The sequence below is a fragment of the Oncorhynchus masou genome, chromosome 13 (genome assembly GCF_036934945.1).
Source record: "Oncorhynchus masou masou isolate Uvic2021 chromosome 13, UVic_Omas_1.1, whole genome shotgun sequence".
Lineage (NCBI taxonomy): Eukaryota > Metazoa > Chordata > Actinopteri > Salmoniformes > Salmonidae > Oncorhynchus > Oncorhynchus masou.
The window spans coordinates 60,113,612-60,174,559 of NC_088224.1; the positions used below are offsets into that span (position 1 = coordinate 60,113,612).

The 60,948-nt window shown below is 43.5% G+C and overlaps 4 protein-coding genes across 7 annotated transcripts in view; 2 read left to right on the plus strand and 2 right to left on the minus strand.

Moving 5' to 3' along the window:
* The window catches only part of LOC135552734 (alpha-actinin-4-like), a 47,895-nt gene extending 39,824 nt beyond the window's left edge, over nt 1-8,071 (minus strand). For both annotated transcript variants that reach the window (XM_064984545.1, XM_064984544.1), the window contains exon 1: nt 7,748-8,071. In XM_064984545.1, coding sequence (XP_064840617.1) covers nt 7,748-7,882 — 135 coding nt within the window. In that variant the 5' untranslated portion in view covers nt 7,883-8,071. The remainder of the gene's footprint in view (nt 1-7,747) is intronic.
* Nucleotides 8,072-23,059: 14,988 nt separating this feature from the next.
* On the minus strand, nt 23,060-31,770 carry LOC135552735 (eukaryotic translation initiation factor 3 subunit K-like). The gene is made up of 8 exons (XM_064984546.1): nt 31,638-31,770; nt 30,949-31,047; nt 28,269-28,389; nt 24,411-24,488; nt 23,888-23,954; nt 23,715-23,792; nt 23,452-23,577; nt 23,060-23,198 (listed from the first exon to the last, which is right to left on the minus strand). Exons 1-8 carry the CDS (start codon nt 31,697-31,699, stop codon nt 23,167-23,169), a joined length of 663 nt encoding a protein of 220 aa, XP_064840618.1. The 5' UTR covers nt 31,700-31,770; the 3' UTR covers nt 23,060-23,166.
* A 1,004-nt stretch (nt 31,771-32,774) lies between these two features.
* Nucleotides 32,775-54,535, plus strand: LOC135552736 (mitogen-activated protein kinase kinase kinase kinase 5-like). The gene is made up of 31 exons (XM_064984547.1): nt 32,775-35,791; nt 42,154-42,211; nt 43,456-43,546; nt 43,761-43,825; nt 44,551-44,606; nt 44,726-44,773; nt 45,071-45,113; nt 45,227-45,299; nt 45,406-45,537; nt 45,993-46,055; nt 46,196-46,277; nt 47,391-47,507; nt 47,681-47,762; nt 47,865-47,917; nt 48,073-48,134; nt 48,286-48,330; nt 48,445-48,465; nt 49,814-49,859; nt 50,001-50,160; nt 50,357-50,457; nt 50,606-50,647; nt 50,961-51,116; nt 51,404-51,464; nt 51,693-51,795; nt 52,055-52,113; nt 52,269-52,372; nt 52,653-52,830; nt 52,967-53,035; nt 53,178-53,270; nt 53,435-53,558; nt 53,654-54,535. The coding sequence occupies exons 1-31, from the start codon at nt 35,651-35,653 to the stop codon at nt 53,748-53,750; spliced, it is 2,625 nt and encodes an 874-aa protein (XP_064840619.1). The 5' UTR covers nt 32,775-35,650; the 3' UTR covers nt 53,751-54,535.
* A 460-nt stretch (nt 54,536-54,995) lies between these two features.
* LOC135552737 (WD repeat-containing protein 20-like) lies at nt 54,996-60,491 on the plus strand. 3 transcript variants are annotated; one of them, XR_010457495.1, is made up of 5 exons: nt 54,996-55,540; nt 56,093-56,275; nt 57,349-58,734; nt 58,941-59,213; nt 59,452-60,491. XR_010457495.1 is itself a non-coding variant. In XM_064984548.1 (4 exons), exons 1-4 carry the CDS (start codon nt 55,169-55,171, stop codon nt 58,986-58,988), a joined length of 1,989 nt encoding a protein of 662 aa, XP_064840620.1. In that variant the 5' UTR covers nt 54,996-55,168; the 3' UTR covers nt 58,989-60,491. The 3 variants fall into 3 exon arrangements, 2 of the variants coding, with proteins under 2 accessions (XP_064840620.1, XP_064840621.1); XM_064984548.1 differs by having other exon boundaries at nt 58,941-60,491; XM_064984549.1 differs by having other exon boundaries at nt 57,349-58,725; nt 58,941-60,491.
* The last annotated feature ends 457 nt before the right edge of the window (nt 60,492-60,948 follow it).

Sequence of the window (60,948 nt, forward strand, 5' to 3'; positions counted from 1 at the left end):
GGCCACAACCCACATCACTGACTGGGGAGAGACTGACTGGCTGCGACTCACCTCCCCGCCCTCCCCATCCACCGCCCCTCCCCTCTCCAGGGGTCTCCGCTGAATCAGACTCACTGCTGCTTCATGTCATAAACACATGTACAGTACTTAACCCCTCCCTCCCCTCAATCTAAGTGGATTTGATACAATGAGCCCGTCTCAGATTGACCCCCACAGAGTCAGTTGGCCTGGGGTGCTAAGCCGGGGGGGGGGGGGGTACCATACATGTAGGTGGGGGATATTACAAGGCCGTTGAGTGTAATGCCCTCTTAATGACTTTCATAATGCACTGGAGTCACCCCCCTCCCCCTCTGGGCTGCTGCGTGGACCAGTCCTGTGTTTGCTTCAGAAACCGATATCTTCACATTCTTACATCCTGGAAATAAATTACATTGGCCTGGTCACTAAAGACCATGGTAGTAGAGCAACACCAAAGACTGAGCTCAGAGAGACTGTACAAGATCATACCAACAACAATGTAAAGAACACTTCAAAGAACAGTGGTACTGTGTGACACATGAGAACAGTGTGAACGCTGGTGGTGTGAACGCTGGTGGTGTGAACGGTGACACACTGAGGCATTCATTCACACATGAGATTCACCCATCTGTTTGGCTGGGCCTACACTGCTGCAGGTTGTTCGATTTTCCAGTACACAGCTGCGGTGGAGGGCCCCCTGTACAGAGCACTCTTTGTTAAAAGCTCTCTTGTTAAATAATGCCTTTGGGGGCTTTGATTTGTCCAAGATATTGTCTGGTGCACTTCCCTGGCCTGCACGGCTCTTTGAGGAAGGAGAACAGAGATGCAGGCAGTTGGATGATTCCCCAGTGAGTATAGGAGAGGAAGGAATTCACTGGGGGGAAACGTATTTCTGACCCACACCCTGGGCCTGCTGTGATGTCCTCTGTCAGCTGGCCAGTGACCAACAGGGAAAGGCAGGTCACAGTACAGACAAAGATAAATCACCCCAAGTCTTTTCCTCATCTCTCTTCCGGCAGGTTATCCACTAACAGGCCTGGTTAAGGGTGGGGGGAGACACATCAAGGGCAATCCTCCTCCTTCAGTGAACACGGATCATCACTCTGTATTCGCTCCCAATCTGCCTCACGCTACGCTTATGGCCCCAAATCTCTCCTACGTTGTGGAACTGAAAGGCACAGAGTGATCTGATTCTCAGGGCTACTTCTACAACTGGAGTTGAATAAGGAAGCAACAGAAAACCACAGAAGCCACAACCTTTCTTCCCCTTTCCTGCTACTCCCTTGAGATGGACTCTAGTAGGAGTCACATACTGGGCTGAACTAGGGCAAACAAGCCCACGGGACTGAGCGAGTTTAAATGGGGACATCTACGGCACGAGATGAGCCAGTGGTCTTGACACATCATACTAGAGAGATGGTGATGGCTGTGCCCAACCTAGCCCGAATAACCTCTCAAGTTATAGGACAAACCTTTATGAGTCTAGTGGGTGAACTGTCTGGCATAGCTGTACGCTTCTGGTCTTTGTAAGGTTGTTTGTGTGCTAGCAACAGTCTCTGAAGAGCTGCCTTTGTGTTGCAACACACTCGAGGCAAAAAAGCCAGGCATTTCACTCCCTCCCTTACAATCTGCCGGTCTGCCTCTGTAAATGCCTGACTAGAAAGAGCGCCTCCCACACGAGGACCCAACCACACGGCTGAAATGTTAAACCGCACTAGCTTGCTGATGAAGACAAAATCTAACCGGCTGCTGGCCAAAAAATATAAATATATAGCCTAAATCCTAAAAATAAGCCTGTGTATTCCCGTGGGCAGTGCTCTAATCCTCTTACAGTCTTTTGTCTGGGCTCTGTACACTTGAGTCTTTCAGTGGCGCTGCAGACATTAGATGCAAACAATGGGCCAAGGACAGAGGATGTGTTGCTGTGGTTGATTCTCTCTGTGCCCTCTGACTGGATGCAGGATGAAACCATGAACCGGCAGACAGCGACAAAGTCAGACAGGGACTGTGTGTGTTTAGGCACTTGTTTATTTTCTGTTGTTTTCCAAGGGCCGGGGGCAATTAACAACATCCCAAGTCCCAACAGGCCTAGTTTTGAGACCCTCTCTCACACTGTGCCCCACTTACCAGGGTCTTTAATAATAAAACGAGAAGCCACAATAGAAATGAGAGACGGCCTCAGAGAAAACACTTCAAAGAGCTGCTCTTCTTTATGACCTTCCCTTATCATGGCTACAGGGTATCAGGAGCCCCATAAAAGGTGTTGTGAGAAGCAGTAGTGTCTGCCGATGAACTAACAAGTATAGATCCTTCAAAAAGACAGGAAGCAGTTCACTTTGGTTGTTAATACACACCTGCTCGGAGCACCCCAGCAGCAGGTTCATCAGATCGAACCACATCAACACAGACCAACCAGTCCTGACCCAAACTCAGCTGACCAACGGTTAAACCCATCAGACCTGCAGTTTATAAGCCAACACTTGCATCACTTCTATCCAAACAGATCTGTAAAGTAGGTCGTTGGGAATGTGTCCTTCAGCTCAAGGTTACAATTTGAGCAGCATTCTCCACAGCTATGGAAAGTCACTGACCAAAAGGCTTACCAATACTGTGGGTCTCTGACCATGCCCTCCTGATCCTCCTTAGCCCTTCCACCAGAGCCATCTTCTTATTAAGTCCCCTGATCCAGCTGCCTCTCCTCCAGCTGGAATAACGGTGAGATCATGTCAGGGGCCAGCCTGCTACCAGAGCTTGATGCAGCTCAGACACCAAGTGCTGCGGTTAAACAAACACTCGATACATTAAAAACTCAATGACAAGTCAGTGGGAGGATGGGGTCAATGGTAGAAAATGTTCTATTGCGAGTCAACTATAAAAACGGTGTGGTCCAAGGCAGATCTTTACCAAATGGTATAGCGCCAGACTGTAACCGCCTGGAGTATATCACTGATGTGGTTAGGATAGAGCCATCCATTGATGGCATGCCCCTGGTGATGATGACCCAGGCAAAGGTCACCTTTAAAAGTAACTGGTCTCTGGTTCATTGTGAACTCAAGTGGACTGCGTAGCTGTAGTAGGCATTCTACTAGCCGAAATGTCTGCGTTTCACTGTGGAGGAGCCTTTCCAATAGCAGAGATGAAGGCCTTCAGCAGACTCATACAAACAGACAACATGTTTCTCTGCAGCAACATATTGATGTAAAGTACAACGTAGTCTCTCTGCACATCTGCTCCCAGTAACCAAGTCTCCCTGTGGCCTGACACTGACTGGATATGATATCAAATATTAGAACCAGCCTTGTATCCAGACAGTCTTTCCTGAGGGGGTTTCAGGGGATTTGTGAGACAGACGATGTGTAGGGTTCAGGCCAGGGTTAACTTCCAGAACAGATTGGGGACATCTACTGCTGCTGCGGTGGTGGCACTTGGCAAGACCAGTAACATGGGTCAATTGACAGAGATACAAATAACATTAGTGAAACCTAGTAGGCTGCACTAGAGGACGGTATTTCAGGTCCTACACTTAAGTCCTTGACTATGAGCGTTGTGGTAGAGCTAGCTAGACAAACGCACTGGTGACTAAAAGCCAGTGTTGATGGTGGTGACTCAGATCGGAAATTGGTTAGAACTGCCATTTTCCACTAAAGCAAGATGCTTAATCTGAACTTCTAAAGAAAAGTATCTCATAGTGCAGGGTAGGCAACCCAGGTCCTGGAGTGCCACAGGTATGTTTTTCATTTAACCCACCTGGAAACCAGGTGTGGGGAATATAGGCAATCGCTGAACCAAGGGCCGGGGGCAATTAGCTCAGTTGGTCAGGTGTGGTGCCGAGTTGGAACAAAATCCTGCAGGACCTGTGGCACTCCAATAACAGGGTTGACTACCCCGGTCATAGTTTGTATGGGTTACTTGGGCTGCTAACTTAGCCCACTTCTGCATTAGAATACATACAAAATAATACCTGGGTGTCTATGAAATTAGAGTCTCAGACACAAGGCCATGATTATAGACAGTGGATTGCAGTAGTGGTGCTTTTAATAGCAGCACAGAGGGCCACCTGCTAAAAGCCCTGCTGTGCAGCACTGTGGTCCGGCTCCCCTGCGTCACTAAGCTTGGCTCTCACAGGTAGACTAAATAATGACTAGTCCACAACTGCCAAAAATGCTACCTGCGTCCTTGGTGAGGCTTTTATCAGAACAGACAAATGCTAGACACACACACACACCTTTGCTGACTGAAGGGACAAAAAAATGCTCATGCATTTATTTTTCCACACACACCAATCTACTAGCGTTGACTGGCAAAATTGCCAGAACATGAAACAGGAGGGGGAACTTTGTTTGGTTAGACGGAACAATGTTTACCACCAACCCATGGCGAAACCCCACAGTAATTTCTCTGCTATGTGGAGAAACTAACTTCTCTCCTAAAGCCCCCTCCCACTCCCCTCTTTGCCCCATAATAATGCAGCCCCTCCCCTTTTGCACAGACCACCACACCTAAACACACACTCCTTTCTCCCAATTGCCTACAAGTCCCCAAAAGCACAGGGCCTGGTCCAATCAGCACAGAAACACACACACACTTACAAACAAGCAGTACTTCTAGTTGATGTAAAAATGTGATGTGATAAATATCACATCTCACACGTACAGACAGAAACCACAGACGGAAGTAGGGGATCTGCACATTGCAGATTTGACTGCTGACTTTAAACAATCCAAAATTAGAGATTTGGGGGTTGATATCTATAGCCAAACAGTGGCATGTTGGCACCAGCTCAGAACACAATCTCCCAAAAGAAACGCAGAGTGGTAGTACTAATGATAAGTAGGATATACAAGATGTTACAAGTCACTAACCTTAGCCAACAGCAACACTACTATAGCGTGTGGGTTGTTTTCAAAGACCCCATCTACGGCCTCTACCATGTGAAGGCATGATGGACCTCTCCACACTCCCCTAAAATGTAGCCCCACAAACAAACAGGAGGGGGAGCGAGAAACAGACCAGAAAGAATGGCTGACATGGAAAAACACAAACAGCCCCCCACCGACCACTTCAAAAACAAGTGCACCCAAAGATGGGTAGGACGACACCCCTTGCCCTCAATGTGACCACGCAATTTCCCTGTTAGCCGGCCTGCCTGCCCTGGAGGACTTTCCCAGCGCGCCACATTGTCCACATCTGCAATCCTGCAACCCCCCTTCTTTTTCAGTCAGGCAAAAAAAACAGGACACCCCACCCCCCTGAAACTAGCTATAATGGGCCACAAATGGAATGTTTCCCCCTGCATGCTCTTGCTGTGGGAGAGAGAGAAGAGGGAGCGAGGGAGAGGGGTTACATTCCATTCTGCTCTGTCCCTATCGCCGCCTGGTCGTTTTACATTCCGCTGATTTCAGATCAGGGTCAGCAGTATTGCTCCCAGGCAGATGACAGGTCGGACACTGACGTGAGATTAGGGAGGGACCACACCTGTAAAAAAGTGGGCAGCTAGAAGGCCCTCAGGCAGATGAAACAATTGAAACTCAGGTGTAGTTTCTCTATGGGCGGAGACAGGTATATCCACACCCACAATCAAGTCTTTCCTGCTCATCCCTACATCAGCCCCAGTCACATAAAATCAACAAAGGAGAGAGAACTGGCTTATTTTAACATGGAAATCAAAATCAGCCACTCCCAGTAGTCTAGTGCTTTGTGCCACAATTCCATAAAACAGCCATGGGACACGTTTGGAGAAACCAAACCAGCCAGCCAGCCCCAAACTGATTGAGTCAGCCAGTCAAATGAATATCTTTGGGAACTGGGAGGGGAAGGAAGACATTTAGAACACTGCCCACCTTAGCAGTGTGCTAATCTGTGCAAGTCAGGGCACTGTGACATGGGTGAGTCAGGTTAGGAGAGAATACGCGTTTCTCTCTGTGGGGCTGAGTTGTAAAAGACTGTCAGTCACCAACAAATCACAGTCATGCAAACCAGGCAGGTACTTTGATAGCGCAGTGATAATAGGGAAATGAGGAGTGATACAAATTCCCGTTCAATTGAATAATGTGAGCGACCATATCAAAACAGGGTACGAAAAAGTGTTGCCATCACATCCGACTGACAGTAGTTGGGTTTTACCCCTTTTGCACATATTTGGTGGCTGAATGTCCTTTGCTTTTAAGTGGGTTGGCAAACTGACATCCCGAGAGACATTTGCATGGACACTGATTCCAACATTGCCCCACTAGAATTGCAATAAAACAAAAAGAATGGCCTCACAGAATTTTGTGTACTACAACATGTCTCAGCCTGCAGTTGATTTAATGCATTAGGTTGGACTTAATATTCCTCAAGCTGAAATGGAGCTCTCTGAAGTGTGTTAAGTTGTAACCAGTGTAGTAAACTGGACTAGACTGAGCAGGACGAAACTTGGGTGTTAGAAAAAACACTTTAGGTAGACCATTCATAGATAATTGACAGTTTCTTTTGACATGAGCACTTTGTCCATACTCTGCTTAATGCCTCCACTTTACGTCTGATTTCCACATACATGCAGTAAGTCTAAATACATTGGCTACATTACATTAACTGTAGAATCATTGGTGGGAGGCATTCATTAACTTTATACAACTGGCACAGCAACTGCAGTGAAAACGCCACAGGAATTTGCCCTTCATTCCCCTGCCGACTTTTATGAAATAAATTAATGTCACGCCTCCCCAATTTCTCGTCCAATCAAACTCCATGTTAAATTTAAGTAGCGTGTTTTATTATTTTTATTCCTTACATTTAAGGATACACATTTTAAGTGTTCCAAAAATCTATACATTCTTCAGTAACCGGTGTTGATTTCAGTTAATTAGTCCCCATTGCTTGCGTTTGTAGGCCATTTGAGTCAATCATTGATTATTTTTCTTCCTGTGAGGAAACTTTGGCCTCCCTTCTTTTACAGGCAGACATATTTAGAGTATATCGACATACATAGAGGGTAAAGCTGAACGCAGGGTTAGACCATATCAATTAGTTTAATGAATAATGCTGAGCGTCAAAACGCTGAGTAACGACGGGCTGTAATATAATGCTCTGTGCGGTGTCACTCCACTAAATTAACGCAAACAATTTTGACAGTAAAATGTGTAACACTACACACCCTCAATCCCAGACTGTCAAGTAACGTTGCTTCAAATCATCATCAATTGTTCTAACTCCACATCCACGATTAAGTCAAGTCTAAAAACCGTAAAAATATTTTCAGCTGGAAATGGTGCTACGATACTGTGCGACAGAACAAGTAGATAACAAAAAAAAACAATTGAACTCAGCAGTGTTTGATCTGCTTCGACCCAGAACATCTGATAGGATTTAGGACACCATTCCGTATGCTATTTTTGAGTCACATCGAAATTATGCATATTACGTTGGCCATCTTGAATCTTGTTATTCTCAAGAAAAATGGCAGAAATAACGCCTGGAAAATTAAGGCTAAATAAACGCCAGAACTATATAGGCTACAATGTTTCATTCCAATAAAAAGAAAAATCACCGTTGTCCCCAGTCGAGTTAGAAAATACCGGTAGTTGTCGAAATGACGCATGTGGAAAGAGTTTTATAGGCCATTTCTTGTTAAACGTATAACACCATATCGACACAGGAAAGTTCGTTACATTGAGACGGTATAAAATCTCGTTGCTTTAAAGATGCAACCAGGGCCCAAATTCAGTCCCCGACCTCTCCCTGTCATTACCTTTCTCTGCTGTTTCTCCCAGGCCGGGTCCAGCAGCAGGTCCCGGTCCCAGTCATTTTCTTGTTCTCTTGGGTCCATGTAAATGGCTGGACCTCCAGACGATGCTTGACTATTAGAAGCGTGATAATCTACCATAGTCTATGGTAGTCAAGCTATTAGCTATTGAAAGAGAAATAAAAGGGGATGTGACCCAGTTGCGGTAACTCTATTTGCTTTCAACGTTCGGTCAGGAATATCCGATCTGTACACTGAAAATAACCGCTACAAAAACGCTTAATCTCCAACCGAGGAGGGAATGGTGTGGTCGCAAGCAAAGAGCCGCTCCTACAAAACTGGAGTAGGTTGCCAGGCCCAAATAGCTCATGAATATTCAGTGACCTGCTTATTATTCATGAGCTCATGAAAAACTGCACCCGAAAGGCTGGAGAACACATAACTTAGTAGTAGACTACAGCCTACTAAAAGTATTGTTCTAAAAAGTATTATGCCTGATATGTAGCCTAATGCCTTTGTCAAGTAGCGCAAATCAATGCAGATGGAAGTCTGTACATGTTGCTATATAATTGCAACATTGTATCAAAATGTAAGATGCAATTTATGCCAGCCCCTTGAAACGATACAACGGTGAAATAAAATAATGCACAAATGTATTTGTAGCCAGTATAGACCGATTTACGAATTAAAACATTATTTGGAGCTCTAAACTACAATAGTTTTGATAACTGCTACCTGTATAATATCCATAGAATATTAAAGTAACTGTCCAGCTAAAATGTCACTTTTAGAAGTTCATATTCTGTTAACTTATATCCAAATAATGTTGTTGAATCATCTTCTACATGGCCAATTCGTTTCTCTCATACATTTGAGAGAAAAAACGTTAAAAACCCCACTTCAACTTGTATCTTAAACAGATATTTAAAAAATGCCTGCTATTTCCTCATTGAGGACGCTGTCCTGAGGAGGATAGGCTGGCCAATCAGGGGTCTACTCACAGTCATATTTTTTAACAACCAGTATACACCCACACCATTCTGTTGTAGGGGTACGCCCACACCATTCCAACACAGAAAAGCTTATTTTTAACATAAACTATTTATCTCATATTGTAATTCATTTTAGGTCATATTTAATAGAAATCTGGAGAGTTACTTTAAGCGCAAGCAAGAGTCATATATTAGTAAGTATATGACTCTACACAGGGGCGCTTTCAGCAGTGCAACATTTTGGATCGTTCGGATACAAATATACTGTGTAGAACAAACATGCCTCTCTGAATTGAATTGTGGCAGCTTTATTAATGGAATTTCTATCTGCAACATTCTACAATGTTTCTTCTTCTTGCAAGACAAGAATCAGATGGAGCCTATAACAAGACCCACCCATTCTATGTAATATTAATGAGGACATGCTACACCATGAATCATTTAGCCAGTGAGCCCATTGGTGTTGTTACCCTACTCAGATTGTTGTGGTCCCCTCATGGAAAGCCTATGCCACCTCACTGGTGCCCAAACTTATAGTCCTTCATGCAGGTGCATCGAAACAAAAACCGTATGAAATTCACTTCGGCCTATGCTTTTGTTTGAAAGCTTGTCGTGTGTAAAGCAGCTTATATTTACCATTCAAATTTCATAGGCTGGGTCTGGCTGACATGCCCAGACACTACATTAAGTAGGTCACGCTCTAACTGTGTGTCTGTGCCAATTATCATCATCGAGGCCCAACATACCATATAAATGATCGCAGGCCGCCATCGCTCCCTTTCATGTTTTGTGATGTTTTCATGACTGCCACATAGTGCCACATTCCTAATAGTTTTCTGATATACAGAAATCCCATTCGCATTGGACTCCATCCCCATTACTATAAGGAATCATTGTGGTGTGTACAATGTCACGGTTAAATGATTACACATCAAAGCGTCATACTGTTTTATAATGAATTCATCTCATTTTAATGACAGTTAGGCCGATATTTGGCACCTATTTTTTTTAAATCCCCAAAATCAGCCTGTTGCAGGTGAAGCTAATACATGATGAGAAGGAAAATTAATTCAAGGTGTGCATCTACAGCTGTTCTCCTTTGATATCAATGTTTATTGATCGTAATTTCCGTTATTCAAGATAGTTTAATAAGTCTGGGGTGTGTGTGTGTTGAGAGAAGTACAAAATGAGCAGCTGTACTTCTTCAAGCTCAATTTTTTGCTTCTGAGTTATCTAACACAAGCGTAATAATGGCGCAACAGGAAATAGCTTGAAAGTTTGCCACAGTCCCCCTGGGTCCGGATTGTGCTTTTTTGACTATACATACAGTAACAGTCAAAAGTTTGGACACACCTACTCATTCAATGGTTTTTCTTTATTTCTTCTATTTTCTACATTGTAGAATAATAGTGAAGACATCAAAACAATGAAATAACACATATCTACTCACATAGTAACCAAAAAAGTTTTCAACAAATCAAAACATATTTTATATTTGAAATTCTTCAAAGTCGCCACCTTTTACCTTGATGACAGCTTTGCACACTCTTGGCATTCTCTCAACCAGCTTCATGGAATCCATTTCAATTAACAGGTGTGCCTTGTTAAAAGTTAACTGCAGCAAAGAAACCACTATTAAAGGACACCAATAATAAGAAGAGACTTACTTGGGCCAAGAAACACAAGCAATGGACATTAGACCGGTGGGAATCTGTCCTTTGGTCTGATGAGTCCAAACTTGAGATTTCTGGTTCCAACCGCCGTGTCTTTGTGAGACGCAGAGTAGTTGAACGGATGACCTCCGCATGTGTGGTTCCCACCGTGAAGCATGGAGGAGGAGGTGTGATGGTGTGGGGTTGCTTTGCTGGTGACTCTGTCAGTGATTTATTGAGAATTCAAGGCACACTTAACCAGCATGGCTAAAACAGCATTCTCCAGCGATACGCCATCCCATCTGGTTTGCACTTTTATTATAATTTGTTTTTCAACAGGACAATGACCCAAAACACACCTACAGGTTGTCTATTTAAAAATATATATATTTATTTAACTTGGCAAGTCAGTTAAGAACAAATTCTTATTTCCAATGACGGCCTACGCCGGGATAAACCCGGACGACACTGGGCCAATTGTGCACCGCCCTATGGAACACCCAATAACGACCAGTCGAGATACAGCCTGCAATTGAACCAGTGTCTGTAGTGATGCCTCTAGCACTGAAATGCAGTGCCTTAGACCGCTGGGCCTCTCGGGAGTCCAAATAGTGTAAGGGCTATTTGACCAAGAAGGAGAGTGATGGAGTGCTGCATCAGATGACCTGCCTCCAAAATTACCTGACCTCAACCCAATTGAGATGGTTTGGGATGAGTTGGATTGCAGAGTGAAGGAAATGCAGCCAACAAGTGCTCAGCATATGTGGGAACTCCTTCAAGAATGTTGGAAAAGCATTCCTCATGAAGCTGGTTGAGAGAATGCCAAGAGTGTCATCAAGGGAAAGTATGGCTACTTTGAAGAATCCCAAATATAAAATAAAACACTTTTTTGGTTACTACATGATTCCATATATGTTATTTCATAGTTCTGATGTCATGACTATTATTCTTCAATGTAGAAAATAGTAAAAATAAAGAAAACCATGGATGAGTAGGTGTTTCCAAACCTTTGACTGGTACTCTATATTAAGACCGTCCATAGAGAGTGATGCTTTGAAGCGGATATTTACACATACCAAAAGTCAAGGTCTCTCTGCAGAATAAACATTTCTCAAAACATTCCCAGTGTCAAACTCCTCTTCTCTACACTTATTCAGTCTGCTGAAAAGGAGGCAACAGAAAGTTAATAAAATGACAGCATACACTTAGTTGCTATGATGACATAGCATTGTTATGGAATGACTCAAATCTGATGTTCGGAACAAATAACTGGAAGTCTTTATTGCAAAGTGAATCTACGGTAACATTTTATTTAAAACAATATTGGAACAAAAACCAGTTGAACAGGCGGAGGAGGGGCTGAAATCCAGTGAGATTGGATCAGTTGCACATCGGGTCAGTTGTACTGTACATCGTCATGTGGAGCCATCGTCAGTTGTATATCGTCATGTGGAGCCACTACAACCAGAAAAAGGGTGAGACACAACAAATCAATATTTATTTAAATGGCTGTCAGGCCAATGTGGATATGTGCAGAGGTGGAGGAGGTTTACTTGAGTAAAAGTATAGATACCTTAATAGAAAGTTATTTGAGTAAAAGTGAAAGTCAGCCAGTAAAATACTACTTGAGTAAAAGTTTAAAAGTATTTGGTTTTAAGTATAAAGTATAAAAAGTACATGTAATTTCTCAAATATACTTAAGTATAAAATTCATTATACTTAGCAAAGCAGACAGCACCATTTTTTTGTTTTTAAAATGTATGGACAACCTGGGGCACAGTCCCACACAGTCCCAACCTGGGGCACAGTCCCACACAGTCCCAACCTGGGGCACAGTCCCACACTCAGACATTAATTACAAAAGATGCATGTGTTTAGTGAGTCCACCAGGTCAGGGGCAGTAGGGATGACCATGTGTTTAGTGAGTCCACCAGGTCAGGGGCAGTAGGGATGGCCATGTGTTTAATGAGTCCAACAGGTCAGGGGCAATAGGGATGGCCATGTGTTTAATGAGTCCAACAGGTCAGGGGCAGTAGGGATGGCCATGTGTTTAATGAGTCCACCAGGTCAGGGGCAGTAGGGATGACCATGTGTTTAATGAGTCCAACAGGTCAGGGGCAGTAGGGATGGCCATGTGTTTAATGAGTCCAACAGGTCAGGGGCAGTAGGGATGGCCATGTGTTTAATGAGTCCAACAGGTCAGGGGCAATAGGGATGACCATGTGTTTAATGAGTCCACCAGGTCAGGGACAGTAGGGATGACCATGTGTTTAGTGAGTCCACCAGGTCAGGGGCAGTAGGGATGGCCATGTGTTTAATGAGTCCACCAGGTCAGGGGCAGTAGGGATGGCCATGTGTTTAATGAGTCCACCAGGTCAGGGACAGTAGGGATGACCATGTGTTTAGTGAGTCCAACAGGTCAGGGGCAGTAGGGATGGCCATGTGTTTAATGAGTCCACCAGGTCAGGGGCAGTAGGGATGACCATGTGTTTAGTGAGTCCACCAGGTCAGGGGCAGTAGGGATGACCATGTGTTTAGTGAGTCCACCAGGTCAGGGGCAGTAGGGATGGCCATGTGTTTAATGAGTCCACCAGGTCAGGGGCAGTAGGGATGACCATGTGTTTAGTGAGTCCACCAGGTCAGGGGCAGTAGGGATGACCATGTGTTTAATGAGTCCACCAGGTCAGGGGCAGTAGGGATGACCATGTGTTTAGTGAGTCCACCAGGTCAGGGGCAGTAGGGATGACCATGTGTTTAGTGAGTCCACCAGGTTAGGGGCAGTAGGGATGACCATGTGTTTAGTGAGTCCACCAGGTCAGGGGCAGTAGGGATGACCATGTGTTTAGTGAGTCCACCAGGTTAGGGGCAGTAGGGATGACCATGTGTTTAGTGAGTCCACCAGGTCAGGGGCAGTAGGGATGACCTACTGAAGCATTCAAAATGTAACTAGCACTTTTGGTTGTCGGGGAAAATGTATGAAGTAGAAAGTGTTGTCGAAAATATAAATAGTAAAGTAAAGCGCAGATACACCCAAAAAACTACTTAAGTAGTACTTCAAAGTATTTTTACTTAAGTACTTTACACCACTGAATATGTGTGATCATATGCAAAAGCAGTTTTTTCATTCATTTTAAGTCTGCCGAATTCTGCATGTTAACTAGGCTGTGAGAAAAAGGGAAGGTTTGGATCATCTGTCCTGTATGCTCTTACCTGTCTGTAGCTGACTGACATGGTCCCCATTCCCACAATGTCATACAAAGTCTTGAAATGTATCTGTGAATGGACAAAATATGATGAATTAGACCAATTAGACCCCCCCCCAACCACACACACACATACGCATTTTGCTCTTGCATGATCATTATTTAAAAAAAATGTAAATCCTAAGTGCACCCCAAAAGTAACATCTCAACCTCTCTTCACTCATTTTAAATCCCACATCAATTAGTCTTCCTAAATTCCTATTTTCAGCCCTTGTTGGACCACACCCTTCTCTACACCTCTGCCCTCACTGACAGATCATGTTGTCCAGTTCCATCAGCAGGTAAAGGAAACCGGGGTAACTGATTGTCATGTCCGGCTCCGTGTTGCGCAGGCCAATCAGCTGCAGGACGAAGTCATCCACCGCTATGCCTAGACCAGACCATGTTCAACCACATCCCCTGCTGTTTCAGCAGTGTAAATGCTGTTGGCATACTGTTCATATGGACCAATAGGGACTGAACATGAAGAATGGTGTTTTGGTGCCCCCTAAAAGGCACCAATGGAAGCTTGTCATTTCATAAGTGTGTCCTACCTGCAGCTTTCGAGACAGGTGAGACTTCAGGGTACTCCAGCAATTGGGATTTGTTATTGTCAAACGTCATGAATATATCCTTTTGTTAAGTGGAAGATCAAGGCCAGCATAATATTTTCAGACAGATATAATTCAATCACTTCACATGCATCGCAACAGGTCGTGTGATTGAATTAGCTCAGTGACACATGATTGAATCAGAAGTCACAAGTCACTATAATATTTCCTTTAGCCAATCCAAATTAGACATCCAAGACACAAAGCATGCTTTAGCCAATCAAACTATTGTCCAAACTTCTCATCATTTTGAAAGAACAGAATGACTGAAACTGCAAACCTTCCACTGACAGACGGTCTAGTATGGTTTAGACCTTATCGTCCATTTACATTTCCTGATCTTGTCCCACAATGCCTAGAACACAGTGAGCTAACCCCCGACTCTGGGTTGACACTGCAGTCAAGGGAATGTTCCATCAAAAACGCATGACAAAATTAAGGTCTTGGTAGATCAGCAGACCAAGTGAGGTCATGGTGGACAAGTTACCCTACTTTTGTATGTCTATGTACATACCTGGCATGTGTGAAACGTTACACATTGCATAGCCCTTTTTTGGGGGGAGCCATGATCTTCAAACCATCGGCCAAGCCGTGGTTCGAACCCCGTATCGCCAGGGGGCATATATGCGCTTAGACCGCTACACCAGAATCTGGCATACATTTAACCTATATTAACATGGCTATTGATCTATATCAACTCCTAACCATACAGCCATGCTGAGACATGATGCACACTGGTTCAGCCATACGTGCATTTCTTTCCCCAAGAGAAAGGATACATCCATGAGGACCACAAAGCTCTTGCAGTGCTCCAGGACCAGCTTATTTTGCTCCACACAGACAAAACATCAGTTAGGAAAAGTTAAAACCTCCTCCTGCAGTGATGTCACTTCTTCCTGAATGTTCCCACAGTGGTTATGGCTTATGGAAGACTACTAAATCAGCAGAGGGATTCGTACAGCTCTCCAGAATTTCCAAGATGCATGTGGACGAGGCAATGTTGTAAAAGGGGAAGTGTGTACACAAAAGGTGTGTCTTGGCTCCCATTTTTGAGGGAGGATTGGTGTCCATGTTTGGAGCCAAACCCTTACCTCCGCATTTTATGGCCGCTGTTAGCAGGTTGAGAAGTTCCAAAGGTCGACACTCCCCTTTCGCTGGGAGGTTAGGAAAAAGTTTGAAGAGTAAATATTGCATATCTCAGGCTAGAATGGAAGAGTTTACATGGAACCTACTACACGGAGGTGGTGTTCTCACCTTGTTGCAGTGCTTCTTAAAAGAGCTGTCGTGTGGCTTCAGGAGAGCCGACAGGGAGATCCACAGTGAAACACACAGGATCATTTAGTCACATCACAAACACTCAACAGGGGGTGATGGCTCGTGGATACTTTGGACTTCCATAGCCTGCCATGACTTCTACCTGTGGGGCTTCTATCAGTGCCGTGCTTCTCCTAATATTGAGTTACACACCCCCTATTGCCCTCAAAACAGCTTTATTTTGTCGAGGCATGGACTCTACAAGGTGTCGAAAGCGTTCCACAAGGATGCTGGCCCATGTTGACATCAATGCTTCTCACAGTTGTCATGTTGGCTGGATGTCCTTTGGGAGGTGGACCATTCTTGATACACACGGGAAACTGTTGTGTGTGAAAAACACAACAGTGAAGCAGTTTTTGACACACAAACCGGTGGCACTTCATTATTTTGTCTTGTCCATTCACCCCCTGAATGACACACATTCTCAATTGTCCCAAGGCTTAAAAATCCTTCATTAAACTGTCTCCCCACTTTATCTACACTGATTGAAGTGGATTTAACAAGAGACATTAGTAAGGGATCATAGCTTTCACCTGGATTCACCTGGTCAGTCTATGTCATGGAAAGAGTAGGTGTTCCTCATGTTTTGTAAACTCAGTGTAATTTAGAGAGCCTTTTCTTGACTGAGTGCCCTGATACTTTAACATATATCATAGGTAACTCTTCCTCCAACCTCCAGTCATGGACTGGTCCAGTCACTTTTCTGTCGACACCCACAGAATTAACTCTCCCTGCTGATTGGTCTCCGGGGTGGAGGGGGTGATGACATAATGGCCGGGTGCCAGGCGACCGCGAATCACCACCTCCAGGTGCTGATGAGTGGGCAGAGCAAGCTCAGGTCCAGAGAGGAAAGGTAAGCACACTCTGAGCATGCCTGGGAAGAGAGGATTAGATACCGTAGGGTGTGCACACATTTCCACACTGAGAAATATGCTGCCACACTCAAATATTCCCTCACTTGTTCCTCTCTTCTTTTCTCTCTCACATTTACTGTGGCTCATTTAAATCTACTCTGGTTGTATTTCCTGTTGGGTGTGTTTGTGTATGTGTGTATACGTTCATGTGCAGGTGTGTGGGTATCCAGGCCACTGCCCAGGTGGACTCCTCTAAGTCTCTGGTGCTTCTGCATGAGGGCCACCAGGAAGGAACAGGTCAGCTCAAGGTCACTGGGGTCATTGTCCTCCTCCAACAGGGTCAAGTGGAACTGAGGGTTCTGGCAGAACCAGCTTGGACACATACATATCCAGTACATAAAGATTATGTGCACTATGTACATTACTAACTATTTATGTACAATAAGGGAAACACATGGATATCAATCTATTCTTCTCAGATTATGTATGACCAAATTCATTTTTATGTCATAGTTGTGTGTGTGTGTGTGTGTGTGGGTCAGTAGGATTGTGCCTTATCTTACCCCCTCTGGGGAACCCCCGGTGGAGATGTGTGGTACCCAGTTCTCCCCCTGTCTCTTTCTTCCCCCTTCTCTACCCCTCTCTCTTTCTTCCCCCCTCTCTCTTTATTCCCCCTTCTCTCCCCCTCTCTCTTTCTTCCCCCTTCTCTCCCCCTCTCTCTCCCTCGCTCTTTCTTCCCTCTTCTCTCCCCCTCTCTCTTTCTTCCCCCTTCTCTCCCCCTCTCTCTTTCTTCCCCCTTCTCTCCCTCTCTCTTTCTTCCCCCTTCTCTCCCCCTCTCTCTTTCTTCCCCCTTCTCCCCCCCTCTCTCTTTCTTCCCCCTTCTCTCCCCCTCTCTCTTTCTTCCCCCTTGTCTCCCTCTCTCTCCCTCAGGATGGTGGTGTCAGACTTCCGTCAGAACTTTGTGCAGTTCCATGGTCTCTGTGTGGCGCCTGGCTCGCTCAGGGTCACCACTGTATGTGTGCAGGTTTTAGCTGGCGGCATTTGGACACTGTCGGCCTTGGTGTGCAGTCATGAATCTGAGCGTGAATTTGACAACAGTGCTTAGTATCCAGCAGAGGGGGTAGTCTTACTTGTTCAATCCCGGTTACAGAGTAGGCATGACTGGACAGGATTCCAAACTAATTTCTCTGCTCAAGGGGGCCCTGTGGGAAAATCAACCCCCACACACACACAACACATGTCAACCTTTACCTTATCGCACTTGTCGTATTGAAGAACTACAGACAGGTAAACACACACAGGTTTTCATTTTAATCTCAGAGATGGGCATCAACAAACTCCAACTAAATAGTTATTCGTCCAAATTCAACAACCCTTGACAGATAATGACAGCCTAATTAGGTGTGATTAACGTCCTGAGGCTGACCTGGAAGTAAAAGCTGCCATTGTAACTCTCAGCGGGCGATGCATGGAGTGGGACGCCACCGCAGACAGGAACCAGCAGTCATCTAATCAACAGAGAGCAGAGGAGGACAGAGGAACAGGTAAAGGTATATTATATATCACATTCACTTCACTGGGTAAGTAGTTTGATGTTGGCCACCTGGCGTCTACTGTACAGTATGTCAGACATTCAATTCATTCATGATGTCAAAGCAATTCTGTACTCTTGGGTAGAACTTTGGGAGACAATGGGAGAAAACTTTGGGTAATAAGGAAACAGATCAACCGCATCCCAGTTTATTGTGGTACTGAAATGGCTGGAAACAAGACTAAGGGCTCTATTCAATCAGTAAAGCTGAAGCGTTACATATTCCATAGTAGAATTGAAGGTCATTTCCCAGCAGACATATGCAGTGTTTACGGTGAATGCAGCCTCCAGCAAAGCGGGAACATTGCCTTTAAATTTCAATCACGCTGTAAAGCTGAACTTCCACATTGCGGATTGAATAGGGCCCTAATATGTAAGGAGGCAAGTGAAAAGACACTGCGTCGGGCAACATACGCATGGCATGTTCCACTTACTCAGAACACGCTGACACACGTCCATACTTGGTGGTCCATCCACTATGATCTGTGCTGAAGGGCAGATATCCTGTGACAAGGGAGAGAAAGCAAGACACAACATGCCTCTTAACAAACTTTTAGCTGAGTGTCCCCTTTACTGGGTAAGATGAAGTGGATAACAACATACCAGGGGCATAAATCTACTCTGTTTACATATTCTAAAGTAGTGGAGAGACTTTAACCCACCGGTCCTCGCTGTTGCTTTTAGGATTTATGATTGACTGATCCCTACTAGGCCTACCACAAATAAACTGAAAAAAGTGTCTAGATCTATGGTGACAGGCGTTTTGACCCAAGACTCCATCTTCAATGGAGAGTAACAAAGTGAATACAACATGTATACAGTAGGCAAGGAGACCTTTGTGTCCTCATGACAAAAAAAACAACCTAACAGACTTGGCTCTGTCCAGTCCAGGGATTAGATGTTCATAATGTATGGAAACATTGCCCAGGGTGGGTTTTTTTCTTCACATTTAGCCATGACAGCTTGACAATTGGCTAAGCCTTCTGAAGATAACATCACTATGACCTAATCCTGCCCTAACACAGAAGTCTTCAATCCAGAGCCTGTATTCATAAAGTGTTGTGCTATGGCAGGGGTATTCAACTGTTACCCTACGAAGTCTGGAGCCTGCTGGTTTTCTGTTCTCTCTAATAATTCATAGCACCCACCTATGATCATCATTATAAAGGGTTTAAACACTTGTTTCCCATGCTTGTTCAATTAACCATAAACAATGAATGAACATGCACCTGTGGAACAGTCGTTAAGACACTAACAGCTTACAGACGGTAGGCAATAAAGGTCACAGTTATGAAAACTTAGGACACTAAAGAGGCCTTTCTATTGACTATGAAAACTACCAAAATAAAGATGCCCAGGGTCCCTGCTCATCTGCGTGAACGTGCCTTAGGCATGCTGCAAGGAGGCATGAGGACTGCAGATGTGGCCAGGGCAATAAATTGCAATGTCCGTACTGTGAGATGCCTAAGACAGCGCTACAGGGAGACAGGACAGACAGCTGATCGTCCTCGCAGTTGCAGACCACATGTAACAACACCTGCACAGGATCGATACATCTGAACGTCACACCTGCGGGACAGGTACAGGATGGCAATAGGCCGAGAGAGGCTGGACTGAGGGCTTGCAGGCCTGTTGTAAGGCAGGTCCTCACCAGACATCACTGGCAACAACGCCACCTATGGGCACAAACCCACTGTCGCTGGACCAGACAGGACTGGCAAAAAGTGCTCTCCACTGACGAGTCGCAGTTTTGTCTCTCCAGAGGTGATGGTCGGATTTGCGTTTATCGTCGAAGGAATGAGCGTTACAACGAGGATACTCTGGAGTGGGATCGATTTGGAGGTGGAGGGTCCGTCATGGTTTGGGGCGGTGTGTCACAGCATCATCGGACTGAGCTTGTTGTCATTGCAGGCAATCTCAACGCTGTGCTTTACAGGGAAGACACCCTCCTCCCTCATGTGGTACCCTTCCTGCAGGCTCATCCTGACATGACCCTCCAGCATGACAATGTCACCAGCCATACTGCTCGTTCTGTGCGTGATTTCCTGCAAGACAGGACTGTCAGTGTTCTGCCATGGCCAGCGAAGAGCCCGGATCTCAATCCCTCAGAGCAAGCCTGGAACCTGTTGGATCGGAGGGTGAGGGCAAGGGCCATTCTCCACAGAAATGTCTGGGAACATGTAGGTGCCTTGGTGGAAGAGTGGGGTAACATCACACAGCAAGAACTGGTAAATATGGTGCAGTCCATGAGGAGATGTACTGCAGTACTTAATGCAGCTGGTGGCCACACCAGATACTGACTGTAACTTTTAATTTTGACCCCGTCTTGTTCAGGGACACATTATTAAATTTCTGTTAGTCACATGTCTGTGGAACTTGTTCAGTTTATGTCTCACTTGTTGAATCTTGTGTTCATTAAAATATTTACGTTAAGTTTACTGAAAATAAACGCAGTTGACAGTGAGAGGATGTTTATTTTTTTCTGTGTTTATATGCATCTGTGGGTGTATTGTTATGGCTATTGTCAGTACATGCATGATTCTTAGCACGTCTATAAGACCTTGATGATTAGTACATCCACACCCCTCAAAACCTGCATTTGTCATGCATTGAAAATAACTGTCCAGGTGAGACATCCGTCTACCCGTTGTCAACTACAAATACCTAGGTGTCTGGTTAGACTGTAAACTCTCCTTCCAGACTCACATCAAACATCTCCAATCCAATGTTAAATCTAGAATTGGCTTCCTATTTCGCAACAAAGCATCCTTCACTCATGCTGCCAAACATACCCTTGCAAAACTGACCATCCTACCGATCCTTGACTTTGGCGATGTCATTTACAAAATAGCCTCCAATAGCCTACTCAATAAATTTGATGCAGTCTATCACAGTGCCATCCGTTTGGTCAACAAAGCCCCGTATACTACCCACCAAACCCACTGGCTCCAGGTCATCTACAAGACCATGCTAGGTAAAGTCCCCCCTCATCTCAGCTCGCTGTCACCATAGCAGCACCCACCTGTAGCACGCGCTCCAGCAGGTATATCTCACTGGTCACCCCCAAAACCAATTCTTCTTTGGCCCGCCTCTCCTTCCAGTTCTCTGCTGCCAAACACTTATCTCCCTCACTAGCTTTAAGCACCAGCTGTCAGAGCAGCTCACAGATCACTGCACCTGTACATAGCCCATCTGTAATTTAACCCAAACAACTACCTCATCCCCTACTGTATTTATTTTGCACCCCATTATTTCTCTCTACTTTACACATTCTTCCACTGCAAATCTACCATTCATGTTTTTCTTGCAATATTGTATTTATTTCGCCACCATAGCCTTTTTTTGCCTTTACCTCCCTTATCTCACCTCATTTGCTCACATTGTGTATGGACTTATTTCTGTATTATTAACTGTTTGTTTTACTCCATGTGTAACTGTGTTGTATGTGTCGAACTGCTTTACTTCATCTTGGCCAGGTCGCAATTGTAAATGAGAACTTGTTCTCAACTTGCCTACCTGGTTAAATAAAATAGAAGGCAAAAATATATCACTCAGTGTTTTGTGATTATACATAACACAGTATGTGCAATGGTTTGATTCATACACTTATGTAAGAGATAGGTTTCCATTTAAAGAGTATTTTCATTAATGAATTAGTATATTTTTTCAGCTTTAACTGTTATAACAATGTCATACTGAGATCTTCCGTTGTTGCCTCCGCTGAACCTATTCGAGACCGGAGTCATTACTGTGGCAATTATTTCTGTTTGTCCTTACAAAACTAATAGCCTGTTTGTTGTAGAGTTAAAACGGTGTGCAACGAAACCCTACAACTTTTTGAAAGCAATTGCTTTATCCATTTTTCCTGGAGTTACCGTTAACAACTTTTCTATCCATGAACAAATTTACCTTGTCAAATGGCCATACCCTTAATACTGCACAGTAGCTCACCTGTGCAGCTTCCCGAAAGTTGAGTCGCTTACGTGCGCACTTCGCAGTCCCATGATTAAGTCATTGCATGATACCCAAGTCATATACACTAAACAAAATTATTAAACGCAACATGTAAAGTGTTGTACCCATGAGCTGAAATAAAAGATCCCAGAAATGTTTCACATGCACAAAATGCTTATTTCTCTAAAAGTTTGAGTACAAATTTGTTTACATCCTGTTAGTGAATATTTCCTATTTAAGAAGATAATTAATCCACCAGACAGTTGTGGCATATCAAGAAGCTGATTAAGCAGCATAATCATTATACAGGCGCACCTTGTGCTGGGGACATTAAAAGACCACTCCAAAATGTGCAGTTGTCACAACACAATGCCACAGATGTCTCAAGTTGAGGGTGTGTGCAATTTGCATGCTGACTGCAGGAAGTCCACCAGAGGTGTTGCCAGAGAATTTAATGTTTGTTTTTCTACCATAAGCCGCCTCCCAACATCCTGTTAAAGAATTTGGCAGTACGTTCAACCGGCATCACAACCACTGAAGAGGAATGGGCCAACATTCCACAATCAACAGCCTAATCAACTCTACGCGAAGGAGATGTTGCGATGCATGAGGGAAATGGTGGTCCCACCAGATAAGGACAGGTTCTGATCCACGCCTTTACTTTTTGTTTTGAGTATCTTTGACCAACATCTGTATTCCCAGTCGTGAAACCTATAGTTTAGGGCCTATATTCAATTAACTGATGTCCTTATTTAAACTGGAACTCAGTAAAATCTTCAAAATTGTTGCATTTATATTTTTGTTCAGTAACTTTTTTCATAAATTAGACTAAGGAATGTTTTGTGTGAAGTTGTGACAAATGATAATTCGGCCTCGCATGCAAAAATGTAGATGATTTGTCACCACACTCAGAACAGGCGTGAAAAGGATACAGACAGTGTTAATTTACTGACATGCCAAGTCAAAGATTAAATAGTACTCTCCTTAGGCATCTTATCACAGATTAAAATTTTTAAAAATCCCATCCTGGAATGGACTTAAAAAGGTTAACATCACAGAGTAGTTCAATGTAGTCAGTGAAAAGATCAGCACACTCTGGGCCTGCGTATGAATGGATAATTAACATTTATTGTGAAACGCTGGTTTGTGGTATATGTACTTCTGTCTTGTTGAATTTTGGTGCATTCGGAGTGTGTGTGCCGATGTGTCTGGATATCACTGAGACGTGGCCATGATGCTGGATACACCTGTGGAAGAGGGACAGAAACAAAGGAAAACACAGGAGAGTAAAGGGGGAGAGGAAGACAGGACAGCAGGAGAAAAAAAAGAGGAAAGAATGTCAATTTTATTTCCATGAAAAGTCTTAGGTTACATAAAGCTACACTGACAAGGGGGAGAGGGTGAAAGGAAGTTGAACTTTGAAAATGTATGCTAAAAGTGACTACAGACAGACAAAGCGACGTCACTGGACACCAGCAAACAAGACAAGGAAACACTCACTCTCAAAGTCAATCTTTTCAACAATGTTCTTGGGCTTGACACTCTCCTCCTGGTTAAAGATGAAGATCTGCCCTTCCTCGTTCTCCGTCCACCCGTACTTGCTCATCCACACCTTAACCTGTGTGTCTGTATGGGGATCAGGAAGTCAACTGAGCAGTGGGAAGTGGGATATGACTTAGATAATTAACACTGTGGTCACAAAGAAAGGAAATCAATAGGACAGCACTCTCCAAAAGATATACATTTGAAATGAATGGCCTTACCAAGGGGGTCACCCAGCATCTCAGCCAGAAGTCGATGCTCAATGTTCTGGTATGTGATTCCAACCACATGGCAGATGACTGTGGAGAGAGCAGCAGTTAAACAAGCCATCATCACGTTAATTGCAATATTATGCAGTCGGCAACTAAACTTGATTTCCAAATATTCTACTCACATTTGCGCACGGAGTCCTCAAAGCCTGTGATGCCGTCAATGAATTCCCTGTTCTCCTCCAGACTGGACTGAGTGACAGACAAAGGAATGAGTACCATACAATCAGAACTGGAGGTCCCATTTCATATAGATGTAATGAAGTCAGGATAGGGGTTGTCTATTAGCACAGCCATCCATTTCCAGTTCAAGTCACAATGTACAGTCATGCTTGAACCTCAACATTCTGATTGGAACTGATCCATGGGGCGGCAGGGTAGCCTAGTGGTTAGAGCGTTGGACTAGTAACCGAAAGGTTGCAAGTTGAAATCCCCAAGCTGACAAGGTACAAATCTGTTGTTCCGCCCCTGAACAGGCTGTTCCTAGGCCGTCATTCATATTTTCAATTTGTTCTTAACTGACTTGCCTAGTTAAATAAAAGGTAAATGGATATGATCCCAAAAATGATCTAACAATGACTGGAAAGTTGAGTGAAATGAGCAGGGCAAAAGGCTGGTGAAACAAAAAGGGATATGTATTGTGTATACCCAGAAGGATTGGAAATGGCAGGTCTCCAGGAGGTTCCCCAAGTATAGGATCTGCCTAATGGGGCGCTCCTCCTGCTGCTTCACGCTTGTCAAGGAAAGCGCAAACTGGCCACATAAGACTAATGTCCACACCATTACTCCAACACAAACCCCAGAAATCATCAAAAACAAAATTATAGGCTTGGGCAGTATACAAATTGCCATACTTTCATATTGACCTTGTGCAATACCAGGCATTCTCTAATACCAGCACTGAACACAAGGGGTGCCATTTTCAAACCCCAATGAGCCTTTGTAATCGGGAGGATAGCAATGATAACAAGTACATGTAATATCCCATAGATAACGCTAATGAGTGCTTTGCAAACATTTTATAAAAAAATATAAAAAATACATTACACACACACACACATAACCCTTATTTAACCAGGTAGGCCAGTTGAAAACAAGTTCTCATTTACAACTGCAACCTGACCAAGATAAAGCAAAGCAGTGCGACAAAAAACAGAATTATACAGTCGATAACACAATAGAAAAGAAAATTAGAAATATCTATGTACAGTGTGTACAAATGTAAAAGAGTAAGGAGGTAGACAATAAATAGGCTTGAGGCGAAATAATCACAATTTATCATTAATACTGGAGTGATAGATGTATTGGGGTGCAAAAGAGCAAGAGGGTAAGTAATAATATGGGGATGAGGTAGTCGGGTGTGCCATTTACAGATTGGCTGTGTACAGGTACAGTGATCGGTATACTGCTCTGACAGATTATGCTTAACTTCTTCGATATAGGGGGCGCTCTTAATTTTTGGATAAAAAAAACATTCCCGTTTTAAACAAGATATTTTGTAACGAAAAGATGCTCGACTATGCATATAATTTACAGCTTTGGAAAGAAAACTCTGAAGTTTCCAAAACTGCAAAGATATTGTCTGTGAGTGGCCCAGAACTAATGCTACAGGCGAAACCAAGATGAAATTTCATATAGGAAATGTCCCAGATTTTGAATGCACTGTGTTCCAATGTCTCCTTATATGGCTGTGAATGCGCCAGGAATGAGCCTACACTTTCTGTCGTTTCCCCAAGGTGTCTGCAGCATTGTGACGTATTTGTAGGCATATCATTGGAAGATTGACCATAAGAGACTACATTTACCAGGTGTCCGCTTGGTGTCCTCCATCTAAATTATTGCCCAATCTCCAGCTGCGCCCACTTTTCCATTAGGTTCAGAGGAGAAAGTTAACTGCCACGAATGATTTATCATCGAACAGATGTGAAAAACACCTTGAGGATTGATTCTAAACAACATTTGCCATGTTTCTGTCGATATTATGGAGTTAATTTGGAAAAAGTTTGGCGTTGTAATGACTGAATTTTCAGGGTTTTTTCTTAGCCAAACGTGATGAACAAAACGGAGCAATTTCTCTTACACAAATAATCTTTTTGGAAAAACTGAACATTTGCTATCGAACTGAGAGTCTCCTCATTGAAAACATCCGAAGTTCTTCAAAGGTAAATGATTTTATTTGAATGCTTTTCTTGTTTTTGTGAAAATGTTGCCTGCTCAATGCTAGGCTTAATGCTATGCTAGCTATCAATACTCTTACACAAATGCTTGTGTAGCTATGGTTGAAAAGCATATTTTGAAAATCTGAGATGACAGTGTTGTTAACAAAAGGCTAAGCTTGTGAGCCAATATTTATTTCATTTCATGAATAGTTAACGTTGCGTTATGCTAATGAGCTTGAGGCTATGATTACGCTCCCGGGATAGCTCGACGCTAGAGGTTAAAGTTAGAGGGAGATAAGACTCCAGCTTCAAAGATTTTTGTAATTCGTTCCAGTCAATGGCAGCAGAGAACTGGAAGGAAAGGCGGCCAAAGGGAATTTTGGCTTTGGGGTTGACCAGAGCAATATACCGGAGTTGAGATAAGGCGGGACTTTACCTAGCAAAGACTTATAGATGACCTGGAGCCAGTGGGTTTGGCGACGGATATGTAGTGAGGGCCAGCAGTGGTGGGTAGTATATGGGGCTATGGTGACAAAACAGATGGCACTGTGATAGACTGCATTCAATTTGCTGAATAGAGTGTTGGAGGCTATTTTGTAAATGACATTGCCGAAGTCAAGGATCGGCAGGATAGTCAGTTTTACGAGGGTATGTTCGGCAGCATGAGTGAAGGAGGCTTTGTTGCGAAATAGGAAGCTGATTCTAGATTTAATTTTGGATTGGAGATGCTTAATGAGTGTCAGGAAGGAGAGTTTACAGTCTAACTAGACACCTAGGTATTGGTAGTTGTCCACATATTCTAGAGTAGTGATACTAGTCGGGCAGGAGGGTGCGGGCAGCGATCGGTTGTAGAGCATGCACTTAGTTTTACTAGCATTTAAAAGCAGTTGGAGGCCAAGGAAGGAGTGTTGTATGGCGCTGAAGCTTGTTTGGAGGTTTGTTAGCACAGTGTCCAAAGGGCCAGATGTATACAGAATGGTGTTGTTTGCATAGAGGTGGAGCAGAGAATCACCAGCAGCAAGAGCGACATCTGATATATACAGAGAAAAGAGTCGGCCCGAGAATTGAACCCTGTGGCACCCACATAGACTGCCAGAGGTTTGGACAATAGGCCCTCCGATTTGACACACTGAACTCAGAAGTAGTTGGTGAACCAGGCGAGGCAGTCATTTGAGAAACCAAGCTAGTTAGCTGGATAGCTTCTGAAGGGGGGGGTTCCGGTTCTCAAGTATAGAAATAGCAGATCCATACCACATTGTGTGAGGCAGGTTGCAAGAGTGTATGTTCAGTCCGTAGATGGAAATTGAGATTATAAATACATACACACGGGACAAGACAATCAAGACAGACATCCCACAGCAATGCCATCTTGGAACAGTCTCTGATCTAAAGTATTTGCAGGACAGACATCCCAGCTCATAAAGTTATACAAGCAACAAAAAAAGTGACAGTTTTTTGCAAGCACAAAACAAATATTGACAGTAAAGGCTCTTGATCCAGGAGGGGATTATCTGCAGTTACCAAACAAAATCCACTTAGCTAACTAGCTTTTTTTAGATTGAATTTATTTAACTAGGCAAATCTGTTAAGAACAAATTCTTATTTACACTGGACGACGCTGGGCCAATTGTGCGCCGCCCTTTTGGACTCCCAATCATGGCCGGCTGTGATACAGCCTTGAATCGAACCATGGTCTGTAGTGACGCCTCTAGCACAGAGATGCAGTGCCTTAGACCGCTGCTTAACTCGGAATCCCAAGTTAATAAACCAAATGCACAACTAGAACATTTTAGACAGTTATCTTAACTATTAACTTAGCTAGCAAACATGTAGTTGTGAATTCCATACTGTAACTAGATCAGCTGTTGCGTGCTGTACAACAGCAATTGACACAAGGCTCCGGTCCCTCATCATTGTGTAATTGCAAAACAAACACCACGACTGGGGACTACCGGTAAGTTTCATAATTTCACCTGTCAAGTTTTAGTTAAGAACACAATCTTCTTTATCTTCTAACGTATTGCACAAGTTGACCGCAAGTATTTACTTAAAAAGTAGCTACAAATATTAAAATAAAACATTTCAAAATAAATAGTTAACAGCATTGGAAAAAAAACATACCGTAGGCATTTCCAAATACTCTGGGAATACAGTATACCTTAACCCATTGTTCCTAGGCCGCCATTGTAAATATCAATTTGTTCTTAACTGACTTGCCTAGTTAAATAAAATACTGCCTAAGCCTAAATGATTGTCAATGTTTTTAATGACAGGGAGTACAGAAGTGGACGAATTGTACTGGTTGCAGGATTATACTACTAGATTATAAAGAGCACCAAAAGGATACGTGTGTCTGGTCAATCATGCACTTACACAGAGTAAAGTCTGTGTGTGGTAAGTTGGTCAGGGCCTTGAGCAGAATCTGCGACGTCACTGTGACCTGGAAGTAGGCAGGGTTGAACTGGTACCTGCAGGAACAAGAACAGCATCTCTTACGGATATAGCCATGAGTGGTGTTCTGCTAGCCCAAGAATCATAGTTAGACTGGCTCTGGCAGCCAAAATAGCAAAATATGCCAACTACATGTGAATCAGTTCTCAATTACGATACTGTTCTAGAAACAAAGCCCTATACCTTCATATCACATCAAAATGATTTCACAAATGCTAAAATACACACTTACTGTACACTGCCTCTTGAAGCTAGGGGGCACTTTTTTTGGAAAAATAACATTCCCAAAGTAAAATGCCTATTTCTCAAGACCAGAGGCTAGAATATGCATATAATTGTCAGCTTAGGGTGGAAAACTCTAATGTTTCCAAAACTGTAAAAAATATTGTCTGTGAGTATAACAGAACTGATATTGCAGGCGAAAGCCTGAGAAAAATCCAATCAGGAAGTGACTCTTATTTTGAAACCCCTGTCTTTCTATGCATTCCTATTGCCCATTGAAAGGGATATCAACAAGATTCCTTTTTCTGTGGCTTCCCTAAGGCATCTACAGCCTTTAGACGTAGTTTCAGGCCTTTATTTTGAAGAATGAGCGTAAACATCCACATTGCTTAAGTGGTAAGTTGTTGGCTCTCAGTGTGATATTTGCGCAAAACAGAGAGGTAGCCATTTTTCCTCCCGGTCCTAGTGAAAAGCCAACTGTCCCGGTTGATATATTATCGAATAGATATTTGAAAAACACCTTGAGGATTGATTATAAAAAACGTTTGCCGATATTATGGATATAATTTGGAATTTTTGTCTGCGTTGTCGTGACCGCTATTTCCGGTGGATTCCTAGGCATAACACATCAAACTAACGGAGGTATTTGGATATAAAAATATCTTTATGGAACATCTGCTGTCTAACTGGGAGTCTCGTGAGTGAAAACACCCGAAGCTCAAAGGTAAACGATTATTTTGATTGCTTTTCTGATTTTCGTGACCAAGTTACCTGCCGCTAGGTGTACATAATGTTTTGCTAGTATATCAATAAACTTAAAACGCATGTATTGTTTTCACTGTAAAGCATAATTTCAAAATCTGAGACAGGGTGATTAACACAGCTTACCCTTTTGTTTCGCTATATTTCACTTGTGATTTCATGAATATGAATATTTTCTAGTAAGATTGTTTGACCGTTGCGCTATGCTATTTAGCGTAGTTGATGACAATTATCCCGGATGGTGGTTCCAAGAGGTTAAGCTACTTTATCACAGTAGCAGCCAACATTATTTTTCAGTTACAAAACGTTTCTGCCGGACTTCTTCAGTTCCACACAGGTGTTGGGAGCATGCTAGATAGTAGGGATGTGCATCTCTCCTTACAAGCATGATTCAATACATGCGCTCCGACACAGGAACGATACGAAGTTTGAAACGATTCTGTGAGATTTGATTAGTGGAACGGGAAGCGATGCACTAACACTTTCATTTTCCATTCTAAATTAATACTGAGCTCAGGAATTAGATCTCTGACCTGACTCCTCTGAGAGGCCCTGTGTGTGAATGATGTAGTGTGTGAGCTGAGCCATAAGGCAGACCGAGCATCTACCACTGTTCCTGTAAAAATGAACCCAAAATGCACTGACTGTTTCAATATTTCATACGGTGAACCTGGCAATCAAAAAGCCCCAAGCAGCAGTTAGATGCGTGAGCAGTTGTGTCCACTCCTTTACCCTACACAGCTCCACTGGTCAATAACAATTTTCTACAGCTTATTTGGTAACAACGACCCAGAAAACTACATTAGTTGTCAAATTAATAAAGCTTATGATTTAATATTGCGAAAAGCCTTTTTACAAAAATATGAACGCTGAAGGTGACTCAGATGTAGTCTACGAATATTAGCAGTGTAAAAAACAGCTCATTGTTGCAAGCAGCTGCGTCTCTCGCACTGTACACAGTTATCTGCCGTGTAAGATCAATGTCATACATGCGTAACAGTTTGATAGGTTGAAGGAGAGGACGCATCAAATCAGTCACAACAGAGTCGAGGATTTTGGGAATAAGGCATTTTTTTATTTGAATCGGGTTTCTTGCCGATGGATGTTCTATTTGGATCGATTTGGGCTCCCGCAGACTGATGCACTCACATCTTAAACATTTGAACCAGCGACTTATGATTATCAGTGTACCGTTACATCACTACTAGATAGCTAATTAGCACAGGTGGTCAACCTCTGTCTTGTGAAAACACGTAATGTTATATGGAGATATGGTCGTGTCAACCCTATCAAGGTGTATCAATTTAACATTTTGGTTTTTGAAAATTATTTCTTGTTGATATGAAAGATAAGTTCCTTATGCTTCCAAAACCGACGCCTGCTCATTTCTTATTGAGCACAGGGGCTCTTTTTAACAAAACTCCCCTGTACAGAAGAAGCCTTTGTCCAATGACTCCTGTGTAATGGAACTGAGAGTCATGATCAAGGGCTACCTACCACCTAGCAAGAAAAAGGAACTACATAAGTTAAATATTTTTTACAAGCCTAACAAACATGACAGTAGTCAGACAGTCAGCGGTAGGGTGACTCACAATTTGAGAATAGCCAAATTGGCCTCAAGGTCGTAGGCATTTTCTTTAACTTGTGTTTCCACGTAGCGTTCCAATGTTGCCAGGTTCTCTGGGTTGTATCTGAAAGAGATCATGAACAAAGTAACATTAAGGGGATGTGTAAAATTGTAACTTTAGTCCGTCCCCTCGCACCTACCCGGGCTCGAACCAGGGACCCTCTGCACACAGACAAGTTACCCATCGCTCCACAAATGCCGCAGCCCTTACAGAGCAAGGGGAACCACTACTTCAAGGTCTCAAAGAGACTGACGTCACCGATTGAAACGATATTAGCGCGCACCACCACTAACTATCTCGCCATTTCACATCGGTTAAACATGGATTCCGACACAGCTAGCTAACTACAACAAGGTGTGCAAAAACTTGCAGAGATCCAAACAATCTGCCTTACAACCAACCAGCTGTCAAAGGATGTTGTTGTGAGGTTAAACGTTTGCTTAAAGTTTACCGGTACAAGCAGTTGTACCTTGCTAGCTAACGTGTACAAGTAACATTAGGTAAACCAAAGGTTTGTGACACCTGCACGTCGTTAGATATGTCTAATAAATTAAACAGAACCAACTTTCTGCATAATTTCAAACAATCACATGTTGCTAGCATTACGTAGCAGACAATGGCTAAGCTAGTATTTATCAAACAAGTCTCCATACCTATCAATTCCTCGTAAGAGCTTTCCCACGTTAGCTCTCATCTGCTCGAATGATGCCGCCATTTGGTCCAAACTCTTATTGCGGTCTTTTTGATTGTAAAATCTAAGACATCCGCACGTGGACCGAAAAGGGAGCGCGCTGAGGGAGAAAGGGACGGACAGGGCTTTGGTGACGTGAACGGGAAGTTGGATTACTGACGGACCACAGGACATGTCTCTGAAACATGCATTGGAGACAGCTTAATTCAACAGACAAGTATGTTTCATTTGTGAGCATATAGACGAATGGCCAAATATATGCACTATATTATAATCGACAAACGTTTCGAATAGCGTGAATGTACCGAGGAGCGTAAACGTGATGGAACCACATTGGTTGAAATTACTTTGGTTCCGACACAGACAAAATGACAGATGCATGGTAATTTTACTGCCTTCTATTGTTGTGATGGAGTATGAACTAGGAATATAAATATGTTGGTTGCTGTAAAATCAGTAGATGTATTATTGTTCTCACATTGTAATATGCTCTATAGTTATAAAGTTGTGGTAATTAGCTTACTAATTTACCCATAGAGCAGGGATCAGATTCATCCGCGGGTCGATTTTCTTCTTGAGCGAATGGTTGGGGGTCCGGAACATAAATCATTTGTAGACTGCAATTTGTCCGCAATAATTCCAAACATATAATATTTGGCAAAAACATAATTACGATCACATGTTGCTCTCTATTTTGCGTGAAAATACTTGGGAACATATTTCCAAAATTAATGGACCTCACTTTACAGAAATGCTTTGTCGAGATCGGCGTGGAAGAACCTCAACCCCATCGAACACATTTGGGATGAATTGGAACTCCGACTACGAGCCAGTCCTAATCACCCAACATCTGTGCCCGTCCTCACTAATGCTCTTGTGGCTGAATGGAATTGAGTGGAAAGCCTTCCCAGAAGAGTGGAGGCTGTTATAGCAGCAAAAGGGGACCAACTCCATATTAATGCCCATGATTTTGAAATTAGATGTTCGACGAGCATACTTTAGTGTATGTCTCACACCAGTGGGTGTTTGTGCTATGGCTTTTGACAGACACACTGTGGGCTTGCTTGTATGATCAGACAGGGGGTGGCAAAGACCAGGCAGGGGGCGGGGTGTTAAATGTCATACTTTTCTATATTTATGACATGTGACAACTTATGCAAAATGTGTGCACTCACTCATCTACAACACAATAGTTAATTGAACGGTTACCTAGACTACAGTGCATTTTGAAAATATTCAGAACCCTTCTCTTTTTCTACATTACAGCCTTATTCTAAAATTGATTTAAAAAAATAAAATCATCAATCTACACACAATACCCCATAGTGACAAAGCGAAAACAGGTTGACATTTTTGCAAATGTATATAATACATTTAAAAAATACCTTATTCACATAAGTATTCATACCCTTTGCTATGAGATTTGAAATTGAGCTCAGGTGCATCCTGTTTCCATTGATCATCCTTGAGATGTTTCTACAACTTGATTGGAGAACAGCTGTAAATTCAATTGTTTGACATGATTTTGAAAGGCACACATCTGTCTATATAAGGTTCCACAGTTGACAGTGCACGTCAGAGCGAAAACCAAGCCATGAGGTCGAAGGAATTGTCCGTAGTGCGCTGAGACACAGAGCTGAGAAAGGGTACCAAAAATATTCTGCAGAATGTCCAGGCTCTGGCTGGGCCACTCAAAGACATTGAGAGACTTGTCCCGAAGCCACTCCTGCGTTGTCTTGGCTGTGTGCTAAGGGTCGTTGTCCTGTTAGGTGAACCTTCACCCCAGTCTGGTGTCCTGAGCTTTCTGGATCTGGTTTTCATCAAGGATCTCTGTACTTTGCTCCGTTCATCTTTCCCTCGATCCTAACTACTTTCCCAGTCCCTGCCACTGAAATACGTTCTCCACAGCATGATACTGCCACCATCATGTTTCAACGTAGGGATGATGGCAGGTTTCCTCCAGGCGTGACGCTTGGCATTTAGGCCAAAGAGATCAATCTTTGTTTCATCAGACCAGAGAATCTTGTTTCTCATGGTCTGAGAGTCCTTCAGGTGCCTTTTGGCAAACTCCAAGCTGGCTGTCATGTGCCTTTTTACTGAGTGGCTTTCGTCTGGCCACTGTCATATAGGCCTGATTGGTGGAGTGCTGTAGAGATGGTTGTTCTTCTGGAAGGTTCTCCCATCTCCACAGAGGAACTCTAGACCTCTGTCAGAGTGCGTTTCGGGTTCTTGGTCACCTCCTAGACCAAGCCTCTTCTCCCCCGATTTCTCAGTTTGGCCAGGCGGCCAGCTCTAAATTGAGTCTTTGTGGTTCCAAACTTCTTTCATTTAAGAATGATTGAGGCCACTGTTCTTGGGGACCTTCAATGCTGCAGAAATGTTTTGGTATCCTTCCCAGATCTGTGCCTCGACACAATCCTGGCTCGGAGTGCTACAAATACTTCCTTAGACCTCATACCCTGGTTTTCACTCTGAAATGCACTGTCAACTGTGGGACCTTTATATAGGCAGATGCGTGCCTTTCCAAATCATGGCCAATCAATTGAATTTACCACAGGTGGACTCCAATCTAGTTGTAGAAACATCTTGAGGATGATCAATGGAAACGATGCACCTGAACTCAATTTCGAGTCTCATAGTAAAGGGTCTGAATACTTAAACTGAAATACCTTATTTACTTTTAATTTTTAATACATTAGCAGAATTTTCTAAAAACCTCTGCTTTGTTATTATGGAGTATTGTGTGTAGATTGATGAGGAAATGTTTTTATTTGGTCTTTTTTAGAATAAGGCTGTAACAAAACAAAATGTGGAAAATGTTAAGGGGTCTGAGTACTTTCCAAATGCACTGTATACACACACAACACTGACACTCACACAAACCCACACACATTCACATGCTCTAAATACACACACAACACACAGGAATAACGATACCACATGCACACTTTCACATTCATCATAAGCTGCTGCTAGACAATTCTTTATTCTTACACTTATTATTATCTATCCTGATGCCTTGTCACTTTACCCTGCCTTCATGTACATATCTACCTCAAATGCATTGTACCCCTGCACATTGATCTGGTCTTGGTACTCCCTGTATATAGCTCCATTCTTGTGTATTTTATTCATCTTGTGTTAATTATTATTATTAATTTGGCGTAGTTGGGGAAGGCTCATAAGCAAGCATTTCACTGTCAAGTCTTGTATTCGGCGCATGTGACAATATTTGATTTGACCAATATCATGCTATAAAACCTGCTGTCATTCTAACAACAGTAGATGCATATTAGAGTACAACACTTTTAGTGCTGTCAGCAGGTCCAGCAAATGTGTCCTCTCTTTTATTTTGGTTTTAATTTCTTTTCACCAATACTGGAGCAATGTAATGCCTTTGACTTATGTCCTTTTGTAGTCAGAGTGCAATATATATATATATAACTTCCTCATTGACAATAACATTTTAGCTAATGATCTCTACCACTCTGAAGCATGGCAATTGTTCATGTGTATCGACATGCTACTGTTGCTCTACAGGAAGTCAGGCCATTATAAATGGTTTCAAACGAGAGCTGCATTGCATATTTGTAGCTCACACTTCTGCAGGCATGCCCAAGTGACAAGAGAAAACCCACACAGAGAACAAGAGTAACGCAGCTACACACAGACACACACACACACACACACTACAAAGAATGTCAAAAAGACAATGGTGAAACTAAGTCTCTCCTCCCCACCCCTCTCTCTCTCATACACTCACACCTTCAGAGACTGACACCCAACAGGAAATAAAACCAGAGAAAATGTAAATGAGCTTCACTGAAAATCAGAGATCATTTAGTTCAGGCAACAGAGTGAAAAGAGAGACGAGAGAGGGAGGGGGGTCTAACTGGTGAGTGAAGAAGGAAGGTGAGAGAAAGTGGTGTTTGTGCGCCTGCAGCAGGAACAGCAGTCAGTGGAGGGAGTTTGTGTATGTGTGTGAGTTTGCGCCATGCCCCAGGAGTAATGGACTCCCAGAACCGGTCTGCACTGGACATCTCCACCCGGAACCCCCAGGAGGACTTTGAGATTCTGCTCCGGGTCGGTGGAGGCACATATGGCGAGGTTTACAAGGTCAGAGATAAAAACAACTCACAGCCAGGACATTTTCAGAGAGTTTTATGTTACCTTGTTGCTGTGCTTTTTACTTTTTTTGTGATGTTTCTCATGGTGGCCTGTGTTTCGAATGTCAATAGTCTGATTTACAATAAAATATTCAATTTTATTTGTGGCTGCAAGCTATGGTTTGATTTCATGTAGGCCGAAATCATGTCGCAAGTAAATTAACCTTGTTGGATTAGTTTATTCACATTCTCAGGAAGTTTAGACTTCAGTTTTTTGTAATTCCTGTTTCAAAAAAGGAAGTGGTTTTCGAAAAAGCATATATGATCAGATATTTTCAATTTTTTTTCATACACTGGTTTCCTTTCTCTTCATCTTTCACTTTTGGTTAGTGAACATGGCCCTTTGTATATTACATGAAAGTGTATTATCTCAATTCTGTGGAATATGTTTCCCCAAGTAGTGAAGGATTGTGTCATAGCTCACCAGGGAATAGAGGTTGATCTGTTGTCTTTCTTCAGGTAACTGAGTCCTATACTCTTACCATGAGGTCAGTTGTGTTTACCCCTCACAGCTCAACCCCAGTCAGTTACACTGTGACTTTGTATGCAGCAGTTTTGTTAATGGGCAGAATGTGTTCTAAGTCAGTAACTGTGTTGGAACAAGACAACCTGTCACCTGTCAATTCACTGTCCTAAAGACACATTTATTGTGACCACATTAGGGACACAATGTGTTTACCTCGAATCAGGATAGGGCCTAAGGATGTGACCAATAGGTGAGTTGGAACATCACATCCATTCAAACAAATACAGAAGCTTGTCATTGATATGCGTGGATGTTGGGAGGCAATATCCAACTGTATCTTTCAGTAACACTTGTTACCGACAAGTTGCAAGGACACATTCGATCTCTGAATAAGTCATATTGCATCCTGCCACAGAATTTTGCAGAAATGCAGTGTGTTTTGCACCTGTTTGAACACCACATGATGAGTGTGCTATTCAGCACCAGCCATGATCATTTCATTCAGTTGCTACGTATAGCATGAATTCAATGTGGAGCACACCATTTTCACTTTTATTCCATCAGGAACATTTTGTGTAAAATGTGTATCTTATGTGGAATTTATGCCCTTTCCAGAATCTTGGTATACTCTACGATGTCAATAATGTTATTGTAGAAGAAGGACAAAGATTTTATAATGTCATAAATGGCCTTACTGGACAAGCTTTGGCAGAGTTTGCCAGCTGTTGTGTTCAGGAGCTTGTCCACTGTACATGTGACTGATGCAAAGTAGGGGGGATATGAAGCGTACTTCCTCTCCAGAGAGAAACGGAGGCCACCAATAGATTCTGCTTTATTTTCACAGTGGTTTGCATTTATTCAACAACTTATGGTAGCAATGCCTGCGAACAGACAGTTGAATGTGAATAAATACACATTCAAAGCACTGAAGCCACAGGGGCTTTCACATACATACACTCACCCACAGGGGCATACACACAAGCTGACACATACAGGCACACACACACACTCATCCACCCTCGAAGCCGGCCTATGTGTTGATTCAACAAGCAGACTGAACACTGATGGAGACCTGCATATGCAGCACTTTGCTTACCCACAGTGTCAGGGAAACAGGCCAGCCTTGAGTGAGCATGTGTGGGTGAGGGAGAATAGGTTTGGTTAGCATGCTGTCTGTGTCAACAGTGTCTGGAGGGGGGTGGGGGGTCAAGGAAACAAAAATAAACACCAGAAAAATACCTGGACTTCTGCCAATATTTGTCAGTGGGTCATTTTTTAGTTTTCCTTGTTGGGCAACTTTATGATGCTTCTCAGTAATTCAAAGAGCTGTGGGTTTTTATAGGTTGGTAATTCTAAACTCTATGTATCCACAACATCACTGTGGGTACATCTCTGTTGAACTACATTGTTATCAGGCCTCCCAACTGTCCCTAGGCCTCCTGTAAACACTTCTGCTTCGGCACACTTCCATAAAAGCAAAATATTTGTTGGTACACATTGAACTAAGAATCCTTTTTTTCAACTAAAACTCCTATCTTCTATCTAGTGTAAATCCATTTGAATTCAATCATTTTTTGATAGCACCCCCTTTTGATTTGAACTAAACCTACCATACATACAATATTTGCCCATTGTAGAAGTGGTCAGAAAGTGACTATTTTGGACCTGAATGTCAAAACATTCAAGAAATAAAGGTGCTCAAAGTTGACCTATTTTGCTTTTAAATTAAATCAAATTCAACCATTGGTATTTTCCAGTGATGAAGACATAGATGTCTCGTGGTATGGTGGGGTATGCAAAATGGATCAAATTTGGAGCACCTCTATCTCCTGAATGTTTTGGAATTCAGGTCCAAAAAGTCTGACCACTTCTTCCATGGGCAAACATTTATGGATACTTTCAAAAATTGATTGAATTCAAATGGATTTACCCTCCTATGCAAGTGAACTTGTTACATCTGTAGGCAGGGATCCTACTGATGTGACATTCAGAAGAACTACTTACACAATCCTCAAGTTTTCGATGCAATAGAATTTATCCCACAGGCTCATAGGCATTGACTCCACAAAGGACAAGATAAGGTTGAGTTTCAGCCAAGCCACAATACTTATAATACTGAAAACAGTGGGTTATTGTGATGTGTCTCTGTCAATAAAATGCGATGACATTTTGTGCCGGGTGCAATCTTTGACAGAAAGTGGAAAATAAAGAAGTGAGAGAGTCATTGGTATTTACAGAATCTACACTTCACAATTAATGTGTGTGTGTGTGTGTGTGGGTGTGTTTAACTATACTTGTGGAGACCAGAAGTACCCAACTTTATCACTTTAACTGGGGAAACTCTGAGAAAGAGGAAGGGAGAAAAATCCTTCCAAACAAAGGTGAGAGGTGATCTACAGTTCTACTTTGTGAAGTACCACTGGGAGGAAGTTAAGTTGTGATGTTCCTAAGGTTCAAACACAGTGACACTCTTAAAGGTCACCTATCACCATTTTACCATTGCACTGTTAAACCCATCCTTCATCCAAAACATGTTCTGCTTTCGCCTATTTTTGACATTTAATTTGAGTGATCAGAAGTTACTCATCATTATCGACAGCCGTGCTTCTTAAAATACATTTGTCACTTCGTCCTCTGAGTGTAAGAGCTTGTGAGTGTCTGCATGTGTATCTATTTGGTGTCAGTCTGTCAACAAGGTCATTGACGTCACCATGGAAACTGCCTGGCTTCGATCACAACGTTTCCAGTGGTCTGCGAGATGAGCACTGTTTGTTTTGTGGCTTTTCTTCAGTGGCCATCTCTCTCCACTCAACCCAGCCCCCTGCCAGCCAACCCCATCCTATTATCTGTCTACTTTCCACTGTGCACATTCATGGGCTATGTTTAGTGTTGTTGTGTCAACCAACAAACAGGGTCTCTCATTGGTGTGCTCTAGTGTGTGTAGGCTTTGTGATTTGGCAATGCAGAAGTAATTAACAGAGTCTGGGCAGTCTTGGTAGGTGTTTCCTCACAGCAGACCTTAGACCTTTTTAGCAGTAAACAAAACAGTGAACGCCACAGTAAAGCTACACCAACTCAACTCTCATCCGATAATGAACACACATCTTCAATGGAAAGTAATTGTAGCATAAACTCATAGACCCAACATGATCCTAAACTGGGACATGCTTAACACCCCGGCCATCCTACAATCTAAACTTGATGCCCTCAATCTCACGCAAATGATCAATTAACCTACCAGGTACAACCCCAAATCGGTAAACACGTGCACCCTCATAGATGTCATCCTAACCAACCTGCCCTCCAAATACAACTCTGATGTCTTCCATCAGGATCGCTGCGATCACTGCCTCATTGCCTGCATCCGTAAAGGGTCTGAGGTCAAACGACCACCCCTCATCACTGTCAAACGCTCCCTAAAACACTTCATTGAGCAGGCCTTTCTAATCGACCTGGCCCGGGTATCCTGGAAGGATATTGACCTCATTTCGTCAGTAGAGGATGCCTGGTTATTCTTTAAAAGGGCTTTCCTCACCATCTTAAATAAGCATGCCCCATTCAAAAAATGTAGAACCAGGAACCAATATAGCCCTTGGTTCACTCCAAACCTGACTGCCCTTGACCAGTACAAAAACATCCTGTGGCGTTCTGCATTTGCATCGAATAGCCCCCATGGTATGTAACTTTTCAGGGAAGCCAGGAACCAATATACACAGTCAGTCAGGAAAGCAAAGGTCAGCTTTTTCAAACAGAAATTTGCATCCTGTAGCACAAACTCCAAAAAGTTCTGGGACGCTGTAAAGTCCATGGAGAATAAGAGCACCTCCTCCCAGCTGCTCACTGCGCTGAGGCTAGGAAACACTGTCACCACCGATAAATCTACGATAATTGAGAATTGAATTGAGCATTTTTCTACGGCTGGCCATGCTCTCCACCTGGCTACCCCTACCCCGGTCAACAGCTCTGTACCCCCCAACAGCAACTTGCCCAAGCCTCCCCCATTTCTCCTTCACCCAAATCCAGATAGCTGATGTTCTGAAAAGCTGCAAAATCTGGACCCCTACAAATCAGCCAGGCTAGACAATCTGGACCCTCTCTTTCTAAAATGATCACACAAAATTGTTGCAACCCCTATTACTAACCTGTTCAACCTCTCTTTCGTATCATCTGAGATCCCCAAAGATTGGAAAGCTGCCACGGTTATCCCCCTCTTCAAAGGGGGAGACACTCTACATCCAAACTGCTACAGACTTATATATATCCTACCCTAACTTTCTAAGGTCTTCGAAAGCCAAATTAACAAACAGATCACCGACCATTTCGAATCCCACCGTACCTTCTCCGGTAGGCAATCTGGTTTCCGAGCTGGTCATGGGTGCACCTCAGCCACGCTCAAGTTCCTAAACGATATCATAACCGCCATCGATAAGAGACAATACTGTGCAGCTGTATTCATCGACCTGGCCAAGGCTCTCGACTCTGTCAATCACCACATTCTTATCGGCAGACTGAACAGCCTTGGTTTCTCAAATGACTGCATCGCCTGGTTCACCAACAACTTCTCAGAAAGAGTTTAGTGTGTCAAATCGGATGGCCTGTTGTCCAGACCTCTGGCAGTCTCTATGGGGGTGTCACAGGGTTCAATTCTCAGGCCGACTCAATGATGTCGCTCTTGCTGCTGGTGATTCTCTGTTCCACCTCTACGCAGACGACACCATCCTGTATACTTCTGGCCCTTCTTTGGACACTGTTAACTAACCTCCAGATGAGCTTCAATGCCATACAACTTTCCTTCCGTGGCCTCCAACTGCTCTTAAATGCAAGTAAAACTAAATGCATGCTCTTCAACCAATTGCTGCCCGCACCTGCCCGTCCATCCAGCAACACTTCTCTAGATGGTTCTGACTTAGAATTTGTGGACAACTACAAATACCTAGGTGTTTAGTTAGACTGTAAACTCTCCTTCCAGACTCAAATTAAGCATCTCCAATCCAAAATGAATCCTTCACTCATGCTGCCAAACATGACTATCCTGCCGATCCTTGACTTCGGCAATGTCATTTACAAAATAGCCTCTATCACAGTGCCATCCTCTATCACAGTGCCATCCAGGTCATCTATAAGTCTTTGCTAGGTAAAGCCCCGCCTTATCTCAGCTCAATGGTCACCATAGAAGCACCTACCTGTAGCACGCGCTCCAGCAGGTATATTTCATCGGTCACCCCCAAAGCCAATTATTACTTTGGCTGCCTTTCCTTCCAGTTCTCTGCTGCCATTGACTGGAACGAATTGCAAAAATCACTGAAGCTGGAGACTCATATCTCCCTCACTAACTTTATGCACCAGCTGTCAGAGCAGCTCACAGATCACTGCACCTGTGCATAGCCCATCTGTAAATAGCCCATCCAACTACCTCATCCCCATATTGTTTTTTTATTTATTTGTATTCTTTTTTGCTCCTTTGCACCCCAGTATCTCTACTACTCTACATTCATCTTCTGCACATCTATCACTCCAGTGTTTACGTTGTAATTATTGCGCCACTATGGCCTATTTATTGCCTTACCTCTCTTATCTTACCTCATTTGCACACACTGTAGATAGACTTTTTCTATTGTGTTATTGACTGTATGTTTGTTTATTCCATGTGTAACTCTGTGTTGTTTGTATCGCACTGCTTTGCTTTGTCTTGGCCAGGTTGCAGTTGTAAATGAGAACTTGTTCTCAACTAGCCTACCTGGTTAAATAAAGGTGAAATAAAAAAATCTGTCCTGAGGTCAGTGAATCAAGTTATACTCCCCCTTCCATAACAAGCCCACTGACTGATGCAGCTGTCTTTTACTCAGGCTCGGAACAAGCAGAACGGGGAGCTGGCAGCTATCAAAGTCATCAAGATGGAGCCAGGTAAAAAGTCCCCTCTGTTACTACAGATACTAGAGACCACACATCAATAGTTTATATATACACTAGATGACTGACAGGGGGTGCTTTGTTGAAGCCACCGTGCCTCCATCTTGGCACTCCCACACCGTTGTAAACGTATTTTGGAAGATATAAAAAACATGAGCTGGAGCACACCCAAAGAAAATGATTCTATGTAGAGGTGCTGACTAACGGCAAATAAACTATAAGCTATAAAAATAAAGAGTTGCACACTCTATATATAAACTCCCAGTAATTTATTGGGTAAATCACCAACGTTTCATGAACACTTTGCCTTCTTCAGGGTAATGTCATGAATACTTGAACCAGGTTATGTAGACAACCAGTGCAATTAGTGCAACCAATGACAATAGTGAGGGGTGTGTCATAATTATTAAGTTAATTAGAATTAATTGATTGAAACTGTTAAAAAACAATAGTTTATGGCATATTAAATATATTAGGCTATTGTTATCATATGGAAACATAACTAAATATTGTACATAATATTAGCATCAACATATATTATTGATTAATTCAATTTCACATATATTTTATTGTTTCCTATTTCATTTTTTGTTACATGTAAACTTTTGGTTCAACTATAATGCATAATAAGCATCATCAACAGGGGGGACATATTGGGTGTACAACAAAAAATACTTAAATGTTATTTTGTCCTTGAAACATTTAATTGAAATACTGTAGAATTCCATCCATTCCTATGGAGGACTGCTCCTACTGGGGAGTGCCAATATGGCCAACATGGTGGCTTCAAATCCTCTCAATGGCCAATACATAGCATCAGCAATCCAGGGTTTATATACTGTACATCATTGGTTCAAATACTATTTGATATCTTTCAAATACTTGGAGTGTTTACTTTAACCTGTCTGGAGTGCCAGGTGGGCAGGGTTTGGTCATTCTAGACATTTATATTGGTTCCATTACAACAGGCAAGATCAATCGAGCACAAAAATAGTATTTGAAATGATTTCAAGTAGTATTTCAACCCAGGTCTGAAAGAAACAAACCTTTCAATCCACATTGGTATCATATTTCTGCAGTAATGCCGGTGTCAAATGTTACCATTCCACAAAAGTAGTTGGTAACAAACCAAGATGATGTTGTGGTGCTATATTGTGACATCATCTGGCACCCATATGCACTGCAGTGTGGTACATGGTATAAAATGATATGAGATGATATGACCTTTTCCCACACAGAGGAGGATTTCTCAGTAATCCAGCAGGAGATCGTCATAGTGAAGAGCTGCAAGCACCGCAACATTGTGGCCTACTATGGCAGCTATATACAGTGAGTGGGCACTGAGCAGGCCCTGCCACACACAGCCACATATCATACACTAGTTGGAATAGGATGATACAGACTAATTGGAAATATTATCAGTGGTGATCATGATAAAGTTACTGGGAGTATAACCCTTTCATATGACAGATGTCCGTGTGTGTGTGTGTGTGTGTGTGTGTGTGTTTGTGTGTGTGTGTGTGACATGCGTGTGTGTTTCCAGGGCCAACAAGCTGTCGATCTGCATGGAGTTCTGTGGAGGAGGCTCTCTTCAGGACGTTTACCATGGTGTGTTTGTGTGTGTGTGGGTGTGTGTACCAGCTTAGGTTGATTTAGGATTTATCTCTTCAACTGAGAAAACTCTGAGGAGTAAGGTGAACATATCAGACAAACAAAAAGCGAGAGGTGATCTACAGTATGTGTGAATGAGAGACAAATAAGTGGTTTGATCAGGCTTTGAATACAGATCAGTCTCACAACCAGCCGGGTTTACTTTGTGATGAACATCAGGGACACTCTTAAAGGTCAACTACACTAGATAGCACAAAAATGTGCTATCTAGAACCTAAATAGGTTATTTGGCTGTCCCTATTTGAGAACCGTTTTTGGTTCCAGGTAGAACTCTTTTGGGTTCCATATAAAACCCTTTCCACAGAGAATTTTACGTGGAACCCAAAATAGTTCTGCCTGGAACCAAAAAGGGTTATCCTATATTGACAGCCGAAGAACCCTTTTGGAACCCTTTTTTTCTAAGAGTGTATCACCATTACACTGCAAAACCCCTCTGCCCAAAACATATTTTGCATTTGCCTATTTTTATAGATTTGAGTGAGTTCCTCATCATTATCAACTGCTGTACTTCTTAAGACATTTTATCACTTCATCCCCGAGAGAGTGTGTGTTGAATACAGGTGTGTGTGTGTGAGTGAGAGTATGTGTGGGTGAACTGGAGCAGATTACACTCTACGACTGTAACAGAGTGTCCTACTTCACCCCCCCTTTTCTCCCTCTAGTGACCGGACCTCTCTCTGAGCTTCAGATTGCATTTATCTGCAGGGAGATGTTTCAGGTAAGATCACTCATATCACACGTAGAGAGTATAGAGTGTATAACATGTCACTCTGGTTGTTCTAGATAATAGTTGCTTTGATATCAACACGTTACAGTGAACTAACTGTCTACCTGCAGGGTCTGGATTACTTACATGGCCAGAAGAAGATTCACAGAGACATAAAGGTGAGATGACCAGGGTTGACTCCCTAATCTGCTGGGATGAGTTAGGCCTCTATAACGGTTATGAATGGCCCATATTGGCAGGAGCCTATCTCCTGTTTCAGTAGCATGAGTCAACTTGATGAACTAGAACACCTCCTAGACAGGACGCTAGTCTGTCACTAAGGGCCATTCTGGCTCAGACAAGGCTTGCTTTAAGTTAGGATGCAATGTTTGTTGTGTTTTCATGCTGTCCAGACAGAATATACTGTACACATTACTCTGTCGTGATCGCTTGTGTCTCGTCTTCCTGTTGTCCAGGGGGCCAACATCCTCCTGAATGACCAAGGAGAGGTGAAGCTAGGTGTGTGACTGTGACGCCCTAAAACACTCAACAGGCGGTAAATCATAACACTTAAATCATAGATTTTTGTCCTCACATATTAAATAAGTGACATTTATTGTCTGGCTGTTTAGCGGACTTTGGGATTTCGGCACAGATCACGGCTACTTTGGCACGGCGGATGTCCTTCATCGGGACTCCTTACTGGTGAGGTTGAAGGTCAAATGAGTCCCCTCCATGTGGCTCTTCTCGAGGTTGTATGTGATGTCAGATGGTCTTGATGTTGATGGTAGCGGTGGCCCGTGTCTTCCAGGATGGCGCCAGAGGTGGCTGCCGTGGAGATAAAGGGGGGTTACAATGAGCTGTGTGACGTGTGGTCTGTGGGAATCACTGCCATCGAGCTGGCTGAGCTGCAGCCTCCCCTATTCGATGTGCACCCACTACGGTAATCACAAACACACTCAAATCATTCCTTTAACCCACACACACAACATTCTTTCTTACATTCACACTCCCCGCAGAAAGAATCTAGACTTTCCTCCTTCCACACCCCCTCATGTTCCAGTTGGATATACATTCATGCTTTTAACCAATTACGCACATGCCAACCCCCACTTTTTATTTTTTATTTCACCTTTATTATATACTTTATAAGTCAATTAAGAACTAATTCTTATTTACAATACTGACCTGTGACGACACACACACACACACACACACACACAGACAGACAGACAGACAGACAGACAGACAGACAGACAGACAGACAGACAGACAGACAGACAGACAGACAGACAGACAGACAGACAGACAGACAGACAGACAGACAGACAGAGACACACACACATATACACACACACACACACACAAACCTCACATTAAAATCTTGTCTTTTCTCAGGGTGCTGTTCCTCATGTCAAAAAGTGGCTACCAGCCTCCTAAACTAAAGGAAAAGTCCAAATGGTATGCAGTAAGACCATTACTATCCACTTGAGCTGTGGAAATGATACCTGTATTCCTTAATTCATTCAGTCAATTAATCTACGGTCTGTAATATGCAGTTGGTTAAAACAACAGTATTTGTTCCACCACTTTCATGTTAGGTCCTCGATTTTCTATAACTTTGTCAAGACAATGCTGATCAGGAACACTAAGAAGAGACCCAGTGCCTCAAAGATGCTGACAGTGAGTAAACCTCAAGAAGCACAGAGAATGTCTCTCTTCTCTGCTCGATCTTACTCACCCACCTCTCCTCTTTCTCCTTGCCTCACCTTTCCTAAAAATGCACTAGCTAGAATGGTGCAACATCTCAAGAGTCCAGCAGAGTAGTCTGTCTGACCTGTACAACAGACAAGTGGTGAGGAAGGCAGAATCCATCCTGTCTGACTGTACCCACCCCCTACACCATGAGTTCCAGGTGCTATCCTCTGGCTCCCAGTGTAGATTCCCCACTGTTAAGACTAACATGTACAAGCACTCCTTCACCCCCTATGGCCATTGCCCTTTTCAATACATGGAAGAGAAGGAGGTAGGCCAGGAATGATGATTTTGAGGATGATGACGGTAATATGTTGTTGATGATGGTGGTGTTGACATTGATGAGGTTTTTTAGTTTTTGTCAGCACATTGTTAATATGTTGTTGATGAGATGATCTAAGAACGCACTGAGCACTTTACTTATTAGGCAACTTTGGCTTGCCATACTTTTGTGGTGCTGCTAACGTCAATCACTAGTAGGCCTACTGTGTACACTGAGTATACCAAACATTAAGAACACCTTCCTAATGTTGAGTTGCACCCCCTTTTGCTCTCAGAACAGCCTCAATTCTCCGGGACATGAACTCTACAAGGTGTCAAAAGCGTTTCACAGGGATGCTGGCCCATATTGACTCCAATGCTTCCCACAGTTGTGTCAAGTTGGATAGATGTCCTTTGGGTGGTGGACCATTTATGATTCACAGGGGAAACTGTTGAGCATGAAAAACCCTGCAGCGTTGCAGTTCTTGATACAAACCAGTGCACCTGGCACCCACTACCATAACCAGATCAAAGGCTTGAGCTCCTCTATTCATGTCTTGTAGTACCTGTAATCCTTTTTCACTTCCTAATTTCTCTCTCCGTCTCTCTGTCTCTCTGCCTCTGTGTCTCTCTCTGTCTCTCTGTCTCTCTGTCTCTCTCTATCTCTCTGTCTCTGTGTCTCTCTCTCTGCCTCTCTCTCTATCTCTCTCTCTCCCTGTCTCTTTCTCTCTCTGTTTCTCTCTCTGTCTCTCTCTCTCTCTCTGTCTCTCTGTCCTGCAGCACCTGTTTCTGACCCAGCCGTGTCTGAGACAGGATCTGATCTTGGATCTGCTGGAGAAGCTACGTCACCCTGAGAAACTGAAGCCCTGCCTGCCGTCTGAGGAGGAGGATGTGGAGGTCAGAGCATCACACACTTGCCACACACACACACACCATAAAATCATATAGTAATAAACATTGTTTAAACAATAAATATGAATAATACACATCAATACACATGATCACACATTGTAAAAGACATGTAAAATGTAAATGCGGTACTCATGGCTATATGGTGATATCTCCTATAGGTTGTGGTACCTGGCTCCTTGAGAAGGATTCACTCCATTAACAGACACAACCAGGCAGAGAGAACCAACTCTGACATCAGCTGTGAGATATATTCAGTTCGTTTTTCCTTTGTGAACCTGTCCAGGAAATGTTATCGGTTGTATACATGTGCAACTAATCATTGGATTGGTGTGTGTGTTATAGTGGAGCAGCTCTACACCAAGAGACCAGTAAAGACAGCCCCAGCAGAAGCAATGGTACGTGTCTGTGCGTAAGCGTGTGTGTGTGAGTGTGTCCATGTGCGTACCTATGGTGCTATCCATGCCTGTGTACCACTGTGCTTCCCAGTACAAACGTAGGCCTGCGTGTCTTATTGATCAGAGTCGTCTGTCATTGTCTTTCTGTGCTTCAGGTACGACCTACAGTACAGTGTTCCACACTGGGATCCACTGGCAGCGACAAGAGTCTAATCAGGTAAGTGGATTACTGCTTAGCAAACCAATCACACACTGACTGACGGCTCCATCAGCTCCAAGTCTTACAGGGCAATTGATCCAATGAGTAATGAGGAGACCACTGTTGACTACCGATCTTAACCAGCACTGTGTTGATCTCGTTCCCGTAGGGACCAATGCCTGGACTCGGATGATGACTACGATGACGTGGACATGTAATCCTAACGCACACTTGATTATTCATTCATCAGCTTGACATTTCTTCAGTTGTACATTTGTCTGATTTGTTTGACAACCCTCTCTTCCTCCTCTCCACACTCTCTCCACAGTCCCACCATCTGCACCAGGAGGTAAGCAATCCTACTGAGACATATACGTACTTCACCCATTCCCTCTGACCTATGTTTCTGGGCCCGTATTCATAAGGCGTCCCAGAGTAGGAGTGCTGATTGGTCGGCACCCCCTCTCTTATCCTTTGTGGTAAAACTCTTCCTTGATGAGCACTCCCACTCTGATACACTTAGTGAACACAGGTCTGGATGTACACTCTTAGAAAGAAGAATTCCAAAAGGGTTATCCTATGATGAAGAAGCCTTTTTTTCCCCATAAGTGTGTACTGTATTTCTCGGATGGGATGGAGTCGATGGACTGCTCTCAACATCATTGTCTTTACCATGCTTGTGGCATAGACGGGTTGGTTGTCTAGTAACAGAACTGAAGCGTGCGTAACTATGGGACATGCTGAATGCCCCGAGGTGTCTGTTTAAACTACTAGCACACAGCTCAGACACCTATCCATACCCCACAAAACATGCCACCAGAGGTCTCTTCACAATCCCCAAGTCAAGAAAGGACTATTGGAGGCGCACAGTACTGCAGAGAGCCATGACTACATGGAACTCTATTCCACATCAAGTAACTGATGCAAGCAGTACAATAAGATTTTAAAAAACAGATACAAATACACCTTATGGAACAGCAGGGACTGTGAAGAGACACACACACACTCAGGCCCAGACACACATACACATTATAAGACACGCACTCTACACACACGTACAGATGGATGTTGTATTGTAAATATGTGATAGTGGAGTAGTGGCTACATTTATTGCGTTAAGTGTTTTGAAATGCAATATTTTAAATTGTATATAACTGCCTTATTAATGTTGCCGGACCCCAGGTAGAGTAGCTGTTGCCTTGGCAGCAGCTAATGAGGATCCTTAAATAAAGATGGGACAAAATAGACGGGGTTGGCTTAGACTGTTGACAACATGTAAACTATATTTTGTCTCCAAATGTTTATTGAAAACATAAATACATTTGCACAATGAGCACTTGTTGTCTCTCAAATACATCGTTACAGTTGTTGGTAGCAAGCTAGCAAATGTTTTGCCATATTAGCATAGACATGACATGAGTCAAAACACCTCAAAACAAGACATGGTATCAATAAGAAGATACAACGAGCTGAAACGAGACACCTACTATTCCCCACATGGCAGCCTCTTGTTGTTGTTGCTAACTATCTGACCGTTCAGAATGATAACAACACCCACCTTCCGGCCACATCATTTTTTTTGGGACGTTGTCAGCCAACCCGTCTATATAACAGAGCTTTATGGGAAATTCGATTCAAAGATTTGGCTAAAAACAACAATCTGAAACACTGAACTATTTCTGTTTCTCCCTGAACAGCGAAACCATTCCACTAGATGACATCCCACCACCACTCCCTCCGAAGGTATACAACAACTACATTTTTCTAAACTACAGTATGTCAATTTGTTACCTCTACAAATCCCATGTGTCTATAAATATGGTGTTGACATACAGTTGATAAAGGCCACATTTCCAGTGCCTGACTTTATGTATGCCCACGCAGCCCAAATTTTATACCAGTTCAGAGGAGTTTGTGACAGGGGAGGACGAACGTGGCCGGATACTGCGCACCCTCTACGCCCCCTCGCCGCTCCTGCGAACATCTAGTGGCACCCACACACGCCCTGTCCCTCGTCCACGGTCCCAGCGAAACGTCAACTCCGGTGAGTGTCAACTCCACTCTTATTCCTATTTGTTACCTACAGTTACAGATATAGGATCTTCATTTGATCACCCGGTTGTCCCTTCTGAATTGCATTCACTTACAGTGAATGACCTTTGACCTGTGACGTTTACCCTGAAGCGCATCTTCTTCATGCTCTCCGATGTACAGTAACAACATGATTGTGTCCCCTGTAGACCCTGTTTCCTTCCCATTACACATAACAGACAGATCAGCGGGCCTCCAACCGCCTGAGCTGCCCCCCAAGAAAGACAGGAGAAGGAGACAGCCCCCCCAGGTATGGATGGAACCAGAAATTAAAACAGCAATTCATTTTTCCTTCTGAGAGGTGGACCAGGAAAACGCCTCACTTGTTGGCTCACAGGAATGTGGATGAACTGATTCCAAAATGCATGTTTAGAATAGGTGTCTGTTTTCTATTTCAGGATCCGGTTGAATGTCCCAGCCCTGTGCTGAAGAAACCACCAGTAAGTTTGTCCACCAATCTCACGAGTACTCCGATCTACAGTTTACGACAGTTACTGTAGCTGTGTATCGATGCACTGAGACGTACTCACACCTTTATCTGGAACACTACACACACACTATGAATAATGAGAGTGACTCCTGGGCCCGTTCATAAAGCGTCTCAGAGTAGGAGTACTGATCTAGGATCCGTTGAGTTTTTTTTTAGATCCTAATGAATTAGATTATATAGACATGGGGGAAATGATCCTAGATCAGCACTCCTACACTGAGATGGTTTATGAATATGGGTCCTGTTCTCCACCTCGTGTCTAGGTGTACTTTAAGAAAGTATTTCATGGCTGTCCATTGAAAGTGAATAGTTCAACGATGTGGGACCATCCGACAACCAAAGACCACCACCTGATCCTGGGAGCAGACGAGGGGATCTACACCCTCAACCTAAACAGCTCAGAGGCCACCATGGAGCTGGTGAGAATCTGCTCGAATGTCTTTCCATGTCTGCAGCGAGGCTAGATCTGGTCGCATTGCGTGATGACAATAGCGAGATGAACGCATTCCAAAGCCCTGGACCAGAGCTATAGTCAGGCTGAGTTTATGGTCTTCGAGATTAAGCTCATGCTACAGTATGACAGCACAATTCAGGAAGATGGATGTTGTAGGTACAGTATTGCATTTTGCTTTGATATTGCTTGTAATCTCTATTTAACTCTACATGTGCCTCACTCATCTGCTGTTCTCTTCTCCCTCTCCTGCAGCTCTATCCAGGAAAGTGCAGCTGGGTTTACACCATTAGTAATGTCCTCATGTCAATATCAGGTGAGATTCTGCAAGCCATAGTCATTCTACAATACTAACATCTGTAAAATAAATTGATAAAATAAACTGAAATCATCTGTGTGTGTGTGTGTGTGTGTGTGTGTGTGTGTGTGTGTGTGTGTGTGTGTGTGTGTGTGTGTGTGTGTGTGTGTGTGTGTGTGTGTGTGTGTGTGTGTGTGTGTGTGTGTGTGTGTGTGTGTGTGTGTGTGTGTGTGTTTTCCTCCACAGGTAAGTCGTCCCAGCTCCATTCTCACTTACTGAAGGAGTTGTATGAGCAGGCCCGAAAGGAGCAGCGAATGGTGGCCTTGCCAACCCACAGACTATTGCCTAGGTAACCCTATAATCCATTGCCACACGCTAGTAACGGGTCTTATTCATTAGTGAACACAGTAGCAAAGCCTTTCCCAACAGAAGAGCAAAACAAGCATTTCTTATTGGATAAGTTCAGTAGTAGTCCCTCCCCGTTTAGGCCCATTTCCTTCCGCTTTGTTCCTAGTGAATACGACCCTGGTGTTTGTTGTTGATTATAACATTTTCTCCCCCTGTAATTAGTATTATTCATCAACATACATTTTATTTCTTGTTTGCAGGAAGTTTGCTGTCTCATGTAAAATACCAGACACCAAAGGCTGCAAGACCTGCTCAGTGGGTGAGAAAAGAGGAGTTGAGAATTCTGTTTAACTTGATAAAAAAAAAAGGTCCAGGCGATCAGTCACTGAACTTCAGTTGTAACATGAGTGGGTTTGAAGTCAAAGTTGATTTGACTTCAAGTGTCTGCTAAATGACTGTTAACGATCCCTCCAGCCAGTAACGTGCAGCGGGGCTGTGTGTTCCTGTGCTGTGCCCTGGAGACCAGTGTGGTGCTCCTGCAGTGGTACGAGCCCATGCATAAGTTCATGCTCATCAAGGTGAGTACACACAGGATCTCACAGCATCCCTTCTCATCATCCTGCTGCCCACTGTCTTCCTGGGTCCTATTCAGTAGGCACATCGTAGCAGTAGGCACATCGTAGCAGTAGGCACATCGTAGCAAAACAGTTAGCATAAGAGATAAGTTCAGGTAGTTCTTCCCTGTTTCGCGCCGTTTCAAATAGTTTTCTCCCTACTAGACACAACCCTGTATTGACGTCTACTGTCACAGCTGACAGTCTCTGTCTACTTCCCTGACTGTGTATTTGTCCTCTGCAGCACTTTGACTTCCCCCTGCCCAGTCCCCTGCGTGTGTTTGAGATGGTGGTGGCTCCGCAGCAAGAGTACCCTCTAGTGTGTTTCGGGCTAAACAGGGGCCCCAGTCCTGAGCAGCCCATTCAACTGGACAACATGAACCTCAACTCCAACACCTCTTGGTTCACCAACACTGGCTTAGGTACTATGAACTGAATCCTCAACTGAACACATCACAGGCTTGTTTCTATGAACATACAGTTCAATGAAGTAGTGAGCTTTCTTCTTAGTTTGGACCAATCTAAAAGATTTGTTGTAACTGTGTGTTTATGTTCCAGAGAGCCGGTGTCCTGGCACAGTGCAGGTGAACCAGCTGGACTGTAACACTCTGCTGGTGCTCTTTGAGAGTAAGTCATGTTGTTATCATCACCATCCTCAGGAAGAGTAGGCTAGTTACAGACCAATGACGGTGTCTCTATCGGTATATAAGAGCAACATGAAATGTGTAGGAAAGGCTAATGTGTGTGTGCCTCTCTGCCCTCTGAATAGATTCAGTACACATAGTGGGCCTGGAGGGGGTGCAGAGGAGCCACTGGACGCTTCAAGCTGAGACCACTTTCACTTTTGATGTGGAAGCTGTAGGTAAGAAGGGGAGGAGTAGAGGAGTATGGTCATCATGATACAATCATTGTGAGGTTTGGGGGGTGGGGGGAATATTGGGATATGGAGGGCCCTACTGCACATTCTCACCCTCTGTCTGTCTGAGGGCCTAATGTACATTATCTCCCTCTGTCTGTCTGGTTCAGTGTATTTTGAGAACACTCTGCTGGCCATGTGGCGTCATGGCTGGCAGAGGAGAGGAGAAGGCCCAGACATACTGCAGGAGATCACAGACCCCAAGAAGACCTACCGCCTGGTGGGATCAGACCGGTATGTGTGCCTGTATACTTTCATGGGATACACACTCTCACACACACACACAATCAAGTAAATATAGTTTGATTGACTCATTAATAACCCCGCAGGATAGTTGTCATGGAGACACGGCAGTGTGAGGACCATTCGGGGCTCTGTAACCTGTACATCCTGGAGATTGCCGAGAACTATGTCCCAGTACCTTGAGAACTCTAGAACATGGAACCGAGCTCAAAGTAGCACCCCTGCGAACACTCCAAGCAGCAGCCATGGCACTGTGTCGTCCATGCCAAACAATACTGCTTTGCTGCTGGTTTAAAGGAGCACAGCCTGAATTCATCCCTCATAATATGTGAGCAGCTTCCACTGCCAGCCCACACAGGCAGACTGTGCCCAGACACACATGTGCATTCATTCCTCCACAAATACCTATTTATCCTGTAACATTACCACAGTACTTGCCCTCTGCTGCAACCTGGTCTCAGAGCATTTCATATTATTCTGTATGTAAATCAGCGGCACTCCATTTAGTATGATATGCTACGTTTCGTATGGTATGTATTCTTTTGTGAATGTCCATTTCGTATATGTTAAAAATTCCTATTATGTTTTGAATTTGCAAAATGTACAATATGTAACAAATTTGCAAAAGTACGATATGTTACGAATTCTAGCTAGGTGGCTAACGTTAGCTAGACTAGGGGTTAGGGTCAAGTGTTAGGTTAAAGGGTTAGGGGAAGGGTTATTGGAAGGGTTAGCTAACATGCTAAATAGTTGCAAAGTAACTAGAATGTAGTAAATTATTGAAAAATTGCTAATTATCATACTAATTTCAGTGTTCCGGAATTACATTTACTATGTTACGTCCAGTCTTTGAGACCAGGCTGTCTTTTTTTCATCCACAGGCTCACACACATAGGGGCCTACATTTCCCATCACAATCAATTCTAATAAATGGAGAACGTTACCCAATAAAGATCTTCCAAATCTGACTTGTTTTTCATTACACTGGAATGTCAACAAGTGGCCAACTAATTTCACAGTGCATGGAAGTGTTTTTGGAGTGACAAAGTTGAATTGCCCATAGACACTATTCTGAATGGACATTCCCACTTCTCTGAGGTCTGCACAGACTGCACTGAAGCCTTCAATTAGTGAATTGTCCTGATAACAGGAAAGGAGGGCTGTTTTAATCATATCAGGAGGTTGCTGCAAACTGATGTGGTTTTACCACAAGTCGAATATGATTTGCTAGTTCATGATGGTCAGCCAGAGGGATGAATAGCAAAACTTTAAATCACCTCATTCTAAACATCAGTAGCCTAGCTGCAGCTCCTCATTACAGATGTATGGCAGCACCACTCGAGGGGGTGCGCGCTACCCGGGCTTCGTTGGCTGTAATAACTAGGCTACCATGACCAATGATTTCTGACATTTGAAGAGGGTCTCTCGGCTTGCTCACTGAATAGTAGTCTTTAAAAGAAATGTGCTTGATGACCCATTAATTTATTGGATCGACAGGCTCACCAACAATACCAGTCGCTCCCATTTTCATTGTAGTTTCGAGTATTATTTCCAGGTCAAAATGTCAGTTTCCTGTATGGCTTGTTTGTAGGCTTCTAAAAATGGCCGGTGATGGAGGCGCTCTGAAGGATATCAATGAGATTAAATCCCAGTTCAGGACTAGAGAGGGTTTTTACAAACTACTGACCCTCTCGGATTCACAACAACGAGGCGGACTACCTCGGGGTCTGTCCGCAGGTACCACGGTGGGCCCCGGGGGTGGACCGGGTTCGATACCCGGTGTAGGTGTGGTGCAGGGGCCCGGAGCTGCCTCCAGCAATTCCGCAGCCAACTCCTCTCCAGCGGGATTCCTCCCTCCCGTCAGGGTCTCCATGGTGAAGCTTCAGCCGGAGGACCCGAGCGAAGAATCCGAGAGAGTGTGTTTTAACATCGGAAGAGAGCTTTATTTCTACACCTACACAAATATAAAGAAAGTAAGTTGAATAACGGAGCTTGCAATTAATTGACGACTGAGATTGATTATTAGCTAACGTTAGCCACGTTCGTTTGAGGCAATCGAATCATCGTGCATTCATTATTGTCTTGCTAAGCATCAGTAGACCACGGAAAATGTTGCATGCAAGTAAAGTCGTGTAGACCGTGTGGCTGGAACGCAACAATGTTGCAACATTTCAGAAATACAGTTTCAAGAATGTAGCTGCAGTGATGTTACAAGTAGCGTGTCATTTCTGTGACAGCAATTGTTTGCATCCGGTTTTACACACCTCAATCGTGGTTTTGAATTCCAAAAATGCCTGAATGTGGAAGAATCTCAATATAAAACACGTATTTCCTCTATTCTGCCATATTCAAATGTATTTTTAACATGCACCAAATTGAACTTCCACAAAGGGGACAATCACTGAAATAGAACATAAACTGGGAAACATTTTTGCAAAGGCTCTTTTGAATGACATTTACTGTCACTTGTTCTTTCTAAAAGCTGCTTTTGCCTAACTCTCTTCCCCTCTGTGTTGTCTGGGTAGGCTGTGGACCTCAGTAAACCCATAGACAAGCGTATCTACAAGGGCACCCAGCCCACCTGCCATGACTTCAACCAGTACTCTGCCACAGCAGACAGTGTGGCCCTCATTGTGGGCTTTTCAGCAGGCCAAGTTCAATACCTGGACCCCATTAAGAAGGAGACAAGCAAGCTCTTCAATGAGGAGGTGTGTGCGTTTGTCTGTTCGTCCGCCTGTCTCTGTCTTATTGTCTGTGTTGGGGGGGGGGGGGGGGGGGTGAGCTATAGCCTATGTCTGTGTTGCCATTTGCTTTATTTCATAGGAATATTTGGAACACTGAAAATACTTTTTTTAAGAGCTCTTTTGAAGTATTGCCAGCCTTTTTGGAGAATAATGTTCTTAAAGGTCCAATGTACCATTTTTATATGAATATAAAATTATTTCTGAGTAACAATTAAGTACCTTACTGTAATAGATTTCCATTAAAATGGGTAGAAACAACAAAACATTCTAAAGCAAGAATTTTGCTTGGACTGTCTGGAAGGGGACTGAGTGGAGAGGGTAAATTTGAAAACCAGTAGTTATTGACAGAGAGGTTTGGAACTCTCTGTTATTGGCCTACTAACCAATTTTGTGAATGCTGATGTCACCATGGAAAACTGAAACTACAGCACATGCAAACCTGCTGATTAGAAGGTCTGTAGATTGTATTTTCAACCAGCAACTATCAGGATTTTTTACATTGATAAAATGTTTAATCAGCTGTTGTACAATATGATATTAAACACATGAAAAACAGATTTTTGGCTGCACTGGGCCTTTAATTAAATTCAGAAGCTGGAGTGTGATAATGATCAAGTGTACTTTTCTTTGCCTTTGCTTGGTTTCTGTTCTAAGTCAATGAACCTCCTCCGGAGCACTGGATCTAAATCCACTCCCTCTGCTGTTCTACCTCTGTCACAGAGCTCAGATATACCAACATTTTCATATCAAATCCAACTTTTGGAGTGTAGAGCTTAAAGCTTCACTGTCCAAATACTGAGTGCACTCTAGGTCTGGTTTTTCAGACACATATTAAACCTAGTCCTGGACTAAAAGCACTTTAGGAGGACATAGAACCACTAACAGTTCAGATTTTAGTTAGTTGTTGTGACAGTTGCCATACTCTTTCAGATACATCTCCTACCATTGTCGCTGAAAATAGCATATAAGCGTGTCTCATGTTCCTGTGTTGCTAATATAAACATCTTATTATCCTCACACCCCATGTCACCTTTCAGAGGATGATAGACAAGTCCAAGGTAACCTGTCTGAAATGGCTGCCCAAGTCAGAGAATCTGTTCCTGGCCTCATACGCCAGTGGTCACCTCTACCTCTACAACGTGGAGCACCCGTGTGGCACCGCCGCCCCGCAGTATTCCCTGCTCCGCCAGGGCGAAGGCTTTGCCGTCTACGCCTGCAAGACAAAGACGCCCCGAAACCCGCTGCTGCGCTGGGCCGTAGGAAACGGAGGCCTTAATGAGTTTGCCTTCTCGCCGGACGGTGTGCATGTGGCGTGCGTGGGCCAGGACGGCTGCCTGCGTGTCTTCCACTTTGACTCCATGGAGCTGCAGGGCGTGATGAAGAGCTACTTCGGCGGCCTGCTGTGCGTCTCCTGGAGCCCCGATGGCAAATACCTGGCCACGGGTGGCGAGGACGACCTGGTGACGGTGTGGTCGTTTACGGAGAGCCGTGTAGTTGCCCGGGGACACGGCCATAAGTCCTGGGTGAATGTGGTGGCCTTTGACCCCTTCACCACCAGCCTGGGGGACGAGGAGCCCATGGAGCTGAGTGGCAGCGAGGAGGATCTACAGCAGGGGCCGCTGCACTTTGGCCGCGTGCGCACCAGCAGCACGCTGTCACGCCTCTCCCGCCACAGCTCCAAGGGCGGCTCGCCCTCCGTCACCTACCGCTTCGGCTCGGTGGGCCAGGACACCCAGTTCTGCCTGTGGGACCTGACGGATGACGTGCTGTACCCGCGGCTGCCTTTGTCCCGTGCCCTCACCAACACCTTCGGTCCCACCATCCCCTCCTCTGTCAGCGGCACCATCAACAACACTACAGACGGAGGGAGTGGAGGGGTCGTAGGCGGGGTAGAGGGCCACCACCACCCCACCACTAACCCCCACCAGCCCCCCACCATGCCCCTGCCACTCCCCCGCTCCCTGTCGCGCTCCAACTCCCTCCCGCACCCCGCCGTGGCCAATGTCTCTAAGGGCCAGAGCACAACAGAGGGCGGGGGAGGGAGCGGAGGGGGCAACGTCACCCCCTTCAGTATCGGCCGCTTCGCCACGCTCTCTCTGCAGGAGCGGAAGTCGGACAAGTCTGGAGGGAGTGGGGTGGGCGGGGAGAAGGAGCACAAGCGCTACCATAGCCTGGGAAACATCAGCAAGAGCAACGACAAGATCAATGTAGCGCCACGCAGCAGTCGCCTGGACGCCGCCAAGGTCCTAGGCACCACCCTGTGTCCACGGATGCACGAGGTGCCCCTGCTGGAGCCCCTGGTGTGTAAGAAGATCGCCCACGAGAGACTGACCGTGCTGGTATTCATGGACGACTGCATCATCACCGCGTGCCAGGAGGGCCTCATCTGCACCTGGGCACGGCCTGGTAAAGTGGTGAGTCCGGTGCGTAACGTTATGGCAGCGAAACATCTATCAATGAATAATACTCTGTAGGCTGTCCTATCAGCTTTCAGTGGAGTAGTTTATACTCCAAGTTATTTGAAAGGACTTCTGCTCTTGAGTATTTATGGATTACTTGTCATGAGTCTAAACTTTCTTCCTTTCTCTCTCTCTTTCCCCTCCCTGACACTGCCTGTCCCCTCCTCCAGAACTTGACAGCACAGAACGGGAACTCTCCCAGTGGCACGGTAGTATAGCTGGAAGTGGAACTTTGCACTCCCTCCTCCCCCCACCAAACGCCCATCATGGCTGAAGAGGGGCCAGCATCTGCATCCGATCATCACAGTATTGCACCCCTGATGTACCCCCTTGCTTCTCACCACTTCTCTTTAGAAAGACTACAAAGCAACATGTGGACCGTCCCTCTTTTCCCAGAAGCATAGAGAAGGCAGACTCCTCTCCACCCTGCTAACACTACAAAAGTCAGTCATTTTATTTATTTATTTTACCTTATCACAAGACTGAAGTAATTTATATTGTACATAATTATACAAATACTCTATAAATTCAGAGGATAAAGAGTATTGAAATAATGACTCAAGCGAGTGAAAAAAATTAAATAATATTACTATATGTAGATCCTATATTGTACATAGCGACACAGTTAACATTGAATGTCTGCAGTTAGGGACCTGAAGATGTATTGTTTTTGTTTGATAGAGGTCCTTGATTTGTCGTGTCCCTTGAAGCAAACTGGTTTGGTTTGTCGATAAAGATGGACACATTTAGGGTCTTCGGCATCAAAGACTTGACCCTCGTGCAGTACAGAGAGCAATCTTCCAATGGCTGCTACTGCACTCTTCAGCTGAGACTGTCTGCTCCCAGGTATTCTTGTTCCTAACATGACAGCACAGAGTGACACACTGTACACAAGTATGCTTTCAATCAGTATAGCTTCCAATAGGCTCCATTCCACTCACACCTGCAATGCCTCTTGCAAGATTTTGCACATTCGACAGTCATAATTTTAGCCCACAGAAAGAAACTAGAGGCAGTTTGTCTTGTTGTGATTTCTCTTTTGTGTTATGTTAATTTATTTCAAGCTACTGATTCTAACTGGACTGTATTATTTGTGCATTCTCTGTATGTGATATCCATGATATTCTACCAAACTGTGGGCCTTGGATCAAACCATTGTTTTACCTAGAAATGATTTTGTGTGGATTTTAAGGTTAGGTGTGCTGAAAGGCATGCGACAACAAATTAGTCAAACCTACTAGTGTGATAACACCAGACTAGAAATGGTGGTGGACCAACAACAAAAAATGTGTGGAGAAGAAGTGACTGTGTTTTAAGATCTGGCCAGATAAGAACACTTGGTAACAGAAAAGTTTACTCTGGCAAGTTCAAGGGCCTACCATCTTATTAGTGTATGTCCTAATAACAGTTGTGAAATAGCAAAAGGTGACACTAAAACCAAGACTCAAATCATTTAATGTACACTGAAGACTACCAACTGACAGAATGCCTTGTTCAATACCGAAAGACAATGGGAACTAACCATTTTATGCCAAGGGAAGAAAATCCATTCCATTAGTTTCTCTTTTTGACCGTTTACAACAGACCATAGCATGTAATGTTTAATTCAGTGTGCATTATACATATGCCTGAGGTGATTAAGTTAGTGGCAAATGATATCACAGTATCAAGTTTGTATATGTAGATCTGTTAATAAAATTCTAAACCCAAATGCTACCTGTTATTCTCAGGCTATCTCCATCGTATTGATTTGCAATAGGAATATCTGAATCTAATTGTTTTTTATTATATATATTTTTTAGTTATAAATACTCCAGGTTAATTATCACAAAATATAGGTTTATCTTGTCATCCAAGATCTATTCACTTGTTACCAAAGTTTAAAGTTTTATTTTCCATGACTTTGATAAATGTGCAGATTTATGTTTCTTGAACATTGAAACCCTGTTGTGATTTTTATCATCTCCGGCACCCAGAACATTTCACTTGTGCTACTTAATGTATTTGTTAAATCTTGCATGCCAAATTTTGAGTTAAAAACATGCCAGAGAATGGTATCTGGTAGGGAAATATTACATTTAAAGAAAGAGCAATAATGTAACATATATGTTTGAGTTTTCTTGTAAGTGTAGACGGCACTGAGTTTCATTTCACTGGGCTATAACGAACACTTTTTTC

Bases quoted from the DNA above. Each gene is read 5' to 3' on its own strand.
- LOC135552735 (XM_064984546.1), bottom strand. From the start codon at position 31,699: ATGGCGGCATCATTCGAGCAGATGAGAGCTAACGTGGGAAAGCTCTTA. The intron at 31,048-31,637 runs GTATGGAGACTT...GATCTCTTTCAG, and splicing joins CTCTTACGAGGAATTGATAG to ATACAACCCAGAGAACCTGG. The intron at 24,489-28,268 runs GTATCCTTTTGG...ACAAGCGTGAAG, and splicing joins GCATGATTGACCAGACACAC to CAGCAGGAGGAGCGCCCCAT.
- LOC135552736 (XM_064984547.1), top strand. From the start codon at position 35,651: ATGTGTGTGAGTTTGCGCCATGCCCCAGGAGTAATGGACTCCCAGAAC. The intron at 42,212-43,455 runs GTAAAAAGTCCC...TTTCCCACACAG, and splicing joins AGTCATCAAGATGGAGCCAG to AGGAGGATTTCTCAGTAATC. The intron at 45,114-45,226 runs GTGTGTGACTGT...CTGGCTGTTTAG, and splicing joins CCAAGGAGAGGTGAAGCTAG to CGGACTTTGGGATTTCGGCA.
- LOC135552737 (XM_064984548.1), top strand. From the start codon at position 55,169: ATGGCCGGTGATGGAGGCGCTCTGAAGGATATCAATGAGATTAAATCC. The intron at 56,276-57,348 runs GTGTGTGCGTTT...GTCACCTTTCAG, and splicing joins GCAAGCTCTTCAATGAGGAG to AGGATGATAGACAAGTCCAA. The intron at 58,735-58,940 runs GTGCGTAACGTT...CCCCTCCTCCAG, and splicing joins CTGGTAAAGTGGTGAGTCCG to AACTTGACAGCACAGAACGG.